This window comes from Ascaphus truei, chromosome 2 (genome assembly GCF_040206685.1).
Source record: "Ascaphus truei isolate aAscTru1 chromosome 2, aAscTru1.hap1, whole genome shotgun sequence".
In the NCBI taxonomy this organism is placed as follows: Eukaryota; Metazoa; Chordata; class Amphibia; order Anura; family Ascaphidae; genus Ascaphus; species Ascaphus truei.
Genome location: NC_134484.1, coordinates 314,230,885 through 314,291,086, shown reverse-complemented (window position 1 = coordinate 314,291,086; position 60,202 = coordinate 314,230,885). Strand labels below are relative to the sequence as shown.

The 60,202-nt window shown below is 44.0% G+C and overlaps 1 protein-coding gene and 1 long non-coding RNA gene across 2 annotated transcripts; one reads left to right on the top strand and one right to left on the bottom strand.

Moving 5' to 3' along the window:
* Positions 1 to 1,962: 1,962 nt before the first annotated feature.
* Positions 1,963 to 23,478, bottom strand: LOC142488680 (uncharacterized). The gene is made up of 3 exons (XR_012799576.1): positions 23,308 to 23,478; positions 13,414 to 13,467; positions 1,963 to 2,219 (listed from the first exon to the last, which is right to left on the bottom strand). It is a non-coding gene; the product is annotated as an uncharacterized LOC142488680 (long non-coding RNA).
* A 2,087-nt stretch (positions 23,479 to 25,565) lies between these two features.
* Positions 25,566 to 33,520, top strand: FIGNL1 (fidgetin like 1). Its single transcript, XM_075586477.1, has 2 exons — positions 25,566 to 26,311; positions 30,596 to 33,520. The coding sequence occupies exons 1-2, from the start codon at positions 26,260 to 26,262 to the stop codon at positions 32,626 to 32,628; spliced, it is 2,085 nt and encodes a 694-aa protein (XP_075442592.1). The 5' UTR covers positions 25,566 to 26,259; the 3' UTR covers positions 32,629 to 33,520.
* Positions 33,521 to 60,202: the final 26,682 nt, after the last annotated feature.

The window sequence follows — 60,202 nt, the reverse complement described above, 5'->3', positions numbered from 1 at the left end:
ATTTAGTTAAAATGCTCACATTTTTACCTTCTAAGAGAATTGTCTCTATTTTTCTTTTAAATGCAAAGGTGGGGTCATTATGGAGGATTTGTTAGGTCTTAGTGTCCGCGAGCCACATCAAGGCATGACCATTAGCAGGTCCTAACACTAACTCATTCAAATTCTTACTTACCTCTATAATTAGAGGAAGAATGATCGCATTGGATCTGTCACAACCAGCTGCATGCAAGACCTGCTCACTTGGAAAGTGGGGAGTGGCGAGCGTAAACCCTATTATCACTAAATAACACGCAGCTCTGTAGTGTTAGCTACCTTACAATAATGGTTCTATCATCACCATGATCACAATCCCAATTATACACTATTTAGTTGACTTCACTTCCTTACTATATCAGATTAGAATATTGACATACCATATTGGCCCGTATATAGTACGGCCTCGCACATACTACAACCCTAAGGTGTTCTACATGAAAAATAAAAGGTGTTAGCCTGCGCATATAATACGAGTACAGTTTTTAGAAGGACATTTTGAGAAAAAAAACATAGCACTATATTCAGGCCAATAGAGTACTTCTATTCTATTCACTATACTAGCAGTTATTTAGATTGGGTTTATTGGGGATCCCGGTATACAGCATAACTAAGTATTAGAGGTCCGTTTTGTCACCATGTGCTCAACACAAACAAGGCGGACACGCGGAGCTGAGGTGGGAAATAGATATAGCACTACCCACAGCCGCGTGGGCACATCTGGAGTGTAGGTTGGTCGAGGTAGCCGGTCGGGTTGGAGAGGTACGGATAGTCAGTATATTTGCCAAGGTCTTGGATGGGAGAGGTGTGGATAGTTGCAGGTACTATTAGCCGTAGTCGAGGATGGAGAGAGGAGAGTGGTCCGTGTGCCGAGGCCGGGGTTGGAGAGAAGCGGGTCATCGTATATAGCCGGGGTTAGGAGTACGGAAGAGCGGAGTCCAAAGGCAAGCCGGGTCGGTAACAGAAACAGCAACTAAGAGACAAGATAAATTAAAGACTGGACTTGGGAGGCGATGAGAACAACGTAACAAAGACTATGCTCAGCCAATGAGTGATGGGAGAGGTGAGCATATATAGCATAACAGCACCAATGTGAAGGCTGCAGGCAGGGGAGTTACCAGTATCGAATGTTGTGATAGCCGGAGGGAGAGTCCAGCGCAGGTGTGGAGTGATGAGCAGAAGCCAGGGTTTGTTTGGAATCAAGTTTGATTGAACCAATCTGGTAAGTACACAAATATAACATAATGTCAAAGTTTGAACCTTTGTGGAATCTTAATGTAATTCAGACATCAGAGAGGAATCTATTTAGTTGAGAAAATGTTTAAGTTCCCAATCTATATTAGGCACGTCCTTTGCCCCTTCCTATGCAAATTTATTTATGGGATTTTGGGAGCACGAGCACATTTATAGTAGTAATAATCAATTTCGTCATCACATTATATTTTACAAACGCTTTATAGATGACTTGATTTTAATTTGGGAGGGTGATGAACACACACTCAATTCTTTTGTCACTTCACTTAATATTAATGACATTAATTTATACTTTACCATGGAAAGTAATATTGAATGCATTAACTATTTAGATGTGACTTTATCTGTTGACACAGATAATCATATACAAACAAATATCTACAGGAAATCACATTCTAGGATTTTGTTTCTAAATGCCACGAGTAGTCACCCACGATCATTGATTTATGGTATTCAGAAAGGTCAATTCTTACGTTATAAAAGAATATGTTCAAAAGAGACTGCTTTTCTGGAGCAGTCTCGAGATTTATATCATAGCTTTGAAGAGAGAGGGTACCCCAGGGATGTTATTACTTCTGCGTTTGAACAAGCCAAATATACTGACAGGAAGGACTTATTGGTGTACAAAAAAACAGGATTCAAGAAAACCAACAAACAAGATTTGCAAAATCCATTGTTTATTACGAAATACAGTAGACAAGCTACTCAAATTACAACTATTTTGAAGAAACATTGGAATACATTGAGACTAGATGCTGATCTTAAATCAATTCTAAAGAGAGAACCCCGCGTGGTCTTCAGAAAAGCTAACACAATTGCAACCTCAATATCCCCCAGCCTTTTCCGCTCTGATGATGAATATCAAAATATTCGTTGTATTCCAAAGGGCTTTTTCTCCTGTGGTTACAGTAACTTCTGTAAATATGCCAAACCTTTAAAGAGGATAAGAGGTACACATTTAAAAGAGGGTTACAAGATACAATCTTTTATAAACTGTCACACAAGCTTTGTCATATAAACACTCTCCTGTGGATGTGGAAAACGCTGTGTGGGCTGGACAATAAGGCCTCTAAAAACAAGGATTTCAGAACATGTACGACGTATCAAGAAAAAAAAATTCATCCTGTTTCCAGACATTTCTCAAGTTGTAAGAAAGGTGGAATTAAGAACTTCAGTTTTACAGGGGTGGAACATGTAGCTTCACACATCAGAGGAGGTGATAGACTCAACTCTCTAAATTGCTGAGAGATGTATTGGATATTTGTTTTAGACACTTTATATCCTAAAGGAATAAATATAGATTGGGAACTTAAACATTTTCTCAACTAAATAGATTCCACTCTGATGTCTGAATTACATTAAGATTCCACAAAGGTTCAAACTTTGACATTGTGTTATATTTGTATACTTACCAGATTGGTTCAATCAAACTTGATTCCATAAGAGTTTAAACTTTAACATTATATTATACCTGCTTATAAGGGTTCAATTTTGATATTGAGTTATACTTATTAACTTTGATGTACCTGTATTCATACATTCATCATAGTTTAGGTATAGTACATATATAGGAATGGTATAGATGGGATTAATCAATTCCATTGTATATTTTCAACTAAAATCAAGGATTGTATTTATTCACATAAAATGAATTATTAAATTTATATATATTAACTCCAAATTTTTGATCTCAGATGATAATGATTATTAAATATTAGGTAATTTCCAAATTCATATTGATTTAATATACTGCAGGTCCATTAATTGTTGTTGCTATGTTATGTGCACATGTGATATTAGGTTCACAAGATTAGTTTCAAGTACTGATCAGGTTCTACACTTGGGACCTTAATGCAATTATTTACAAGATTTTGTATTTTCTTAATATATAATTAATACAGTATATATATATATATATATATACAGTGCTCGACAAACCCGGTCGCCAACTCGCCAGCTGCGATCGGATATTGGCTCGTGGCCAGTAGCTTTTCCCCTGCTCTGCAAAAACAAAATCCCCTGCTCGAAAAAAAAAAAAAAAACCCTCTGGCTGTGACGCGGCTTGGAGTTGCCAGGACTTCAAACCGCCCTTCCTTCTCTGCACGGGTAAGTAATGGGGGGGGGGGGGTTTGGGGGTGCGCGCGCGCGTGCATCTGCTACTCCTCCTCCTATATATCCTCCTGTATAATTGTGTCACCTCCTGCTTACAAGACCTGCACTGATCCGGTCATGGAGAGGATTGTGGACAGACGCTTGAGGTGGGGGGGAATTTAATGCACTGTAATACATATTTATATATACTGTACTGTTCTGGTGTTTCTCCCCCCTTCCTCCGGTACTCCCGCTGCCCGCGCGGCTCGGGTGCTTCACCCCCCTCCCTCCGGTGCTCCCGCTGCCCGCGCGGCTCGGGTGCTTCACCCCCCTCCCTCCGGTGCTCCGGCTGCCCGCGCGGCTCGGGTGCTTCACCCCCCTCCCTCCGGTGCTCCGGCTGCCCGCGCGGCTCGGGTGCTTCACCCCCCTCCCTCCGGTGCTCCGGCTGCCCGCGCGGCTCGGGTGCTTCACCCCCCTCCCTCCGGTGCTCCCGCTGCCCGCGCGGCTCGGGTGCTTCACCCCCCTCCCTCCGGTGCTCCCGCTGCCCGCGCGGCTCATGTGCTTCACCCCCCTCCCTCCGGTGCTGCCCGCGTGGGTTGGGTTTTTCACCCCCCTCCCTCCGTTGCTCCCGCTGCCCGCGAGGCTCGGGTTTCACTCCCCCCTCCCTCCGGTGCTCCCGCTGCCCACGCGGCTCGGGTGTCACGCCCCCCTCCCTCCTGTGCTCCCGCTGCCCGCGCAGCTCGGGTGTTTCACCCCCCTCCCTCCGGTGCTCCCGCTGCCTGCGTGGCTCGGGTGTCTCTCCCCCCCTCCCTCCGGTGACCGCGCGGCTCGTGTGTCTCTCCCCTCCCTCCGGTGCCCGCGCGGCTCGTGTGTCTCTCCCCCCCATCCCTCCGGTGACCGCGCGGCTCGTGTCTCTCCCCCCTCCCTCTGGTGCCCACGCGGCTCGTGTCTCTCCCCCCTCCCTCCGGTGACCGCGCGGCTCGTGTGTCTCTCCCCCCTCCCTCCGGTGCTCCAGCTGCCCACGCGGGGCGGGAGGTAGTGTGTGTGTGTGTGTGTGTGTGTGTGTGTGTGTGTGTGTGTGTGTGTGTGTGTGTGTGTGTGTGTGTGTGTGTGTGGTGTATGGGAGAGAGAGAGAGAGGTATGGGAGAGAGAGAGGGTATGGGACAGAGAGAGAGAGAGAGGGTATGGGACAGAGAGAGAGAGAGAGAGGGTATGGGACAGAGAGAGAGAGGGGTATGGGAGAGAGAGAGGGGTATGGGAGAGAGAGAGAGAGGGGTATGGGAGAGAGAGAGAGAGAGAGAGAGGGGTATGGGAGAGAGAGAGAGAGAGAGAGAGAGGGGTATGGGAGAGAGAGAGAGAGAGAGAGAGGGGTATGGGAGAGAGAGAGAGGGGGTATGGTAGAGAGAGAGGGGGTATGGTAGAGAGAGAGAGAGAGGGGTATGGGAGAAAGAGAGAGGGGTATACGAGAGAGAGGGAGGGGTATACGAGAGAGAGGGAGAGAGTGTATGGGAATGAGAGAGTGTGTGTATGGGTATGAGAGAGTGTGTGTATGGGTATGAGAGAGTGTGTATATGTGTGTGTGTGTGTATGAGAGAGAGAGAACGTGTAGGACACCAGAGGTACCCAGTCACCCCCCACCCAGTCAGTCAGTCATCCCCCCCACCCAGTCAGTCAAAAGTCAGTCACCCCCCCCCCACCCAGTCAGTCAAAAGTCAGTCACCCCCCCCACCCAGTCAGTCAAAAGTCAGTCATAGTCTGTCATCCCACCCCCTGCCCAGTCATCCCACCCAGTCAGACAGTCAGTAATCCCCACCAAGTCAGACATCCCATCACCCCACCCCCCCAATCAGCCCACCCCCACAATCACCCCACCCCCCCAATCACCCCACCCCCCAATCACCCCACCCCCCAATCAATCACCCCACCCCCCAATCAATCACCCCACCCAGTCACCCCACACCCCCAATCACCCCACCCAGTCACCCCACACCCCCAATCACCCCACCCAGTCACCCCATCCCCCCACAGTCACCCTCTCTCTGTCTCTCACCCTCCGTCTCTCTCACACTCTCTCCGTCTCTCTCACACTCTCTCCGTTTCTCTCACCCTCTCTCTCCGTCTCTCTCACCCTCTCTCTTCGTCTCTCTCACCCTCTCTCTTCGTCTCTCTCACCTTCTCTCTCCGTCTCTCTCACCCTCTCTCTCCGTCTCTTTCACCCTCTCTCTCCGTCTCTCTCACCCTCTTTCTCCGTCTCTCTCACCCTCTCTCTCCGTCTCTCTCACCCTCTCTCTCCATCTCTCTCACCCTCTCTCTCCGTCTCTCTGTCTCACAATCTGGATCTGGATATCTTATTTACCCTGTATATCTTAACTGCCCTACACTACACCGAAATAACCTATTCTGCTTTCTTCCAGATCTGACTCAAGCTTCACACGGGAGACATCGGAACCCCCCCTAACCCAGAAGACAGGTAGGGAACATATCCCCTCCAATGTATAACATTGCGGGAATGAGGGTACCTGGACATTGACGGACTGCGGATCAGGTAAGATCCCAGGCTGGATTGCTGCTTTAAATATTGTGAAGTGGGGACGTCCAGACACTGGTTAAGGGGTTCAGGAAACTAGTCATTCACATCTGGCTTTTTTTCTAGATTTGACATTTATACACAAGGACTAATTGTAGTATAATGTAATACAATAAATAAACTTATGTCAAAAACGAATGTTCTTACTAGGAATTTATTCAATTTATTTCATTTATGGTTTTTTTAAATGCGGGGCTGGGGGCGGGATTAGAGGCGGGGTTGGGGGCGGGACTAGGGGCGGGACTAAAGGCGGGGTTGGGGCGGGACTAGGTGGCGAGTAGATTTTTTGGTTCGGCGAGTAGATTTGTGGGTGATTTGTCAAGCACTGTATATATATATATATATATATATATATATAGCATGGCTGTCTATTGGTTTACTGTTTTTTTCTGATTTTAACTCATTGTATGTTGTTGTGGTTATGATTAACCCATTATTTGCTGTTTGTGATTTTCTGTCCTGTGTATTCACTGAGTGAATTTCTTGTGGCACATACCCTCTTACAGCTGTTGGATATCACAATCACGTTGTGATTGGCAGGTATTTCAAATGGGTGTGGGAAGATGACTATAAGAACATCACTCAGAGACACATATTCACTCTTTGATAAAGCACCCTGCGTGTGAAACATGTTAGAGTGACTGTATCAGTGTTTTCTTTGTCCATGTTTTTTATCTAAATAAATCCCTCTGATTATTCATTCATCCCTTCGCTGTGCACCGGTTTGTCCCCTGCTGGGGAGCTGTTCATATACTGGAAGTATGTGTGCCCCGAGAGCTCGTGTTGTCATGCTGTGGGCGGAGCCCGGGAGCGGAAACAGCGGGGCTAGTGTTTAAGTTCAAGCGGGACACGCACGCGCACCTAGGCAGGCGGGTATCCGCCGCACCGCCACTTTGGGATGATATGGGCAGAGGATCCGCAGGAGAACTTGATCGCAGGCTGCAGTGATGACTCCTTTTCCCTGAAGAAGCGTGTCTATGACACATGAAATGTGCGTCGGACTTTTATGATGTTATCACGCTGATGTCTACAATTGAGATGGCGGAACCAGGAAGTCACCACAAACTGTTGTATGGCGATGATTACTCACTACCCAGGGCCGCAGCATAGCAGACAATTCATGCATGCACATTTTTCGGTTGAGTTGCATCCTTTATTTTGTGTGGATGGCACACTAATACCTGCACCCATTTGGCATTATTCGGTGTGGCCATTCTATCTTGCTACATAGGAGATATATCTATCCTCTGCCTTATACATACTTTTGCCTATTAAACAAGTGAGAGTTGCTTATTGCAAATATACGCAGGGATCCACGACATATCACCTATCTGGCGCTATAGAGGTATCTTGAAAATCGTTATTAGCGATACTTACTACCAACTATGCAACTACAACACACATCACTGCGAAATGCTCAAAGTACTAGATTGGTCATCACTTGAGTCTAGGTGCAAAGTGCATCTCTCCTGTCTTGCCTTCAAATACTTTCTGGGAAAGCTAGCTGTCTATCTGAACAAGCTCCTCACCCATACCACATGCAGCACTTATCATCTGAGATGTGACTCCAAAAGACTGTTCATGGTCCGAAGGTTCAACAAAGTATCCGGCCGCTCCTCCTTCTCTTACCGTGCACCCCTAAACTGGAACAACATACCGGAGACTCTCACATCCACCACCAGTCTAAGTTCTTTCAAAACTAAAGCTGTCTCACATTTTAATCTGGTCTGTAACTGTTACATACGCCTATAATATATATTATCTTTACCTGTTAAATGCAATGTCTTGTATATAATGTATACGTTGTTCACTTATGTAACTATGTATTTGTGACCATGTATTATTTGTCATCATAACTCTATGCCCAGGACATACTTGAAAACGAGAAGTAACTCTCAATGTATTACTTCCTGGTAAAACATTTTTATAAATAAATAAAATAAATAAACTTATCTGGCGCTGGACTTTTATGATGCCAGGGCTATAGTAAAGCCCAGGGGTATGCAAAGTGGGGGCGGGAGAATTTCCAGGGGGGGAGTGGCAGCTACATTTAAATTAAATGCCTGTTGGACCACGCGAGGCATCTGCAGCTTCTCCTACCTTATCTTCGGCGACGCGTCGCCATGGTAACCAGCATCAAATGACGTCACAGGGTCCTAGGAACATGATTTCACATGACCCCGCAACATCATTTGATGCCAGAGCTAAGGAGGAGGGGGGGCGCGAGCTGGAAGGTAAACAGGCGGGGGGGCGCAAGTTAAAAACATTGCGCACCCCCGGTATAGCAGACTATTCATGAATGTATATTTTTCTGTTGATCGGCTATATACTTGAAACATGGTAGGAGCAACCATTAGAGTTATGTCCATTATTTAGTGTGGATGGAACATATCTAATGCCTATACTTAATAGGAATCATTCGGTGTGACTCCTATACCTTGATATATGGATAGGCGATATATATCTATTCCTTGCCTGTATATAATTTTACCTACCAAGCAAGTGAGAGTATCTTACCGCAGATAGACTCAGGTATCCATATGTATATATACCCTCTCCAAAAACCAACTAACCTGATTACCAGACCTAATAGATATCTCCATACTAATAGAATGACCACGTCATCTGTAGATATTGGTTTGACCCTGGCCGTCTCATTCAAGGGGGGTCTTTTTTATATCATTTTAATTGTTTTTCACTGTACATATTATCACTTGCGCCATTCATATATATTATATATTAAAACTTTTATTTTTCACATTAGTGGTATCCACTCTCTGGAACTCTGTTGGGTTATTCTATAGCTATACATTTATCTTTGCCCTAGGACAGGGGTCGTGAAACCGCGGCTCGCGAGCCACTTGCGGCTCTTTGGGCAAGTCCGTGCGGCTCTCCCCTCAGTATTTGAAATTGAGGGGCAGGCGCGATGCGGGAGCAAAATGGCGGCGATTCCCCTGCGGTCCCGGCACGCGCTTGTGCAGGTCCCCAAACGTGGGACGGAGGGGGAGGTACCAGCTCTTCTTGCTGTGGCCCCTCCCCCCCGCTCCCAACATGGGACGGAGGGGGAAGTACCAGCTCTTCCTGCGGCTGCTCCTCCCCCCCCCCGCTCCCAATGTGGGATGGAGGGGGAAGTACCAGCTAATCCTGCGGCCTGCTTCCCTCTGCTTCCCCCCGCGGCAGCTTCCCGCGCTCCCCCCGAGCCCACCTCCCGTGCCCCCCCCCCCCCGAGCGCACCTCCCGTGCCCCCAAGCCCATCTCCCGCACCCCCAAGCCCACCTCCCCTCCCAGGCAGCTGCCGCAAGGATATCGGGGGCAGGAGGGGAAAAGAGTCCGTCAGCAACCTGCACCCACCTGGTCAAGGTAAGTCACTGTCACCAGTCACTGTCACCCACCCAGTCACTGTCACCCACCAACCAGTCACTGTCACCCACCCAGTCACTGTCATCCAGTCTGTCTCCCACCCACCCAGTCACTGTCAGTCACTGTCTCCCACCCACCCAGTCACTGTCAGTCACTGTCACCCACCCACCCACCCAGTCACTGTCACCCACCCAGTCACTGTCACCCAGTCTGTCTCCCACCCACCCAGTCACGGTCACTGTCAGTCACTGTCTCCCACCCACCCAGTCACTGTCACTGTCACTCACTGTCACCCACCCAGTCACTGTCACTCACTGTCATCCACCCAGTCACTGTCACCCACCCACTCACTCTCACCCACCCAGTCACTGTCACCCACCCAGTCACTGTCACTCACTGTCACCCACCCAGTCACTGTCACCCACCCAGTCACTGTCACCCAGTCACTGTCAGTCACCCACCCACCTAGTCACTGCCAGTCACTGTCAGTCACTGTCACCCACCCAGTCACTGTCACCCACCCACCCAGTCACTGTCTCCCACCCAGTCACTGTCTCCCACCCACCCACTGTCATTCACCCACCCACCCACCCACTGTCATTCAACTGTCATTCACCCACCCACCCACTTTCATTCAACTGTCATTCACCCACCCACCCACTGTCATTCAACTGACATTCACCCACCCACTGTCATTCACCCACCCACCAACCCACTGTCATTCAAAAACCTGTCATTCACCCACCCACCCAACCTGTCATTCACCCATGCACCCACCCAACCTGTCATTCACTTACCCACCCACCCAACCTGTCATTCACCCACTGTCATTCAACTGTCAAACAACCATCCTTCACCCACCCACCGTCATTCACCCAACTGTCATTCTACTGTCATTCACCCACCCAGTCATCCACCCACCCACCCACTCAGCCACCCAGGCAGGCAGTTACATGTCTTTTGTTGAAAATATAAAAATAAATAGGTTGCATTGTAATGTTTTTTTCTGTATCACAATAAGAAAACAGTTAAGTAAAAGTTGCGCGCTAAAAGATATTTTTTCGTGGTAGGTGCGCTATGGGTTCGGGGGGGGGGGCGGCCTGCTCCTTTAATTTGTCCCAGGCCCCATGGTTTCTGTTGGCAGCCCTGGGGGGGGGCAACCTGATGTGATGAGGGGGAATAATGATGGGGGACAGCCTGATGTGATGACGGTTAATCAACCGTATTTGTAAAAATATATTTATAGCTCTTTGAAAAATTCTAAATCGCTGTGCTACTCATATTTGGCTCTTTTGGGCTAAGAGTTTGATGACCCCTGCCCTAGGATATTTGTATCCTTTGACTTATCAAGTCTAGATAACTGTATGTACATTGAGTGCAATTAAAAGAGATCTGTCGTGACGATCTTGTCACACAACTTTTGTTTATATGATCCTGGGAGTAATCTGATTGGTATTATTGGAGTCCGGCAGGAATTTATTTTTCCCCTTATGAGACATTTTTGGATAATGTTTCACTGGGATGTTTGTTTGTCTTCCTCTGGATCACAATATTGTAAATACAAATATAGGATAAGTAACTGTCAACTACATTTAAGATAGGCAAAACTTGATGAACATATGTTTATTTTTCCACCTCCTCTACTATGCAATTATGTAACTATTCATGCACACTTACGTTGCAGCACTTAAAACTCCAGGGTTTAAATAATAAGCAAAATAAACGTTGACAAAACAAAAATTTAATATGGCAAAAAGTAAACGATGTACAAATTCATGAAAAACAAATACACCAAAGGAGCAAGAAGGCTACATATGACCAAAATGCAAAAGGATGGACAGCCTACCATTTTGGGCTCAATATGCCCTTAAGTCAATTCCATTCAGAAATAGGAGGAATTGAGGACTGGATACTGGATGAAGTTACAGAAAACATTTGGTGTTCTGGCATTTTTTACTGGACTTTGCTTGAAAATCGGACACATTTGGCCTGAAACGCTGCGCTTTCTATTTTTTGCATCATGGTTGAAGGTGCCCGTTTTGTCGATGGTGTGTTTTTTCATGATTTTGTACATTGTTTACTCTTTGCCATGTATAAATCCTTTTATATATGTCTTGTGGGCACCACTTTCAGAGGACACTGTAGATAAAATGTCAAAGAGTGTATCATGTTGGAAGTAGAAGTGAAGATAAAATGTTGACAGGAAAGAGGCTTCTTTTTGGTCTGCCAAAGAAGAGGACAAATCCTGCTGAAGAGAAGTGGGTTGAACTGCACTGCACAAGAAACAAAATATTATATATTAATATGTTACCAGTTTCATGCTTTTTAGTAACAAAGTGGTCAAAGTATATGAAAAAAAACAGAATGTAAACTACATTAAATATTACATTAAATACAAGAAAAGGCTTTGGTCCCATTCACTATTTAAGCACCATTCCTAATAATTACACAATATGGATAACGCTTTTTAGTGACCTGTAAATAATAAGTTGCTGGAACTTTGTTCCTGAAAACAACCCCACAAAAATAGCCATGTGTTTAGTGCATGCTAACGCAATTCCCTTTGATGGTACAGAATTAGCATGCTTTAGTGAATTCAACTTTTCGTGTGCTCACTTCCATGACAGTACCTAGAGTCCCTACCTGAGGCCATGGGTTGAAGAGCAGGGCATAGGTCTCTGATCCCCCCATATCCTCCCCTACAGCCCGCTTACAATCTGTCTTTCTCCATTGCCCTCCCCCTCACCCTTCCCCCTCACCCCATCCTTTCATCCCGTTTCACTTCCCCCTCCTGTCTCCCCCTCTCTCTAACTTTCCCCACTGACTCACCCCTCTTTCACTCCCCCTCTCTCTTATTTTCCCTCCTATCTCTCTCTTGCTCCTCTCTCACTTTGCCCCCTTTCTATTAAAGTACATTTTGATTTATTTTAGGAAGTCATTTCATCGTTGTAAAAAATGTGCACGTACTGTCGTTTTTAAGGTAAATGTCTCTTTGGCCACTTTTGAGAACATACAGTATTTAAAATGTGTTTTTAATAAAAAAAGAATTACTCATGACTCCTACTTTATACATATTGTGGCTGACAATTTAAGATATATTTGTATACTTTAATCCTCATTCTGATTTTTTTAGCCTCTAAAGAACATCTGGGCAAATGTAAAAACACAAGACAAATAACATTCATGATTTACACAACATTTCTTTTTTTATCAAATAATTTACAAGGAAAAATAAATAAATTGAGAGTTACCTCTGGTTTTCAAGTATGTCCTGAATACAAAAATATGAGTTGCTAACATTATAAGTTGCAGTTACAGAGGTGATTAAAGTATAATGCAGCCAAAGTCTTGAAAGACAGTAGACAGGAGGCAGCTTTGAAAGACTCCGGTAAATTATTCAAGAAGAGGTGTGTTCGGTAAGAGAAGGAAGAACAACCGGATTCTTTGTTGAACCTTGAAACCATAAGCAGGTTTCTGGATGCGGATCTAAAATAGTTCTGTGTACAGTAGGGATGAGATGCCTGCTTAGATAATTAGGTAATTTGTCCAGAAAGTATTTGAAGGTAAAACAGAAAAAAAAAAATGTATGTTCTGTCTGGACTCCAGGGATAGCCAACCTAGTCTAATTAATATACTGTATCACAATGGCTGGTGTTGTAGTTACATAATAAGACAAAACGATGTGTGACTATGAAAGATACTTTTAGGGTTTGTAGGCACCATTAATAAATAATTAAGAACCAAAGTAAAGGAAATGATAAATGTTCTTATAAAATGGATAAATTTACTGTCGACCTGTTTACTGTATGTGCTCATTTGTGAATCCTTTTACTTGAACAATATAGAAGTTTCTTGTATGTGTTTTTGTACATGATCTAAGATGACTGGTTCCTTTGGTTGTAACAGGTTTAAAGAAGATCCTCCTATGTGAGAAATATCCAAATACACAACAGGAGCATTTAACACAAGACTGACTAGACGTGTCTTCGGAGATATACATATTAATAACCGCTGTTAGGAGTAAGGAGTACCACTGTCCTTTTTAATTATTGACCAAGGGTAACACTATTATTTATTTGCATACTTACATTTACAGTTTCTCCTTGATCCGCTTCTACTGCATAATTATTGTATGAATATTTCTAAAATATAGTACAGAGATATCTGTGTTAAATAAAATTAAACACGCTAAGAACAAATCAACGCTGAAGCACTAGAACATGAATACAAAGAAAAGAAAAAGGTAATCCCTTTAAAGTGGTGCATTCCTTAAATGTGGAAGAAAAATATACTGTCGTTGCTGTAAATATACATTTGATAGATTAATAAATAAAATCTATTATATTGACGACGTTGATGTGTTTTTCTTTTCTTTTTTTTATTAAAACTGAACTTTTACTTGTTGGGTATAATAAATGTAACCCCTCTTATTTGCCTCAGACTAACACCTACCACTGGACGTGGGGACCTGAGTCGTCCTCCTTACGTTATTCCACACTTGGCCCTTGGTCAGACAAAGGAAGACAGACTACAGTAGTGTATATAGTACAACAGCATTTATAAAGTAATTGGAAATGGATACTCAGGTAAATTATAATCCTTAACAGAAAGATCATTACAAGCATTCACATTACATAGGAACATAACACTCCCCACAAAATGCTACACGGGTGTATGTCAGTGATTCTCCCTATGGCCTCCAAATCCTTGGTTTCAAGGCCTGTGCTCTTATTTGCTATGGTCGAGTAGCAGGCTTGTACTTTGCAAAATGCTTCAGTACTCCTTTATCTGGCTTCCATTGAGGGTCCCCTCTAACTGTGCTAATTCCTCCTGTTGCTCTCCAATGGATGCTACACTGGGCCTCATCAGATCGACCGCACTCCATCCATTCAGCATCTGCTAACTCGGGCGGAACGTAGACTGTCTCCGGGCCACCGACAGTCCGTCCTGAGATCCTTCAGGTTCACGCAGCTCTCCCTATGTGTGCCCTGCCAGCCCCTCTTAAAGATTCCTCTCTCCTTAGTCTCTCCTCTCTAACATCCTTTGTCATTGGCTGCTGCCATGTCCATCATGAATCACAGGCTCAGTGAACACAGAAGAAGAGTCGTCCGACAGGTGGCAGTGTGTGATTCATACATCTTACCAAGGGTTACATAAAGCTAGTCCAAAGCAAAACTAATGAGTTTTTGTAAAGTTGCTGACTGCAACCAGGATATGGACCCGCAGGGCAGAGACAGGGTGTGATTCACTAACCTCGGCCTGGGATGCAGGGGTAGTCAGGTCTGGTTCCAGGGTCAAGGCAGGTGGCAGGCAAGGGTAGTCAGGTCCAGTTCTGGGGTCGATGCAAGCAGCAGGCAGCAGGCAACAGGCAACAGGCAGCGATAGTCAGATACAACAGGAGTCCAAGCACAGGCAAAACAAACCCAGGCTCAAAGACAGAGCTAAGAGGAACCAGGGTACTTTGCATGAGCAAAGACAGGGAACAACAGCCTGCTAGTTAAAGCCCAGGAGCAGCTGCTGGCAATTGAGGTCCAGAGAGAGGCTGATTTCCTGTCAGCAGCCATCTTAGGTGGTGCTTGATATTGACCTGGTCCATCGGCCATATTGAAATACAAATAGAACCCTTATAGTTTTAAAAGTACATATACCCAGAGCTAGTGCAAGGGTATTTGGCACCGTAGGAAAAACTTGAACCAGGCACCCTCTCCCCCCCCCCATAATTAACTGTTGTGGTGGCGTAGAGAAAATTGGAAAAATTATGATTATTTTGTTAATCTGTACGGCATGGCACTGTCCTCATCTTTGAGTTTTTATATTTGAAGCAACTGTACCAATTACTCAGACACTATTAGTTAAGGAATGGTTAAGTAGTGTTACAGATGTGAGATGAAAATGGCAGCACTGTCACATACATGTGCTCAATATCTTCACTGTACTTTCTACATGTCCCTTCCTTCAGTTTGACAACAACAGGAAACATTCTACCAATTTGCTTAATTATGTAGGACTTCGAAGCTACACTGACGTACCAGACTATCCCCACAGAATGATAACATAACTGTTTAGGTGGCTATATACAGTATCTACCCTAATAAATAGAAAAAATAGAAGGCAGCAACACACCAAACAAAATTTAATTTCAGCCAATGTTTCGACACTTAAAAAGGTCTTCCTCTGGTAATAGTGTGGCTCTTGAAATGTTGGCTGTAAATATGCGAGTAATAAATGTGTGTTTGTTTAACACTATGAGTGCCCTGTGAAGTAGCCACCCTGTCATGGGGTCAGGCACTCTGTGCCCCATGATGTAGTGACTAAGTATTACTTGAGGGGTTGTGGCACGCAAAGGGTTACATATTCTTTGGTGTGCTGCTGTCTTCTATGTATTTCTGTATGTAACACCTTTACCCCCACCATATGTGAAATTTGGTCGCTACATGTATGTTTCCTAGTGCTGTGCATACCTGTGAGGCAACAGGAGGGCTCTGAGTTGCTCAACGGTGCTATGGGGAGAATCAGGAAAGGCTTCAGGGTGCTTATTCTCTGTTGGCAGCGCCTCCAGTCAGCGAGGATCCTGTGTCTGCAGGATGTCCATGCTGACACCTCTCTTATCACAAGGCAGTGAATCACACAAGCTTAGATGGTTCAATGGATGTTTATTCATGGTCCCACAACTTACAGCAGTTCTCATTCCCTGCAAGGTTACCTTAAGGTTTGAGGCCCATCTAGATTTCCTTCTGGTGCTCCTCCTGTATCCCCTAGTGGGATACAGGGTAGATGTTATCACTCCACAGGGGAAGGAGACACACAGACTTCTGGGAGAGTGCCAGTATATAACCTGGTGGTTTGGCTTGTAACCCTGCCTCATGACAGGGCTGGTCTGATACTGATAGGCATCATACATTTGCATATGACCAAACCAGTATCCTCCCCCAGGCTGACACTCTCAGGTTGTTGCTAGGCCCGCCCCTAGGTACAGCCAGTATATCCAGGCTGCAACAACAAGCTGGGCCTGCATGAGAGAATCTAACCCCTCACAGTGCCTACATATACCAGGACTTACACTGTGGGTGTTCAACAGAAGAGTAGCGGCCATAGGCTATGCTACATGTGGATTCCATATTGGGAGATTCACATTATGATGGCGTTTCAAAGCTCCCGATTCCTGATAGTCAATAAGAAGCCATGATGTCATTAGGTTTGGCTTCCTATTGGCCTGTGTATTGTGGGAGCTTTAAACTTAAAACTCCAGCCAGTGAGACGGAGGAGCTACCAGCACCGGCTATAGAGGTAATTATCTCTGGAAGTCGGGGGTCCCCGGCAGTGACAGATTTCCCATTAGGCCCGGGCGGCAAAATTTTGGGACGGCATACATTAGCTATGCTGCTCGTGCGCATGCGCGATTGGTGCTTGCTGCAGTTTGTGTGCATGCGCGATTGACGCTTTCCGGGTGTGCATGCGTGGGCGGGAATCACCAATCGCGCGTGTGCAGCCGGCACGCATGAAATCACATAGCATCACATTGCTAGGCAATGTGACAGCGCAGTGTCAAATGACGCTGAAGGAGGAGGGCAGCACAATGTAAGTGCCTAAGGGCGGTGTATTTGTAAATCTGACACTGATCCCTGGACCTGAAATTAATGTGGTTCAGCTCGTGAGACAGCCTACTTCAATTCCGTGTAAAAAAATTGTGCTTGAATTGCTCCTTTAAAAAAAATGTCAAAATCACCAAAAAATAATTCGCTTGGATTGCCTCTTTATAAGACCAGGGATAAGAGACTCGGGACTCCACATAAACGTACTTGGAGGACAGGAACAAATAGGAGACAAATACAATCCCAGTGTCTAAATTTCACTAGAGAAGGAGAGGACACAGTGTGGTATACATCCTGCAGCCCATGTCAAGGTCTAGTAGCTGCTCAACCTCCTTGTCATTAATCCTCTCTGTAGACTGGAATATTCTCGCTACAACTACTGTACCTATATAGGAAATGTAACAATGCATTAGAGGGGTGTGGTATGCAAAGTATGGAACATTGTGGAACAAAATAATGGTGAAGGGTTTTTCAACGGTTTTTCCAAAGGGGCCAGATCAGAAAAAATGAAGAGTAGAAGGGCCACAAAAATACTGTCATGTTATTTTGTATTCATTTAAAGACTTACAAATGAATATACTTAAAGGAGCAGTTTCCTCTACACCATTTCTGTAAACTCTCAGGGCAAAACGCCACCATTTTTAACTTTGTGGTTCTTAAGTGTTACGCCGGTGCTGCCCGCAGACCAGACCCGTCCCCTGTGCTGAAGGGGGAAGTAGGAATACACGCACCCGCAGCAAAGGGAGCGCGTCCGGAGTGTGGTGTTAAGCGTTGCCAGGCCAGATGTAGGTAAGGTAGACAATACTTGCCGGTACCGGGTGTAGGAGTAGAATAGTGGATGCCTTGCCGAGGTTAGGGAGCGGAGAGATGAGGAGAGTCGAAGTCCAAGCCGTGATCGTGGGATGTCAGAGAATACGTAGTCTGAGGAGAGCCAAGGTCGGGAGCCAAAGGGGGGTAGTCGTACGAGCCTTGTCAGAACCTGTAGAATCAAAAAGAGAATACCAAACAACTTCCATGCAGAAACTATGTTGAGCGATGAGTGAGGGCTCAGAGCTGCCTGATAAGACTGGCTGACTAATCAGGGATGGAGGCGGATCAGGAGGACTGCAGGGAGCCTCTCCGGATTGGTGCGGCTGATACAACCCAGGTGAGCACTGGTAGTACTCTGAGTGTGCCCGCGCGGTGTAAGGGGGCGGAGCCTAACTGAAGAAGCTAAAGAACGGATGCTGGGCGCGTGCTCTGTAAGTTGCGCGTGCACACGACCAGTGTTGGAGGAGGACGCACATGTGCGCGTGGAACGGAGGGACTGCGCCTCCCACTGAGGAGGGGGAGCGGCGGGACCACTGAAGGAAGCGGCCCTGCGGCGACGGGGGAGCTGACGGCCCGCGGGTGTGGAGGCAGGTAGGTGGGAGTTGCGCGGACGGCGCTGAGAAACTGGATTCCTAACATTAAGATACTTATAGGTGAATGAGTCTAAATCTTGCTCCAGGGGAAAAAAAATGGTTGCCAAATCTTGTGCCAACAGGGAGCCGCAAGATTATTGGTTGTAGCATAGTTACATAGTTACATAGTAGATGAGGTTGAAAAAAGACATACGTCCATGAAGTTCAACCTATGCTAAATTTAGACAACAGATATTTTTTCCTATATCTATACTTACTTATTAATCCAGAAGAAGGCAAACAAAACCCCCCAATGTTACATCATCCAATGACATCTCATAAGGGGAAAAATAAATTCCTTTCTGACTCCAAGAATTGCTAATCGGATTAATCCCTGGATCAACCTTTCCTTTCATACCTTTCCATACCTTTCCTTTCTAAAGAGATGTCCAACTTTTTTTTAACAAATCTATTGTATCTGCCATCACAGTGTCCATGGGCAATGAATTCCACATTTTAACTGCCCTTACTGTAAAGAACCCTTTCCTTTGTTGCTGGTGAAATCTCCTTTCCTCCAACCTAAAGGGATGCCCCTGAGTTCTTTGTACTGCCCTTGGGATGAATAGTTCTTTTGAAAGCTCCTTGTACTGTCCCCGAAAATATTTGTATATAGTTATCATATCCCTTTAGACGCCTCTTTTCTAATGTAAATAAATCTAATTTAGCTAGCCTCTCCTCATAAATTAGATTGTCCACCCCCTTTATTAATTTGGTGGCTCTTCTATGCACTCTCTCTAGTTCCATAATGTCTTTTCTAGGGAGTGGTGCCCAAAAGTGTACTCCATATTCAAGGTGTGGTCTTACTAATGCTTTGTAAAGGGGCATAATTATGTTTACTTCCCTCCCATTCATTGTCTGTTTAATGAAAGATAAGATCTTGTTTGCCTTTGCAGCTACTGCATGACTTTGGGCACTATTGCTAAGCCTGCTGTCTACAAGCACTCCTAAATCCTTCTCCATCAAGGATTCCCCCAATTTATCCCCATCTAATTTGTAAGTTGCCTGTTTATTCTTGCTTGCCAAATGCATAACTTTACATTTATCTGTATTAAACCTCATCTGCCATTTACCTGCCCAAGTTTCCAGTCTCTCCAAGTCCTTCTGGAGAGAAATTACATACTGCTCTGATTCTACTATCTTGCACAATTTAGTATCGTCAGCAAAGATGGAGACTTTGCTCTCAATGCCAACCTCAAGGTCATTAATAAACAAGTTAAAAAGCAGGGGTCCCAGTACCGATCCCTGAGGTATTCCACTCACGACATTAGCCCAACCTGAAAAAGTTCAATTTATGACAACCCTCTGTTGTCTATCCTTCACCAGTTTTCAATCCAGGTGCATATATTTTACTGAGTCCAATTTGCTTTATTTTGTACACCAACCTCGTGTGGAACCGTATCAAAAGCCTTTGCAAAATCTAAGTAGACAACATCAACTGCATTACTCTGGTCCAAATTCCTACTTACCTCCTCAAAGAAACAAATAAGGTTAGTTTGGCATGATCTATCCTTCATAAATCCATGCAGACTATTATTAATAATTTTGTATTCCATTAGGTATTCCTGAATATTATCCCGTATTAAACCTTCAAGTAGTTCCCCCACTATTGAAGTCAGGCTTACAGGTCTGTAATTCCCCGGTTGTGATCTAGCTCCCTTTTTAAATATAGGCACCACATCTATTTTACGCCAATCCTGTGGTACTGAGCCTGTGGAAATGGAGTCCTTGAATATTAAATGTAATGGTTTGGCTATTACTGAGCTTAACTCCTTGAGAACTCTTTGATGTATGACAACGGGCAAGGAGCCTTATTTACTTTAATTTTTTCAAGCCGCCTATGAACTTCTTCCTCAGTTAACCAATTGTTCATTAATATGGAGGTTGTGTCTTCCTCCTGCGGAACTACAATTGAAATTGATTCTTCCATGACAAACAGAGGCCAATAATTTGTTTAATACCTCTGCTTTTTCTTTATCTCCAATAATCTGCTTGCCCATCTCACACTGAAAGGGTCATATATTGTCTTTTCTCATTTCTTTGTTATTAAGGTACTTAAAGAACTTTTTAGGGTTGATCTTACTTTCTATTGCAATCCTTTTTTCATTATCTATTTTTGCTAATTTGATTTCCCTTTTGCAATTTTTCAAAAAAAAGATTAATGTGCTTCAGCGCTGGTGCAATAATTAATTAATTAATTTAGTGTAAAATAAATTGAGTGAAAACAGATGAACCGGCGCCTTAAAGAAATAAAGTTCTGACCAAATATAGTCCAATCTAGACGGCTGGGATGAATTCCAGGGAAGTGTCCTCAAAGTAATCTCAAACAAACAAACATGTAAGACAACAACATGAACGAGAAAAAAAAAGAGAAAAGATCATAGTGCAACAAATAACAAATCACTGATATAAAGTAAGCTGTAATAGACAGCAATTTAATAAAAGAATTAAATATTATAAAACAACAAACATGTGTTAGTTGGGCAAAAACCACTATTTAAAGTGATGGCATCCAATGGGGCTAAAATTGAAACCCTACTTACAGCAAAGCCAATAAATATAAACCTGTAGCTCAAAACCACTGAACGCTCCGGTGCCTGGAGGGAAGATGATACCGCTCTATCACCTGTAAATCCTGCACAGTTAGGAAGCCCAGACGCTGGGGCTCCACGCCGCCAGCCACCACACCTGTCTTCAACGCTGATGAGCTCTGGGATAGGAAGCCGCCCAGGCTCAGTGCCGCCGAAGGACTCCCAGGGATAGTCACGCAGACCAGAAGGTCTCGCGATATACGCTGACGTCACCACTGGTAGCCAGGATGTGGGAAGGGCACACGCAACTGCTAGGGGCTCAGACAGCCAAAGCCACGGGCAAAAGAGGAATGGGCTATCAGGGGGGAAGCCAAAGTGTCTCTGCCAGAGAAAAAAGTCCACCCTACGCGTTTCGTGACGTCAGTCACTTCGTCAGGGGCATGATGGGAAAAAGACAAGTGGCAGTACATTTATACTGAAACACAAATTAGCGCAATTAGCTTAAAACACAATATTAAAATACACTCATAATAAGCAGACTAATATCAGTGATGATAACATACACAAACCTTACAATAAATGGAAATAAGAAATATATATACAAACAAATGAGAATAAAAATAAAAATAAAAAATAAATATATATAAACATAAAACACCCGTTCTTAAAGGAACAGTACACAAAGAAAACATTCATAGGATTACTCATAACAAGAGACTTAAAACATGGAAGAAAACCATGTTTTAAGTCTCTTGTTATGAGTAATCCTATGAATGTTTTCTTTGTGTACTGTTCCTTTAAGAACGGGTGTTTTATGTTTATATATATTTATTTTTTATTTTTATTTTTATTCTCATTTGTTTGTATATATATTTCTTATTTCCATTTATTGTAAGGTTTGTGTATGTTATCATCACTGATATTAGTCTGCTTATTATGAGTGTATTTTAATATTGTGTTTTAAGCTAATTAGCTAATTTGTGTTTCAGTATAAATGTACTGCCACTTGTCTATTTCCCATCATGCCCCTGACGAAGTGACTGACGTCACGAAACGCGTAGGGTGGACTTTTTTCTCTGGCAGAGACACTTTGGCTTCCCCCCTGATAGCCCATTCCTCTTTTGCCCGTGGCTTTGGCTGTCTGAGCCCCTAGCAGTTGCGTGTGCCCTTCCCACATCCTGGCTACCAGTGGTGACGTCAGCGTATATCGCGAGACCTTCTGGTCTGCGTGACTATCCCTGGGAGTCCTTCGGCGGCACTGAGCCTGGGCGGCTTCCTATCCCAGAGCTCATCAGCGTTGAAGACAGGTGTGGTGGCTGGCGGCGTGGAGCCCCAGCGTCTGGGCTTCCTAACTGTGCAGGATTTACAGGTGATAGAGCGGTATCATCTTCCCTCCAGGCACCGGAGCGTTCAGTGGTTTTGAGCTACAGGTTTATATTTATTGGCTTTGCTGTAAGTAGGGTTTCAATTTTAGCCCCATTGGATGCCATCACTTTAAATAGTGGTTTTTGCCCAACTAACACATGTTTGTTGTTTTATAATATTTAATTCTTTTATTAAATTGCTGTCTATTACAGCTTACTTTATATCAGTGATTTGTTATTTGTTGCACTATGATCTTTTCTCTTTTTTTTTCTCGTTCATGTTGTTGTCTTACATGTTTGTTTGTTTGAGATTACTTTGAGGACACTTCCCTGGAATTCATCCCAGCCGTCTAGATTGGACTATATTTGGTCAGAACTTTATTTCTTTAAGGCGCCGGTTCATCTGTTTTCACTGTGTTTTTTGGTTTGTGTCACCTATTTTTTTCCAGGCTGCCTTCACCTTTATATTAGGGGTTTAATAATAATTATTAGTTGTCTAGTTGTCACTAATTTTTTATGTGTTATGCATTAGCGCTGTTTCCACTGCCCTTCCCTTTTATCTAAGTGTAAAATAAATGCTACTGATCTATACCAAATGTGCCTATAATATAGGAAAGGCTGCCTTGAACAATATGATTAATACAAATCACATACGGAAATCAACAAAAAATAAACCGGCGCCTAAAACAAATCCAAAATTATACTGTGAAAAAACCTGACCATATATAATGTCCAGTCCTGTTGAACTAGGGGTCTTCCGGTGAGTCTGGATGGTTGTCTCACAACATGTGGAAAGAAAACCAGAGACCAATCATAGAGTGTAACTATAAAAAAACTATAAAAGCTATAAATAAACTGCTGATAAAACAAACAAAACTTACAAGACCAAAACACATTAAACGCACTGACAAACACTAACACTAAACTATACAACACCTAGTGATGAGCCAAACAATGACTGATTAAAAAATACACTTAAAAATAAATCATAACATACACAGGGAATATGACGTGAGAACTCTTCTCCGGAAAGGGAAAAATTGAAATCCTACTTACAGCAAACAAGATTCAAATAAGCATGGTAGTTATTTTCCAAGGGTCAATGTCCACATCAGCAGACTTGCTACTCGCTCCCTGCATAGCTGGTCCCGCCACCGCGTGAACTGCTGTTCCGGGTAGTCCCCGATGATAACACTGCCTTGGCTAGGCTTCACCACTATGCCCACATGCAGCGGGCTCCGCGTACCGACTACTGACACTTCCCTACTTGCGCGGGCACATGCGGAAGTGTATATCACTCGCCGCTGCGCTCCGAACTGCTCGTCCTGCACTCCAGATTCTGCAGCTTCTGCAGATGTCCAATTTCGTCAAATCCCACAACCCTACGCGTTTCGTGAAAGAGTTCACTGCCACGGGGGGCATGATAAGTGCATGGGTATGGCTGATATATATACCCTAATTTTATAATTAGCAATCATTACATAATTAACCCACCACAGTAACAGACAACAATGAAACAACATTAACATATTAATACATGAAATCAGCAGTGAAATTTAAGCTCAAATAAATAACATAGATGTATAATATCTAGGTTATTTATATGAGCTCAAATTTCACTGCTGATTTGTGTGATTTGACTGATTCTGGTATTTGTGATTGTAAGTCTTCTCATCAGCTATTGTGCAGCATTAGTATCCACCACACCACTAAGCTATATTCGATTGTAACCTTAAAACCAAGTATATATATACACATAAGGATATTGTGTGATATAGAAGTGTACTATATAGATCATATTCATGCAACCCTGTATCCATATGTCTGGTCCCTCACCACTGGGGGTTTAAACATTCACTAACATTCACTAATGTACACACCAGAGTTTGATATATGTTAAATAAAATTGTATTATTTTTTTTGTTATATTATCCCTGAAAAGTAGTAACTGTGATCAGTCTCCCTACTAGTCCTATTGTAGTCTACAAAGTCATTTGTGTACTAGACCTACTATAGGTTTTTGAATTAATATGTTATCGGGTTGAGTGCAACAGTTTGGGATCTATCCTGATCTTCTCCGATCATCACTGTATTCGTGAATTTGTTCTCCCATATGCACCCCTGTATAACGCTACGGCGCGCATAAGGCCTCGGCCATGTTCCTTGCTTGCTGGCGGAAGCGCGCTAACGCGCGCTCCCGCTCAGCACTGAGCCCCTACAGCCGCAATTAGAGCGGCTTTAGTAGGGGCTCATCTGCGCTTCCGCAAGCGTGCGGAAGCGCAGGTCTTAGGGGAATTTAAAATTCCCCCGCTTGCCGGCGCGACAGGCCGGTCACGTGAGTGGTTCACCCAATGAGGGCGAACCAGCTCCGTGATGTCATTGGCCCGCCCCCGGCCAGTGACGCGCCCGCCCCCTGACGGCCCGCTGACAGCGCGTGCGGTAAGCAACCGCAAGGCCAGGGAAAGCACCCGCTTTCCCTGCGCCTCAGTGCGCCAGCAGGAAGCATGGCCGAGGCCTAAGGCTGGGGCCATAGAAAGGGAAGCAGGGCTGGACCTCGCTGATGCTGAGGCTCGCCTGCTGAAATCTGCGTGATTTCATGCCCATGCAGGCGAGCCAGCAGCCGCGATCGGAGGCGGGGGGAGACTGAGGGAGGCGGGGCAGTGACGTCGCTGGGCCAATCGCCCGCGACGCACCAACGTCGACGTCACGGCGCCGTGACGTTGACGCTGCTCCGCGCTGATTGGATGTTTTCAGCCGACTGCGCTCTGATAAACAGCTTGGCTGTCGGCTGAAAAATCCAGAGCCTCAGCACGCCTGCGGACGCTCGCGTGAGCCCCCTCTCAAGGCATCCTCATTGAGGATGCAGGGGCTCAGCGCGGCCTGTCCTTCTATGGACTCGGCCTAAGATATTGGGTTTGAGCGGTGATTCCCCTTTTGTACATGTTATATAATACATTTTCTATAGCATAACCACAGGACCACTTTTTTTCCAATTTATGTTGAAAGAAAATGTAGTGTATTTTAGAAAAGCTCTCCCCTGCTAATTTTAGTGCACAAATATGCAAATATATTTACAAAATGGGAGATCACGAACTTAACTCCGATTTTTGGCAGTCATAGGTTTAATTATTTTGCCAATCAAGCACTTTACTGCTATTTTTCTTAAATCGCTTTAAACATAGCTCGCTGCCCTTACATTTAAATCTGTTAAACAGATCACTCGCAACGAGTTCACTTTGTGAACATCCCTTTTATAAAGCAGCAGCGCCACCACGCGGTGGCCAGGTGCACATACAGTGACTGGATCAATGAACTGAGGAAGACGGCGGTGACATTTTGGTCTCCAATTTCTTTGGGGAACTTATGATTGGTCAGTTGCAGCGTCTCGCGATCTCCACTGTGTGTGCTGGAGGTGCGATCGCTGGACGGACTTATGGAACCCGGGCTCATCATCATCAGAATGTTGGCCGGGCCCTCAGCAGCAGACAACGGCCATATTAGATTCGGGCTGGAGGATCGTAGAAAGCTACCCCATAAATGTTCCTTTTAATATTGGGCGCAGGTTGAATTATTAAAGCTGTCCCACAAATAGCAATCACTATTTAGATGCAGCCATATAATTTTACAGATATACAACATATTACTAGAAAGAATATGTAAATGCTATAAATAATACATTTAAAATTTTTTTAATATGTGTGAATAAATAATAACAGATGCACTGTGGATATGTTTGTTGGCGTTTAAAGTCAGCGCTTAAGTGGGATTTGAAGGACTTTCACTGTTAACTTGCGGGAGGGCGTAATTAGCCTCTTGCCCAAATCAAAGATGGCCACCGCCTAGCTGCACGTTAGCGTCACGTGAGTTCGCTGCCACTCCAGTCACGTCTCCACCTTCTCTTCGCTCCGTTCCATTTGGGCTTTGTGGCGCGGGGAATTTGTCTTGCGTTCTGCGAGCTCTCTCTCGTGCTTGTTGCCAGCTGCGGTCGAGTCTGTGTGACGTCACTATATGAAGAAGAAACGGCGGGAAATACTTATTCTAACTACAACTCCCCGTGCAGGTACGGATAGAGCAGCAGGCGGGGGAATGTATCCGTCTGATTAAAAACGGTATCATTAATATTTGATCCTCTCACTGATACCATTGTATTTTAAATGAAGACCGAGGAAAGATCCCGCCTATACAGGGCAATCGTACCTAAGGGGAATGTGAAGTGGCATGTTGAATAGCTGACTAGACAAAAATAATAAAACCTAAACTTGAAAACATTTTCTATGGTAAATAAATGGAGGTTTTTGTTTTATAACGTTTGCCAAACACTTCTAATCATAATAAGGCAGTCATCCAAATTGTCAGCTCTGTTCCTATATTTCGGAATGGGACACTTGGCTATGACCTAATCGCCACGGGCGCTCTGCTGCCACAACTACTAACCGCACCTACTCACCTTGCTGCCAGCGCCTCCCAGCCGGGCACCTCTCCTGCATGTCCTCAGCACCTCTCCCAGCCAGGCATGTCCTCGCAGCATGTCCTCAGCGCCTCTCCCAGCCAGGCATGTCTGCAGTGCCTCTCCCATCCAGGCATGTCCGCAGCGCCTCTCCCATCCAGGCATGTCCGCCGCATGTCATCAGCGCCTCTCCCATCCAGGCATGTCCGCAGCGCCTCTCCCATCCAGGCATGTCCGCAGCGCCTCTCCCATCCAGGCATGTCCGCAGCGCCTCTCCCATCCAGGCATGTCCGCAGCGCCTCTCCCATCCAGGCATGTCCGCAGCGCCTCTCCCATCCAGGCATGTCCGCCGAATGTCTCCAAGCCTCTCCCAGCCAGGCATGTCCGCAGCGTCTCTCCCATCCAGGCATGTCCGCCGAATGTCTCCAACGCCTCTCCCAGCCAGGCATGTCCGTCGCAGCATGTCCTCAGCGCCTCTCCCAGCCAGGCATGTCCGCAGCGCCTCTCCCAGCCAAGCATGTCCGCCGCATGTCATCAGCGCCTCTCCCATCCAGGCATGTCCGCCGCATGTCATCAGCACCTCTCCCAGCCAGGCTCCTGCACTGCAGCATGTCCTCTGCGACTCCCAGCCGGGCACCTCCGCCGTTGTATGTTCTCTTTGCCTCTCCCACCCGGGCACCTCCACCACATGTCCTCAGTGTTTCAGCATGTCTCCAACGCCTCTCCCAGCCATGCACCTCCATTGCAGCATGTCCTCTGCACCTCTCCCAGCCACAGGGCACCTCGGACGCGCAGAACACTCAGCACGGCCGGTCTAAAGCGACAGCATGCAGTACACATTTTTCAGTTTCCCACTGCTGGTGGCCGCGGCCTGCGCATCAGAGCGCCAAAGATGCCGGCTGGGAGAGACGGTGATGGGAAGGTGCCCTGCTGAGTCTTGCCCTGCGGTCAATTGTTATGCCTGCAGAGCCGCATGTGGCAATTTGGTCGCAGCCAAACTTCCTAGACCGCCTATATTTGCCCTGTGATTGTGTTGCCATTATTAGTCAACAAGACGCGAGGATGCTTTAATCCAGTGTCCCCAACAAGTAAAAAAAAAATAGTATTATACATCCTATTTTTCACAATATAAATATAAGACTGTTACATTGTGTGATTTTAATCTTTCCAAGGAAGCCACGTACTGCGCTGCACGCACGCCTGCAGAGAGCTGCAGGGGGAAAGACGGGGGTTGGGGGGGGAGGGGATTGACGGGACGCAGGCGTGATGTCACCCGGCATGTTCGCCCTCATTGGCTGAACCGCCAGGGGCATGGCCTAGCGCTACGTCGCAACTCCTGCTCTCGATTTTCTTGAGAGCAGGAGTTTGTCGGTGCAGCGCGACGACCCCCCCCCTCGCTGCGCGACGACCCCCCCCCCCCCTCGCAGCGGGCTCGACCCCATTGTGGGGCGGATCTTGTCCCTGCAGCGTCCGCCACAGCGGGCGCTGCAGTATCCAGCGGGGACCTGGCCTTACTGCTCAATCGAGCTGCTACGTTAAAGGGGCATGTTATACAGTATACAGGGGGAGACCCCAAGTAATTGAGATTTTATGCATTTTTTTGTTTTAATTGTTTTACAAATTATGGAGCAAGAAAAAAAATAGGATCTAAAAGCAGTACAACTAAAGTTGAAAAGAAAATGGAAAAACAGTAGTTAATATTTTAGTAAAGAACAAGCGTATCTGTAAAAAGATTGACATGGACCTCGAATGATAACTTTTTTTTTTTTTTAATCTTGACTACTAATGCAAATTTACAATACAATTCCCCTAACCTGCATTCATCCCACTGTCACGCCAACATTAGCTGTGACCTGTTTAATGCAAGAAGCAAAAGCGATGGGGCAGTGGTTCCCAACCTTTTTTACATGGTGCACTCCCTGCTAGAAAATATTTATGTGAACCCCCCAAATAATAAACCTTCTTGCTTACTCGTCAGACTATTGCTAACAAAACTGTTTTGCCATCTGTTTACGCTTAATATGGCCCCAAACTGCACCTGTGTGCATCCAGCATGGGGGGTTTACCTATCGATTACAGTAGGGGCTTCTTAAGTCATTCCCCAAAATGCCTTGCTTCTGTGGATGCAAAGCATTGTGGGGAGCGACTTTGGAAGTTCCTGCTGTAATTGAACGCTATACAATCCACCCCAAAGTTCAGTTAAGAACCTTACTAAGTGCACAGTCCCCACTATACTGCCTGGGGATCAACCGTTACTGATATTTTTTGCAGAACCACATGTTGGGAATCAAAGATCTTCTAGGGAATATGTCAGAAACATAATTGGAAGCTACCGGATGCTCATTTGTACGTCACTACCCAGAATCTACAGATTAAACCCTGTATGACTTGTGACAGAGGGTGAATAAAGCAACTTTCTATGTTAATAATCTAAACTTCATCTTTGTTTGGAACAGCACAAAATCTATTCATCCTACTCCAATGGAGAAAAGAACATTGAACTGTAAACTTGCCCCTAAATTTAATTTTTTTTATTTATATATTTTGCTTTCTAAACCTTTAGGCACATTTTGATGTTTCGAAAGAAAACTTGGTTTTCATACTGTAGGAAAGATAAGGGCTGAAAAATGAGACTAAAACAAACCAGATCTATTTTGAACCTTATGACTGATTGGCTGGCTGGCGAAGCCAGCCAATCAGGTAATACGACATATGGTTGGCCGAGATACCAACCAGAAAAAGTTAAGGCTCAAACTAACATAAAATTAGGCCAGAAAACAGTGCGACTGTAAATAATAAAAATAGTGCACTAAATTAGGAGATGGAGATCATATGCACCAATATATTTTCAGCAGATACTGTGGATATATGTTCAAATTCTCCTCATACTTTTTTCTCTCCTGAAAACATGTTTTATACCGCATAACATACAGATGAAAAGCAACTTTTTTTTTAATTCCCCCAAATTTTAAAATTATTTATTTATTTATTTATTTTATTTATAAAATATTTTACCAGGAAGTAATACATTGACAGTTACCTCTCGTTTTCAAGTATGTCCTGGGCACAGAGTAAAACAAAATAATACATGGTTACAAATACAGTTACATAAATGAACAAGGTATACATTATATACAAGACATTGCATGCACAGTTAAAGAAAATATATATTATGAAAATGTGATTCCGCCTAGGTTTGTTTTGTTATTGTTTTGTTTCTACCTTATTGGAGGGAAACAGGGTTTCTCCAGAGCTGGACAGCATTCATTTCAGCTCCGGGGACCCCTTGCTTCCCAAGATACCTCCATAAGTGCTGCCAGTAGCACTTCTGCCTGGGTTAACAAAATGAGGATTTAATCTCCCGCGGCACGGGAGCCAATAGGTAGCTGCAACGTTAACCGTTGCGGTTTTCCGTTGGCCCGTGATGCCGGTGATCTAAATCTCCATGAAGAACTGGCAGCACCTACAGAGGTCAGTATGAAAAGAAGCAGGGGGCCCCGGGAACTGAAATTAATGTTGTTCTGCTTCAGAGACTCGCTGTTTCCCATCTCTGGGGGGCGGGGTCTTTGGAAGAGGAAATGTTTTTTTAAATGTAATGCTGCTTTAAGATTGAATGTCTTTGTTTAGTGTTCCATTTAGAATCCTAAAAACAACTGGGATCTAAAGAGTACCCGTTTTTATATCATCATTTATAACCTCTCACCCAGAAGACAAAAGCAGAATATTTGTGTACAATTGTAAAAATAGCTTGGCCAGATGTTTGGTCACAACAAATCGAATAATGTTGGGTATTTTTATATTCTTTAATTTACTTGCAATTTTTATAGTCTGTAAAACTGCATAATTGAGATACTTAATTCTTGCATTAATGTATTTTTTTTATCTATGTTCACATAGGTTACACTATGCAAACACCTAATACCGGTTCTGTTCACCTGACTGAATGGCAGAAGAATTTTTTTGCTTTGACCTCTGGCACCTGCTCACCAAGACATAAGGCAGATATGTATCGTGCACATCTTGCACAGATTCAGTATGCATGGGCAAACTCCGAGATTTCCCAGGCTTCAGCAACACACCTGTTCAAGAAGTATGCAGAGAAGTGCTCGGCCATTATTGACTCTGACAAGGTGGAGACTGGCCTGAATAACTACGCAGACAGCATTTTGACTTTGGCTAGATGTCAGCGAAATGACAGTGACAAGTGGCAGTCCTCCTTGACAGCAACTAATGTTTTAAAATTAAAGAGTGTGCAAGAGATGACTGAGGCTGCCAGAAGAGCCCAGAAGTCTCTGTTGGCTGCAGCAGATGCATCAGTGAGAATTGGTAACGGGGTCAGTGCCTGTGGAAATTCAGCCCTTCCAAGTAGTAATGTCCTCAGCAGTCCAGGGTATACAGAGCCACAAGCTGCCTCATTAAAATATCAAGTGCCAGGGGGAACCTCAAACTTTGTTCAAAACTCTAAATTGACGAGAGCTAGAGATTGTTCTGCTTCAAACATCTCACTAAATGCTCCACTTAACAGCAACAGTTTTGTCACAACTCCACTCTTTGAAAATAATGAAGCAATAACTTCTACAAAGCTACATACTCAGCCTGGTCCAAACCTGTTTTCATCTAGCACTTCTGCAGGATTCACAAATACAGGGAAGAGGAAAGCCTTTTATGACTCCGGTGATGAACGCATGGACATGTATTCTAGCCACGCAGTTCAGAGGCAGTCAATGAGCCGGCAAGCTACAGCTAATTTCAATCATGCAGATGAGGATAGTGTTAGTGGCTTTAAAACAGCAAAAGAGCAGCTGTGGGTTGATCAGAAGAAAAAAAACAACAACCAGTCCCTGCGTAGTGCAGGTCCTGGTGTGTATGGTGGTGGTAAAAGGTCTTTGGGAGCTGCTCGCTCTCGTGGACTGCATGGAAAATTTGTTCCTCCAATTCCTAGACAAGAAGATAGAGATGAGAACAATAGCATGCAGCAGAAAGCTTATGGAGGTGGCACCGCTGAGATTAGTTTGCCTTCAGATGAACGTTTGAAAAACATAGAACCAAAGATGATTGAACTCATCATGAGTGAGATTATGGATCACGGACCTGCAGTGAATTGGGACGAAATCGCTGGCTTGGAGTTTGCCAAAACTACTATAAAGGAAATAGTTGTATGGCCAATGCTAAGGCCAGACATTTTCACTGGTCTGCGGGGCCCTCCTAAAGGCATTCTTCTCTTTGGCCCTCCAGGGACAGGAAAAACCCTTATAGGCAAGTGCATTGCTTGTCAGTCGGGTGCAACGTTTTTTAGCATCAGTGCATCATCGCTAACTTCCAAATGGGTTGGGGAAGGCGAGAAAATGGTCCGTGCCCTCTTTGCAGTGGCAAGATGCCACCAGCCTGCTGTGATTTTCATAGATGAAATAGACTCTCTGTTATCTCAGCGGGGGGAAGGCGAGCACGAGTCCTCAAGGAGGATTAAGACAGAGTTTTTGGTGCAACTTGACGGTGCCACAACCTCATCCGAGGATCGCATCCTTGTGGTGGGAGCTACTAATCGGCCTCAAGAAATAGACGAGGCCGCTCGTAGAAGGCTGGTTAAAAGACTGTACATTCCTCTGCCAGAAGCCTCTGCTAGGAAGCAAATTGTTGTCAGTCTGATGTCATGGGAGCATTGCAGCCTCGCAGACCAAGAGGTGGAGTCAATTGTTTTACAAGCTGATGGCTTCTCAGGGGCAGATATGACTCAGCTTTGTAGGGAAGCTGCTCTTGGTCCCATACGTAGCATTCAGGTCCAGGACATCTCGACAATAACAGCTGAGCAAGTCCGACCCATTGCCTATATTGATTTCCAAAATGCTTTCCAAACTGTACGACCTAGTGTTTCACAAAAGGATCTAGAATTATACGAGAACTGGAACAAAACCTTTGGTTGTGGCAGATAAACCAATCCTGCTTTTTTGTTGTTGCTAGTTTAAAGGTATGTTTTATATTTTGTGTGTTTACAAGTAAAAAAAATTAAAAGGAAATTATAGACTAGTTGCTGATTAAGTGGTACTTATTACCACTCCAGATGTGTCAAGTAGTTGTATTAATATACCATCTGCATCTACGTGGTTCCAAATATAGTTTGGAGTTGTTTGTTTTTTCTCTATGCCTCTGTCCTCTTTCTTTCAGTAACTTGTGTCATAAAGTAGTGTAACTCTGTTGCCCCCTAGTAACATGATACTCTAACCTCCTGAATCTGTCTGTCAATTTAAACATTCTTAATAAAATACCACATGAGAGAGTGACCTAGTTGTACTAGCACACATTTTCTTTGCATTGCTACGTCTTCCTTTTCATGATGGAATAAATGGTAAGTAAAAAACGTAATCCAATTTACTCAACCTTTAATTTTATCTAATGCTTCCTTAGTGTAAATAGTATGTATGTAGCCAAGGTTATTGCATCCGCTCATAACATAGAATATCGTGTTTATAATGCAGAAGGTCACAGATTTTCCATGGGATTCAATGGCAGCGATAATGCAGAATATCCCACCATAATGGGCCAGTGGTTGGAAAAACGACCATCTGTGACAATGTGTAAATGTCACTTTACCTCCATGCTTGTAACACCAGCATCAATTCTGAAAATGAGTATTTATTAGGCATATTCCTGTGTTTTATATTGTACACTGATTTGTTTAGTAGGTATGGGAAACTAAATAAAGGCAAAAATACCCAATGCTACATGCAATGTGACAAAATGTGTGTTCATGGGAAATTAAATGCCCTAATCTGATGTGGCCGAGAGAACACTTTTTCAAATTAAACGTAAAGCGTAAGAATAAATAGCACAGATAAAGGGAACATAATAAGCAGCACAATTAATTTCAATACCTTAATGAGTTGCAAATTATGGTTTTTAGTAAAGCTTTTCTCGACTTTATGGCTATCATTTAAAACACAGGTCCGTGGGCCAGCATCACTGTCTTAAGGGTTTTGTGCTGGTGTGAGAGAGAATATCTCCATAGATCCCTTATCACTAAGTGCTGTTATTATGTTCCTCTAATACTAAAGGCTGTGTAACCACAAGCCCAACATTTATTAATTTCCTTATGCACTAACACAGCTGTGCGCAAACTGGGGGGGCCCAAGACTTCAGGGGGGAGGGGGCGCGGTGTTTACAAAGGCCCCACGCTGAGAGCGCGAGGCCTCTGTAAACTTAATTACCAGGTACAGGTCACGTGTCTATGAAAACGCGATGTCAAACAACCCTCGTTGCCATGGAGACGTGACATCAAATGACGCAGCGTGTAACGTGACGTCACATGACCCCGCAGCGACATTTGACACATCACTAGACACTAGGGGGGCGCAGGCGCGGGGAGTTTGCGCACCGCTGCACTAACATACCAACACAGCTGTTTTACAGTATATTCATATCACGGTAGCCCAGGTCTATTAACACATTTATATTTAAGGGATCAGTCACAATGCAAAACAAAATGCAACAGAGTGCAAGTGGTCGGCGCAGTGATAAAGGGTATATGATGGTGCCGTCAATAGGTGAATATATCAAAACTTTGAATAAAGTGCAATATTGTGTAATCATAAAGTAACTAAAAAGTGAAATAAAAAGATAAGGATTGCAGCTCTTAACCCTTTAAATGGATGGTCTGTTGAATCCACTTCAAACGTTGATTTCCTCAAAGTATAGGGGAGCGCAGGTTCAATATGTAATGAGAGATAAATAGAACATACACTGGCGACACACTTTATTCGAGCTCGGCTAGTCCCACGAATTCGGGTATACCCGGGTGTATTGAGGTTTGTGACTGTTTTCTGCCCGAGTGCATTGGGTTATTTTCCAGGCAGGGATTGAAGCATTTTATTCCCGCTGGCTGCAATACTGCACAGTATATATATATATACTGCATTACAATTCATGAATTTATGCCATCTGGTAGACACGCGAAGCATTGCAGCCTATTAAATCCTAATCATTATCATTTAACAGATCAGCCGCCCGTCAGCCAGGCATGAACCCAGGCTGGGAAGGCAAACGCAACGGGGCTTGTCAGAGGTGAGGAGCGGGGCATTCCAGGTATCTGCCAGGTACATACTGGGTATTTGCTCGAATAAAGTGTGTCGGTGCAGTAGTGCAAATAAAGTATAAAATGGTGAAGTGTATTAAACACTAGGTCGAATGGAGACTCACGTGGTGTCAATCAAAATAAGGCGTTTCAGAGATCAGTGGCAATGAGCTTGACTCTGGTGTGATGCAGGAACTTCAATCAGATATGGTAGAATGCGATGTCACTCAGGGAATTTCACCAAACAGGGTAAAGAGAGAAATAGCATCCATAGCATAATCCAGTATAAAAATATATTTATAGAAGCAATAAAATGAACACTTACACAGTGTCATAAGAATACAGACACATAAAATGTTGATGTCATCAGATATGGTTACTCCCCGCTTCCTCCGTCACCGACCTCTGTCTCAGCTCAACACTGCCCGAATCGATCGTCTGTGGAGCTGCAGGTGAATGTCCTGATGGTAAGAGGGTCTTTAGCGCGAGCTCTCACATCTGTGGAACAGCTCAGCGCAACATCCAAGGGGGAGGGGTCTGGAGTCCTCTGATGACTCTGATGAATAGAATGTACGCTCTTACTGGGGGTTGAGTCTAGCCCTTTCCTAGTTGCAGGGTGCCTGCTTCAGCAAAATACGTTACCCTGTCCACTCTGGTTCCAGCCTGTGACTGCTTCTCTGTGAATAGCTCTTTCACCCAAAAGCACCTTTGAGAAGCCCGCCAGCAGCTACTTGTCTCTTCAAATCTCCAACAACAAAAAAGAGAGATCTGCTACACTACACTCTTTGATATAGGGCTTGCTACCTATCTAATACATCGAGGGGGCTGGCAGCCAATTAGAGCACGGATTGTGTTTGTGCATTCAATGAGAGGAGGGGAAAATTAAAAAAACTTGCCAATGAAAATAGTGTCTGAATTTGAAACCCAGCGACCGTTTTCCTGGCTAGCCCCATACTCCCTGCTGAGTAGATTCCTCAATGTCTAGCCGGAACAAAGGCTTTCTACTCCAGATAGCAAGTTCACTGCCGTTCCCCCTCACCATGTGCCACAAACCTGCATGTCTTTTGCAATTAACACAGGGAGTCCCTATACTGGGACTGGTGGCATTGAAATGCTAATCCACATCTGTCTGCCTTTTGTCACATAACTGTTTTTTCTGCATGCAGTTCAGCTTACAGCACAAACAAAAAATGCATTGTAGTTTTAAAACACCGCAACACTAAAACTTGCACTCTACAATTTTGACCTAAAACGTGGGGTCTGTGAACTGGGGCTCTAAAACCTGTTCTAGGATACAAGCCTTCTAGACACAGCTCTAATACCTTGCTGGCAGGCAATACAGTTTAACCCTGTTTTCCCCCAAATATCCCCCTTTTTCCTCACGTTCAAGAAGTCTCTGCCCTGCAGCTTTTTCTCATTAGGGGCTACCCATACAAGGCAACCCACTTATAAGCTTGAACAGGCAACTACTGGACCATGAGTCAAAGGGAATGCAGTACAGAATGCATTAACTGGCCCGCTGGACTTACATGTTTAACCGCACACACATGGTTCTTAGCTTATAACCCTATGCGGGACAGTATAAGGGAACAGAATTACAGGGCAAAACGGTAATGTACAATATTAGACCCAAGAGCTGACACTCTCAGCCCTTGCCATACGGTTTAAGGGGTAACCAGCTGGGTGTGACCTTTATTAATGACGGCCGGCTACCCCCTATTGTCACAATGCACTAAAATATTAGTCCTGTCAGTGTCCTGTGCTTGCAGTGACAGCTTTGTAGTTATTTGTCACTCCTGCAGCCCTAAAATAGCTACAAGAGTGATCTGACCAACCAAGGAGGACTTTCTCTTTAATTCGAGGAGGTGGGGGGGACCTAGTTGGTATTGACATCAGTCATTTTTGTACTGAAAGGGTTTAAAAAAATCAGAGCAGTAACATTTCCCAAATATTGTTATATAAATGGGATGGAGTGGACATATGGAAAAGCATGGAAATGGTGTATCAATGATCCACACCTTTCAACTAACTCCAGGTTAACAGCGTGAAAATAATTTGGCTCTGGTTTTATATTAATTTGTTTTGTTTTTTAGCAACTTTGGTATAGTACCATAGGATCTGAAGAGGGTGACTTGTCGTCGGACTTGACCAGGAGTTAGTTGGCATGTATGGGATTAGAGACTGCAGAGGCTATATGAGTGCTTGGTTATGGAGGAAAGAACAGAGGAAGAGTTCTATCATAAACTAGTGGATCTACTGGTGGCCACTGACGACTTCATTTATGGTTCCAGAAGTCTTTCAAAATTCTGCCGAGGCAGCTATTTCCTGTAGTGTGTTTACATTCTTTTATTACTAAGTAAGGTTTTAAGGCACAAGTCCACTATTTTTCATACACATTTCAATTGTATACATCAATAAATTTGAAGAACTGAGCTATGAATATGTTATTCATAATGAAGTGGTTTGCAATAGGTAAAAGTTTGAGAACACCTTTTCAGTTGGTTTAATAAAAAGCATCTGCAGGTTTTAATTTAATTTCAGAAGATAATATGGGCATAAAATATAGTGGTGTTTCAGTTGTGTTTTAATGGCATTAGTATAGAATTCTGGCACATAACATCAGGCATCCGATAAAGTAATGATATAAACATCCAAACAACGGCAACATGTTGATGCCTTACTTCATCAGGGCTTTACCACTTGAAAATAAAAAATATTTTTTTAAACAATCTAAAAATGTAACGGACTTTCTTAAACAATCATCGGTAAAGTTAAAATATAAAAACAAATTCTGTTGCCTACACACACAAACACACCCAATGGGTATGTAGCAACCCTATTGTTCCAAGTGATAACATGCCCCGTTAGAACTCGGATTATCGCTGAGGTTCTGTAGGATTCAATGCTAGTGATAGTGTAGAAGATTATCACAACATACTGCACCAGAGGGAACAATGAAGCCTAATAGACCTGTGTGTCTCTTTGGGGGAAGTTCATGTAATGTGATTAAGAAAGAGGCAAAACAAGTCCTGTTCTTTATAAAACTGCCCCATCAGAAGATAGTGGACTATATTTACTAAGAACTCTTCTGCCATACGACACCTTCCGTTACTGGAGGGGGACTTCCAGATTTAAGTAAATTTGAGCTGATGTGTCTTAAGTATGCCCCACTTTCACAGACGTCTTGTCACGGAAGTGCTGCCCGCAGACCAGACCCGTCCCTGTACTGAGGTGGGACGTATTGTAACATGCACCCGCAGCAGAGGGAGCGTGTCCGGAGTGTGGTAAAGGTGTTATCAGGCCAGTGAGTATAGGTGTAGAAACAGATACTTGCCGGATCCGGAATATAGGTACCGTGGTAGATGCCGTGGCCGAGGGTCGGGGCGAGAGAGGTCCGGAAGGCCGAGATCAAGGGGCGAGAGAGACAATCAAGCCGGGGATCAGAGCCAGAGGAGGAGTAGTAAGCAGAGCCGGGTCAAAACCTGAGAAACACAAACAAGCATAAGGAGATCCACACTAGGTAAGCAAAGGGTATGCAGAGCAATGATTCCAGGGAGGAACTGGGGTAATAAAGGTGAGAGAGCCAATCAGAGAGGTAGGTGGAGCAGAGGTGTGCCGTGGAGCGCAAGTTGATAGGTGTGTGCTGTAATCCTGAAGCGGCATCAGCTGTGAAGCAGGGGGGCGTGGGTACGGCTGGAGTGAGTGCCAGGGGTGTGACGGAGCTGGCAGTGCAATGAATAAATTATAGTCGGGAGCTTGCGCTGTGTAAGGCTGTCCCATGCGCATCCTGGCCAACATGGCGGCCGCATGTGTCAGCGTTGGCTGACACGGAGCATGCTTGCAGAGGGGATACCGCTGGGAGGGAGAAGTGGAAACAGAGACAGTCCCTGTAAGGAGGGGTTGTGAGAGCCCTGCTTCCTTACACGTCTGTCTAACATGGAGGCATAGGGTGAAGGGTTTGTGAATCTTAAAGGAGCAGTACTCACGTTAAAAAAAAAAAAAAAGGTTAGGAGCAGGTCTTCTCCGGAGCTGAACCGCGTTTATTTCAGCTCTGGGGTCCCTCTGCTCCCCGAGAATCTTACCTCTGTATTGAGTGCCAGTATCTGTTCATTTGAAATCGTCTTGGTCACACGGACTTCCTATTTGCCCGCATGACATAGGACTTTAAAACCACCATATTATGAACCTTGCCAGAGCTCCTAAGAAAGATACCAGCACCCCATATGGGGGTAGTATCTTGGGAAGTAGGAAGTTCCCTGAGCTGAAATGAACGCAGTTTAGCTCCGGAGACCCCCTTCTTCAAACCCATTAAAAAAAACCTGAAAGGACTGCTGCTTTATGACCTTATTCAACATACTGGGAAGCTGTCTTCCCTTTGCAAGATTTAAGACCCATTCATGTGAGTTAAGACACATGGAGCATAGTCACAGCAAACTAAATAGAGTTTGTAGGCATATTGTCTCGGTCTAGGACAGTTAGCCCCTGCCATCTCGCCACTGCCATTCAGCCACCGAGATATTTAGCCGCTGGCCATTTCGTAGCAAGGGTAAGCCCCTAACCTTACCCTAAAACCCCTAACCTTAACCCCTTACCCTAACACCCTTAACCATACAATTCTAACCTTACACTAAAACCCTTAACCACTTACCCTAAAATCCCTAATTGAACCCCTGTGGCTAACTAAATGCTTTTATTTGTGCGAGCTTTCGAGATACACTGATCTCTTCTTCCGGCGGTGTTACAATGGATAATGCAAGTAAGGTTTTATTTATTTATTTTTATATATATATATATATATATATATATATATATACAAATACAACTGTATGCTCATCTGCATGTCTTAGGCAGGTCTGCAACCCTGCCTTTCCCCATTATCACCCAGCATACAGCACTTCCACTGCAGCAAGGGATTCTGGGAAATGACATGCAAATGAGCACACAGTGTCACTTTTTGCCTCAATAACCATTTTTAACATGGTTCCCTATAGGCTTAAGCTTGCTGTATGGTCACAGCTTTGAGCACAGCCATGGTTAAGGTGCATACCCAGAAAACCACCCACAGACAGCTGTTTCGACCTTGATGGGTCTCATCAGTGTGGGGTTGATTTTACTGGGAATGCAAGAGAGGCTATGGGATAGGCTAAACCATAATACTGAGTTAAGTTATGGTGAGTAAAAAAAGTGACAAAAACCCTCCACAGGAAAGCAAATATGCAAATATAACTGTATGCTCATCTGCATGTCTCAGGCAGGTCTGCAACCCTGCCTTTCCCCATTATCACCCAGCATACAGCACTTCCACTGCAGCAAGGGATTCTGGGAAATGACATGCAAATGAGCACACAGTGATAATGGGGAAAGGCAGGGTTGCAGACCTGCCTGAGACATGCAGATGAGCATACAGTTATATTTGCATATTTGTAGAAAAAGGGTGAAATGTCCTCGGGCGCGTCACTCTGCTTACGGCTCCACGACGTATATTATATGCAAAGCAAAGGAGAGAGAGAAGGGCCACAGTGAAAAATGACAGCTCAAAGTTTTGCACACTTTTTCATCAGGGTAGGGAGAGGAAGGGGGGGGGGTTAAGAGGGGTGAGAGATGAAGACAAGGGATGACTTATATTAAATCAAACTTGTTGACTGGAGACACACTCACATTAAATCTCTAAAAACTTGATTTGATGTCTCCTCCTCTTTTTGTAATTATATAGACTGTAGGCGAGGAAGTACTCTCTGGTATATCAAGATTTCTGGTATCTTGAACAGATGTCTTCTCCTCTATGTATAGTTCAATGGATTGAGGCCGAGGAGATGCCTCCTGATATCTTCCTTAGTAAAAGAATAAAAGGGAAAAAATAGTGCAATACAGTTTATTAACGAGTGAAAAATAGAGATTTAAAACTTACAAGCGACCGATAAATTCGAGCATAGGAAGGAGATGCCGCCAGACTCCACAGCTTGTCCCTTTCTGGGTTGTGGTGTCCCGTCTCGGCTGATTCCCTCTTGGCAGGTGTTTCTTGTCTGTGTTAGGTTGTTGGTGGCTGCAGTGCGGATGTCCAGAGCCCGTGCACAGGCTATGTCCTCCTCCTCCGGCCGCCTATCTCCCCTGTACAGACAGTTCTCGGCTTCCCTGCTCCGCTGCGCATGCGCAGACGGCGAGACGCTGGGCCAGGGAAATCAAACTCCTCGCTATGGTGGCTTGTAGAGACCAAAAAACGTCAGACGCATTTCGCCAATGCTTCCTCAGTGACGTCAGCAAGTTCGGGGTAGCAGCAATCTTTTATACCTTGTGGAGTCTCCGATCTTAACCTTAACAATGCTGGTTTTGCTCTGACTGTATATGATTTCATTTTCAGCCAATATATACTAGTACATATTATATTAGTCATTTAGCATGTCAAAATAACAATAGTTTTATTAAAAAGTATTTACTGCAAACGTCGTTATAAATATTTATGTGAAGCAGACGGCATCTTCAGAAATCCATGGTTTTAAATATCATATATTAGCCATCTAACTCAATAAGTTTATTTAAATTATGTCTTTTAACAATTCCCTCTTTTAAGACTTCCAACTCAATTTATAAACTCATACAAGTACATTTTAAAATTTCAAATATATGTTTTATAGGTTTTAACTACCTTTTTCTATCTGAACTGCTCACTTGATCTCTATTTTTAGACTTCCTTTTTAACGCCTACAGGAGGCATATGATTAATAAAGGTTTTCTAAATATGCCACCTGTTCTTAAAAATTATGTAATGTGCAACACCAAAATTTTAATGTATTTCTGTGTATGTTTAATTGATGTACTAGTATATATTGGCTGAAAATGAAATCATATACAGTCAGAGCAAAACCAGCATTGTTAAGGTTAAGATCGGAGACTCCACAAGGTATAAAAGACTGCTGCTACCTCGAACTTGCTGACGTCACTGAGGAAGCATTGGCGAAACGCGTCTGACGTTTTTTGGTCTCTACAAGCCACCATAGCGAGGAGTTTGATTTCCCTGGCCCAGCGTCTCGCCGTCTGCGCATGCGCATGCGCAGCGAAACAGGGAAGCCGAGAACTGTCTGTACAGGGGAGATAGGCGGCCGGAGGAGGAGGACATAGCCTGTGCACGGGCTCTGGACATCCGCACTGCAGCCACCAACAACCTAACACAGACAAGAAACACCTGCCAAGAGGGAATCAGCCGAGACGGGACACCACAACCCAGAAAGGGACAAGCTGTGGAGTCTGGCGGCATCTCCTTCCTATGCTCGAATTTATCGGTCGCTTGTAAGTTTTAAATCTCTATTGTTCACTCGTTAATAAACTGTATTGCACTATTTTTTCCCTTTTATTCTTTTACTAAGGAAGATATCAGGAGGCATCTCCTCGGCCTCAATCCATTGAACTATACATAGAGGAGAAGACATCTGTTCAAGATACCAGAAATCTTGATATACCAGAGAGTACTTCCTCGCCTACAGTCTATATAATTACAAAAAGAGGAGGAGACATCAAATCAAGTTTTTAGAGATTTAATGTGAGTGTGTCTCCAGTCAACAAGTTTGATTTAATATAAGTCATCCCTTGTCTTCATCTCTCACCCCTCTTAACCCCCCCCCTTCCTCTCCCTACCCTGATGAAAAAGTGTGCAAAACTTTGAGCTGTCATTTTTCACTGTGGCCCTTCTCTCTCTCCTTTGCTTTGCATATAATATACGTCGTGGAGCCGTAAGCAGAGTGACGCGCCCGAGGACATTTCACCCTTTTTCTACAAATATGCAAATATAACTGTATGCTCATCTGCATGTCTCAGGCAGGTCTGCAACCCTGCCTTTCCCCATTATCACTGTGTGCTCATTTGCATGTCATTTCCCAGAATCCCTTGCTGCAGTGGAAGTGCTGTATGCTGGGTGATAATGGGGAAAGGCAGGGTTGCAGACCTGCCTGAGACATGCAGATGAGCATACAGTTATATTTGCATATTTGCTTTCCTGTGGAGGGTTTTTGTCACTTTTTTTACTCACCATAACTTAACTCAGTATTATGGTTTAGCCTATCCCATAGCCTCTCTTGCATTCCCAGTAAAATCAACCCCACACTGATGAGACCCATCAAGGTCGAAACAGCTGTGTAGCTGGGACTGTGCCCCCTTGGCCCTGTGGCATCAGCTCCTTCAGGAGTCTTAAGCCACTTGCTGCTTTTGGGGGGGCACGCCATCCTGAGCTGTGAGGAGTGATCCTGAGCGAGCGGCTCTGAGCGAGCAGATGCGGAAGTGAGGGGCCGGCACCTTTGCCCTGGGACATCGCCTTTACTGGCTTAAGTCCCTTGCTGCTTTTGGGGTGCCGCACCTGAGCTTGGGAGAGCAGAGATGACGTCGCAAGCTAGAATGCGCAATTCCATTCGGTTCCTGATCGAGGAGACCGAGAGATGTCGAGTGAACCTGCAGTGGATAGTAGAGAAGGTGCTGAAGCAACAATTGATTGGTCTGGACGCTGAGAGGATCTTCTGCCTTCAGGATTTCCCTGCACAGGGGATTTATGACCTGACCTGTTTTCAAGAAGCGGGTGTTTGGTGCACTTTTGAAAAGTGCAAGGAGAAGTCTGGTGACCCGATCTTACAAGGCATCAAGGTAATTCCAAGTTTTATGCTAGAGGAGAGACCACTTGTACTTCACATGTACAACCCGTATGCAAGGAAAGAGGAAATTGTGACGTTTTTGAAACGGTATTGTGAAATGATCAGAGGAGGTGAAGAACTTAAAAACCCGTATGGCATGTACAACGGGAAGAGACGTTTCTGGGTACGGTTCAGACGGGATCCATCATGTGTGGGAGGAGTTACACATCCACCGGCCATGTTTAATATCAGAGGAGACAGAGGATTTTTGTTTTACCCGGGACAGCCTCTATATTGCAGGCAGTTCCACACTTATGGACATACAAAGGAGGGTTGCACAAAAACGGGAATTGTGTGCCGAAATTGCGGGGAAGAGGGACATACTGCAGCCAACTGTGGTGTCCCTAAGAGATGCCATCTTTGCGGAGAGGAAGGACACTTGGCACGGCAGTGCACTAAAAGGACATATGCCCAGACAGCTAAAGGGGACAGTGTGCTAGAACAAGAGGAAGAGACAGTTGAGGGTCTGGGAATTTTTGAGATGGAGAGTTCCCAAGAGGGAGGGCTTGATCCTGCTATAACAGCAATGTATGAGGAGGATTTAAGAAGAGAAGAAAGGGTAGAAAGTGGCCCAATAGAGGGGGAGGTGGAAGTGGAAATAATGGATACGACTGGACCCAAGAAAGGGGCGCAAAAGCGCAGTTTAAAAAGTGACATTGTTTGTACAGGTGAAGGGGAGGGGAAGAGTGAGCAACGGCAAGATAGGGGGGTGAAGGCAAAGGTTTGTGCGCTGGATCCGGCCAGTTTTGACGGGAGTGGGGAAGAGGAACTGACCGTGAGCAAAGGGAAAGAGGGAAAAAAGGAGTTAGATAGGGAAGCGCAAGAAACAGAGGAGGTACTCAAACGGAAAGTGGTTGAGATTGATAAAGAAAAGAGGGAGAAGGAGGTGAATGCAGGAATTAGTGGAGTTAAGGAAAAGGAGTCAAATGAAAAGACAGGAACACCAAAGCGTATGGTAGGGGGGACAAGCAGAAGTGAGAGCGAAGGAGAAATAGGGGCAAGGACAGCGCTAGGAGAGAGAAAACCAAAACAAATCCAGGACTCAGGAGTTGAGGTCAAAGTATCAGAAAGTAAGGTATTGGGGGCAGTATCAGAAAGTAAGGTATTGGGGGCAGTATCAGAAAGTAAGGTATTGGGGGCAGTATCAGAAAGTAAGGTATTGGGGGCAGTATCAGAAAGTAAGGTAAGAGGAGGGGCAGGACCTAGTGGGCCGGAAGAAACACTAGGGGAAAGAGATTTAAGGCAGAAAATAGCTGAGGTTGAGGAAAAAGTGGGGGAGTCAGATTTTTGGATTGCCAGTATTAAGCAGAATAATCCAGGAGCGTCGCCCGAAACAGTGATGAAAGATTTACAATCTATACTGAACTGGAAAAGGGACAAAACAGAAGAAGTGTTTGATAATATGAGAAAAAACAAAAAAGCAATTTTAGGAAAGGCAGGGAGGGTGTAAGGTTTTTTTGAGATGTTATTTTCTCTTTAGATAAGTGGTAACTTGTAAGGATAGGATGAAATGATGATATTATGAAATGTATGGGTTTTTGTAATGTTTGGGACGGTTTATTATTTTCAAAAATGTTACTTTTGTATATAAAACTGGAATATGAATAAAACATTTAAAAAAATAAAAATAAAAAAAATAAAAATAAAAAAAATAAACTGTATTGCACTATTTTTTCCCTTTTATTCTTTTACTAAGGAAGATATCAGGAGGCATCTCCTCGGCCTCAATCCATTGAACTATACATAGAGGAGAAGACATCTGTTCAAGATACCAGAAATCTTGATATACCAGAGAGTACTTCCTCGCCTACAGTCTATATAATTACAAAAAGAGGAGGAGACATCAAATCAAGTTTTTAGAGATTTAATGTGAGTGTGTCTCCAGTCAACAAGTTTGATTTAATATAAGTCATCCATTGTCTTCATCTCTCACCCCTCCTAACCCCCCCCTCCTCTCCCTACCCTGATGAAAAAGTGTGCAAAACTTTGAGCTGTCATTTTTCACTGTGGCCCTTCTCTCTCTCCTTTGCTTTGCATATAATATACGTCGTGGAGCCGTAAGCAGAGTGACGCGCCCGAGGACATTTCACCCTTTTTCTACAAATATGCAAATATAACTGTATGCTCATCTGCATGTCTCAGGCAGGTCTGCAACCCTGCCTTTCCCCATTATCACTGTGTGCTCATTTGCATGTCATTTCCCAGAATCCCTTGCTGCAGTGGAAGTGCTGTATGCTGGGTGATAATGGGGAAAGGCAGGGTTGCAGACCTGCCTGAGACATGCAGATGAGCATACAGTTATATTTGCATATTTGCTTTCCTGTGGAGGGTTTTTGTCACTTTTTTTACTCACCATAACTTAACTCAGTATTATGTTTTATATATATATATATATATATATATATATATATATATATATATATATATATATATATATATATATATATATATATATATATATATAAAACCTGTATGTGTATTCTACTACTATTTCCAGCAGGTGGTGCTGTTTTGTTAGGTACAATTTTTCCTAGATCTCTCTCTTCAATTGTATCTATTAGGTTTCGATTTTACTCAATGCAGTTTTTAATAGCATTTGTTTGGATTGTATTTTCTGGCATCGGACATCTGGTCACGACCAAGTAGCCACTGGCATTTCGCCACCGAGGGACCCTTTGCCACGACCGCTGGACACTGAGCCACCGGCCTTTTTGCGGTAAGGTAAGTTAACTTAAGGGGTTAGGGTAGAGGGATAAAGGGTTATATGGTAAGGGGTTAAGGTTTTGGGGGTAAGGGGTATCATTAGTATTAGGGGTTAAATTAGGGTTTTTTAGGGTAAGGTGCCAGGTTAGTGCTTTACCTTGATGACGAAAAGGCCGGCGTCGACTTGTCCCTGCGGCGAGGTGAGTGGCGGTAAATGGCTGTGACCAAATGTCCTAGACTGTGCCTTTTATATATAGTAGTAAAGAAGATGCCATTTCTTGTTATAGTGCTATACTGGGCAATTAATATCGGAGTGCCATATAAAGGGCAATGAATGCTAACTGAACACCTGTTCCTACACCTGCCAACTGTTTTGATTTTGCTGGGACAGCCCCTTCATTAGCAATAACATTCAGTCCCAGATGTGGTTCCTAACACACAGACGAACTGCCCAGGCCTGCGGTTAACTCCACTTCAGCAGTTACAAAAGCTTAGTCTTATGGAGTGTACTTGATACACTATTGCATGACTTACACATATAGCATAATTTGTTACTCTTTTACTTCCAGCCTATACTAACAGTACATTGCAGAAATGTAAACAGATAACATTAGCAGTCACTAAAACCTATGCGGAATCTGTTGGAAAATGAAAACCTGGAGGGCTACAAAGTCTTATCAGAGGGAATGTACCAAACTTCTTCAATCTTCTTCTGCCTTTTTTTTTTTTGTTGGAAAACTGATACAGTATAAAGCACTTTGCCCAAAATCTGGGTGTTTAGGAAAGGTGCCCTCGTTCATGTAACAATATTTTTTTTTTGGTAGTAAATTGGCCTACATTAACAGAAATCCTGTCCATACTCCCAGTTCAGATGCCCTTGGATTATTTTAGTTGCGGCTGTACTGTGAGTGAGGCAGTGCAGAGGGGAAAGGGTATATGACTGTTTTGAACTCCTGAAAGGAAAAGATGGGATTGGTTAGTGAGGTTGTGGTTTAGGTAGTGCTTTCTGGCTTTAAAGGGGCTATTCATTAAAGTGTGATAGTGCTGCTTGGGTAATATTACATATAAACTCTCATTTAAGTCAATGGGAGCGTTCAAGCGGTAGTCACTTTAATTGATAACACTTTTAAGGGTTAATGGGACTTACAGTAACACTTATTCGGGTACTTTTATGTGTAATGGGCTTGATGACTCTGGGGGTAAGTGTGTTATGTCAATTTGGTCAGTTGGTAGAATTGATGTGCTTTCAATTTTCCACCCACCTTTCCGTAACTTGTGCATGTTTTTGTTTTGTTGAAATTCATTAATAAATACACACATTAATTATAAATCCTTGTGTATGTTGGGCATTTATTTATTTATGTTTAGTCACATCAGGGTCAGGTGATTCTTACCAACAAGGAAAACTCCCACGCAGGTAGCAGTTTATTGGTTCTAGAGAATGAATTTAGAGTTGCAGTCGATCATTGGTAAGGTTCCAAGAGTGTGAAGTTAGGCCTTACATTGGTTCTATTGGAATGTACTCACTGAGCTTGAGTTGTATTTATGACTGGTGGTGACTGACATGACAAAAAAAGGCAAATGGAATTTATAGAGAGATCTGGTTAACTACCAAGGGTTCTAAGAGATTTGGCATGAAAACTGCTTTGTGATATGCATTAATGTAGAAAAACTGAATGTGTGTGATAAATGGAGGAGCAGATATCAGGGGTTGGAGTTTGACTCATACTGTAGGAGTGGTAGGATATTTAGAAGTGAAATGGCTAAGACCTCTATTTGCACAGCGATTTATGGAACAAAAGTAGATATTTCTGTTCAGATAATACTTGATGCCAAACAGACTTAGGGGGTCTTTTATCAAGGTCAAGGGTGTGTGTGTGCAGAACGTGTTTTAAGTGAAACGTCTTTGTCTTTTGTCACTGTTTTGTCACAGAAATTGTATTTGTGATGGTGATGTTTTTAATAAAAAATAAAAACACAATTTCTGTGACAACGCACAGTTTTGATTTAGAACACGTGTGGCACCACCCCCCCTGTTTTAGCTATTTGCACGTCTATATTTATAATAACTCTGAATTTCTAGTGTGTGTGTGTATCTGTGTGTGTGTGGTCTTCATTGCGGTTGCTGCTGCTCCTGCGTGTGAGCTGGGGGGCACTGCGCATGCGGCCCGAGCCGGCGAGCCCTGCGCATGCGTGCTGAGGCGGCGCGCGGCCTCTTTTGTCCACAGTGACGTCACTTCCGTGACTCTACTTCCGTCACCATGAAGGTAATTTATGCCAGTGAAAATTTCATACAGTAGGTGCCAGCAAAGAAGTTTCACTTCAAAACTGTACCAAATAAAAACAAGATGCTTTTAGTTGACATTTCTTGCCTTGATAACTCAGATGCAGTCCAGTTTTTTTTCTTGGTTTTACTGTTGTGAAACCTTGGTGCATAACCTGCTTCATATAATATTCCATAGTGATTCCCCATTTACGGGAAAGGTTGTGAACAAGAAGCTCAATTTCAAATATTTTTTTTGTACTTTTGTCCAATAATTGTTTATTTCTAAAGCAACCACTTTAATTGATATCGCCAGAGTTTCTTTATACTGGAATCTGTGGGTAGCTCTACTTCACAACTTTGTCCCAGATTTATACTGGATGAACGATAAATGTATTATTTGTACACTTTTCTAGTGACAGCCAGGTGAAATATTGCAGCTCGTCTGAGCATATGGTTCATGCAGAGTTAATTAACCACCTGGGGCACATAATGGCCATGCATTAGTTAAATACTTTTCTCATGGACCATGAGAAAATGTACTGCTTTTTATATCCTACAGATTGATTATACGATTTCTCAGCTCTGCATTTTAATCAAGTTTTGTTTAATTCTTCTGTCTTTCAACAGATTTAGATATTGTGTTTTAATGTCAATGTACTGTATGTATATCTTTATTTATATAGCACCCACAGCTGTACTTGGTGCTTTACAAAAGAGACAATACAGTACAGGGAATTATAGCACATTAAGTGAAACAAACAAGATCAGACAGTAGGAAAGGAAATCCCTGCCCTGGAGAGCTTACAATCTAAGTGGTATGTTGGGAGACTTAAAGAGACAGCAGGTGAGGGAATAAGTGCAGTAGATGGCAGTCCATTTTTAACTCTTTCCATTGCATTTTGTGTTTTAGTGAATCACCTACTTTTATATCCTGTATTATTAGTGACCAATCGTTTAAGAAAAAAAAAATATTTAATTGTAAATGGCCTGTAAATGTTATCTTCCAAAGCTGTGTGTTTTCCATATACATTTAAAGTTAAATATAAATCAATCAAAATGCTACTTTTTGTATTGTATAGCTAGTAAAGTCAGTTGTGGGTTCACATACTGTATGTAGTGCCTTGAATGTGTTTTATATACAGTGTTTCTACTGAGCATTGGTTGCTACCGTGTTCATTTTCACACCAGTAACTTTGAAATCTAATTTATAACACATTAAGCCAAACAGGAATTTTTTAGTAGTGATATCACTTTGGAAGAACAATTTACTATGTCAACAGAATTTCAATCACCACGGGATTTTAAGAGTGACTATAAATGTTATTAAACAATTAGAGCAAACTATATCTAAGTAAATCTAGTTCATATTAGTAATAACTATAACCAGGTGATTTGGTAGCTGTATTAGTCAAATTAAACTAGTAAAAACCTGTGCTATTTTAGATTAACCAAATTCTTATTTTAAATAACACTGGATAAATAATCTAATTGATGTAATTGTAGAACAATTAAACCCAGCTGAATGTTGTCTTAAAAGGATGTTTAGCACTGAATGCTCTCAACTAGGACCACATTGAACGAATGCCAATGAGATGTTGGCATTAGCTGAATAGAGATGATTATTGTCTACTTTTTTTTTTTAAAGAAAATAAAAGAGAAAGTAAGTATTTCTAAATATATATATATATATATATATATATATATATATATATATATATATATATTTTTTTTTACTTTTGATGTTTCGAAATACTGTTGAGAATTTTACTGCTGCGGCCCCTTTTAACCTCCAACATCCCCGAGTTGTTCTCCGATGTTTCTCCATATGCAACGCACTTTCATGCATTCACCCGCATTCAGCGCTGAACGGCTAGACAGCGCTAATCGCGCTAAACAATGACTAAACAATGAAAAACGCCCACCGCGCCTAAAACGGCCGGAACAAGGCCCGGAACATGCCGCATCTGCCGGCAAGTTTGAATTTCGCGCGCCGAAACTGCCGCAGGAGGCTAAAGGCGGCCGCCACTGTAGGGTTAAGTCATAAGACTGCGGGTGATACAATACATAGGCAAATTGTGAATCTGCACTGTTTTTCTTTTTCCTCTTTGTTTAAGTAATTATGATGCATTTATTAGCCAACCACAGAAAATCTATGCTTCTTTTGCACCCGTGCCACCTTTTTTTTAAATCCTGTTATTGCAATGTAATGATCTAAATTGCTGAAAAAGTGCCACCCAGGGAAGTTGAACAGGTGCATCTATTCACACTGTCACCCTTTGGGTGTCCTATTGATGTACATGAAGGGTAGCATCTTGGGTGCCCTTATGCTGTGCTATGTACGTCATGGCCTTTTGCTCCGTTTCTAGGGGTTGTTGACGATTGTGGAGCACTGACCACAAACTAAACTGAAAGAGACATCCCGCCCATTCTGGTCACCAGAACCAGGGAGCAATCACGTGATCACTAGTGCCGAAGGGTCTGGGTTCACGGATGTCGCAGTAGAGATGGTCAAACTTTTCGCTGAATTTCGAATCCACTGCGAAAATAGTATTTCTTTGTAAGTTCGACTTTTTGCGAATTCGTCTGCAACAGATAGCATAATGAAATTGTACCACAAAGCCAGTGTAATCTCTCAATGTAGGACAGGGGTGAGCAAACTCCCCTTCATCGAGCGTCCCTTTTCATCCGTGATATTAGTCGCCCCCCCCCGCCTGATGTAATCCAAATCACATGAAATTAAAAATTAAAAAAAAACATAATTAATTGGTATACAATATAAATGTGAATACAAATACATAAAAATACTTGTATATTTAAACATTTTTTTTGTTTCAAATTTTTTTATTAGGCATTTATAACATTTCACAGCAATTCAAATATTGACAATATTTTGGCCTAATACAGGTTTTTCTCACTTTATCTAGAGAGGGGGAAAAAGTCTCAACGTCCCCCTGACCCTCCGGGGTCTACCGGGGTGGCGCGAGTGTGGAAACAGAAAAGGGAAGAGAGAGGGGGAGAGGGGGGGGTGGGGGGGTAGGTAGGGGGCATTGTTCCCCTTCTCCTTGGTGTCCACAGCTTGGGCCTTTGTTTTATCCTGGTGATTCCTTCTACTGTTATGGGGCATTTCGGCGCAGGAGAGCCATATGTGTTAGCCATGGGTCCCATATGTTATTGAAAGAAGTAGTGGACCTTATCAGAAAGGCTGACAGTCTCTCCATTTCCATCACCTCTTGCATCCTTTTTATTATTGTTTGTTTAAAGGGGGGAGACACCTTCTTCCAGGCGGCTGCCACCGCACATCTAGCCGCAGTGAGAATGAAGGAGACTAATTTGCCTGTTGGTCGGTCCAGTGTCTCTAAGGGTCTGGCCAGCAGGTAGGTCAGCGGGTCAATGGGTATTGTGAGGTCTGTGACCTCTTTTATTAAATTTTGTGTAGTTTCCCAATACTTCTGAATTTCCGGACATGTCCACCAAATATGGGCCATGTCCCCCTTTTGACCGCAGCCTCTCCAGCATAGATCGGAAGCTAGGGGGTAGATTTGATTTATTCGGACTGGGGTAAGATACCAGCGAAACAGTATTTTGTATATATTTTCTTTGATTGTGGTACATATAGAAGTTCCTGAGGCTGTTTCCCAAATACTTTCCCAATCCTATCGGTCTATTACTATATTCAGTTCTGCTGCCCAATGGAGCATATAGTCGTGCGTGGGGGCTTCTATGGCCCTCTCCAATTCTGCACAAATTTGCGTTATAAGACCTTTCTGGCGGACTGTTTCTCTACAGAGCCGCTCGAAACCAATGAGAGGGGGAAATTCCAACGTTGGGGATAAGGTTTGGATGAAGTGTCGAATTTGTAGGTACTTGAAAACATTCAGCCCTACTATTTCATATTTAGTTTGTAAGTTTTGGTAACTCAGGAACTCCCCGAAGCTCAAGAGGTCGGCAACTGCTCTAATATTTTTTGTTTTGAATTGATCGAATTGTCTGGGCTCACAGCCAGGTGGGAATTTCGGATTGTTATGAATTGGCGTAAGTTGGGAATGAGGTGTTGTGAGCTTAAATTTGAATTTGCATTTCGTCCAGGTCTCCCATGTGTGTCTCATCGGGCCTAATTTGAATTTGCTATTCTGCATGTCCTCCCTACTCAGGGACCAGAGGCAGGCCGGCAGTGAAGGCGTCCCGGCATATTGTGTTTCTATATCTAGCCAACAGTGTTGGTTTGGGTTAGCGTTCTAGACTACCACCTGTCGCAGTTGGGCGGCCAGGTAGTATCTTGTGATGTCTGGGACTCCCATTCCTCCTCTCCCCCTTGAGGCCAAGAGAACTGTTCTGGAAACTCTAGGTCTTTTTCCCTGCCAAATAAAGTGGAAGATTAGCTTTTGAATGTTTTTCAATTCCGAGCCAGGGATGTGGACCGGGAGAGTCTGGAAGTAGTATAATAATCTAGGGAGTATATTCATTTTAACCGAGATCATTCTCCCGATCCATGATATCTGGTATCCTCCCCATTTCTCTAAATCTTGTTTGATTTTATGGAACAAGGTCGGATAGTTGTGTTGATATAGGGATTGGTAGGTCCTCGATATCTTAACTCCTAAATATTTGATACAGGAGGAACTCCAATGGTAATTAAAGTTTAGTTTGAGGAGTTTCACCTCTGGCTCTGGCAGGCTTAGGTTCAGGGCTTCTGACTTATCATTGTTTATTTTATATCCTGAGATTTTTCCAAAATCCCGGAGTTCTTTTTGAAGGTTGGGTAGGGAGATTTGGGGTTTGGAAAGGGTTAAAATGACATCATCTGCGAATAGGGATATTTTATGCTGCCTGTGTCCAATTTCTATTCCCTGAATGTCTATATTGAGTCGTATTGCCGATGCCAGTGGTTCTATCGTTAGCGCAAAGAGGAGAGGAGATAAGGGGCATCCCTGCCGAGTTCCATTTGTGATCTCGAATCTCTGGTTATTGCCCCCTGGTAATTTTACCGTTGCTGACGGGTTTTGGTATAGTCTACGGACCCCCTCTAAGTATGCGTCCTTAAAGCCAAATTTGCGCATAGTATGGTCCAGGAATTGGCAGTTTATTCGATCGAACGCCTTCTCTGCGTCTAGACTTAAAAGTAGTGCTTTGGTGCCTGTGAGGTGGACATGATCAATAATATTGATTATCTTCCGGGTGTTGTCTGAGGCTTGCCTGCCCGCAACAAATCCTACTTGATCGATATTGATTAGCCTCGGTAAGATGGGGTTTAACCTGTTTGCCAGAATTTTACTATATAACTTGAGATCACTGTTGAGAAGGGAGATTGGACGGTAGCTTCCACATTGCATCGGATCTCTGCCTTCCTTATGTATGATAGCCAGGTTGGCCAGAGACATTGTTGGGGGGATTTGGTTCCCTTCCATAAAGTGGTTGAATGTTTTTAAGAGATGCGTGGATAGAGTAGGCAAGAATCTCTTATAGTAGACATTGGTGAAACCGTCAGGGCCAGGAGACTTAGTGATCTTTAATGATTTGACCGCCTCTTCCAGCTCCTCTTTTGAGATCTCAGCGTTGAGGACTGTGTTTTCCTCCTCCGTTAATGTGGGGAGTTGGCATTTATCTAAATATTGTGTTATAAGTTCTGTTGCTATCGGTTCAGGTCGGCCGTTCTTAGATCTTAAATTATAGAGTTCTGTATAGTATTTTGTGAATTCCGCTGCAATTTTGCTGACACTATATTGTATCTCACCAGACCTACTCTTGATCGCCGTTATTTGGGATCTTTTTTGTACCCCTCTCAGTTTACTGGCCAGGAGTCTGTCGGCCTTGTTACCCTTGTCATAATATTGTTGATTGGTCCATTTGAGGGCCTTTTCAACATCCTCCAGCTGGGTTTGCCTAAGTTTTGTTCTAGCTGTTAGCAATGTTTTGTATATCTTTTTTGAAGGGCTAGCCTTATGGGCTTGTTCTATTGTTTTTATGCTATCTGTGAGCTCTTTGATTAGCGCTTGGCGGGCTTTTTTCCTGTGGGATGTGATGGAAATAAATTTCCCTCTGATGGCTGCCTTATGGGCTTCCCATAGGATTGCTGGAGAGGAGACTGTTCCTGTGTTGAAAAAGAAATAGTCCTTAAGTGAGGATCTGATTTCCCTTTCTATCTCAGGATGATTTAGTAGTGAGTCATTCAGTCTCCAGGAGTAGTTTGTTGTTTTTTCGAAGGGGATTGACAGTGTCAGGGTGATCGGGGCGTGGTCAGACCATGTGATTGAGCCAATGTCTGATTCAATGGCTGCCGCCATCACATTTTTGGTGGTCAGAAAGTGGTCTATTCGGGAGTAGGTCTGGTGAGGTGCTGAGTAAAATGTGTAGTCTCTCTGGCCCTGATGCTGGGATCTCCAGACATCCACTAGTGAAAACTCGCTCAGGATTCCCCTAAACCTTTTCCCCTTGATTTGGGAGTGGGTTGTACGGGGGGGACCCATTGTGGTCGATCTGTCCTCGGTGGGGTTTAAAACCATGTTTAGGTCTCCTCCCACTATCATCGATGACAGGTATCCCGGGTCAACGCCTTCGAGAACAGTTTGTAGAAACTCTGTTTGGTTCTCGTTCGGGGCGTATACATTGATCAGAGCAATTGCCGAGCCCGCCATATACCACTAGGAATCTACCCTCTGGGTCCACTGTTGTTTTGACATGATTAAATGGGGTGCCTTGTCTGATTAGGACAGCCACACCCCTCTTCTTACTACTGAATGATGCAAAAAAGCATGTTGGGAACATTTTTTTTAATACATTTGGGGGGTCTTGTGATGTGAAGTGGGTCTCCTGCAAGAATATGATGTCTCCCCCTGATTTTTTCATGTCTTGGAGGGCTAGCCTCCGCTTCCTATTATTTTGCAGTCCTTTGACGTTTAGTGAGCGGACCTTTATTGGGGCCGTGGATGTCATTGTGGGTTTTTTGTGGTTTGGGGTCTCGGGATCTCACCTTTCCCACTCGGGGAGATCTTGTTTTTATTTCCTGGGGGTTTATTGTGTCTTGATCTGCATGTTTTGTGGGGGGTGGGTGCGACTTGCCTATATGTTCTTTGAAGGCTGCCTGTGGGCTCCCAAGGAGGGGGGAGGGGGATGGGAGGGGGGGGTAAAGATCCGCTGGGACAGGGTCAGCAGATAAAGAGTAGGTAGGATTAGGTCCTTTCTAGGTCCTAATATGGTGTTGCCAGGCCTTAGAGTGACCGGCATTTGGGCAAACTTGCCCGTCTGGGGTGGGTCCGGTGTCAATGACCGGTGTGCAACAGAGGGGTCCAGACCCTAAGTTGCTAGCGTATTGCGCTTTTCCCCCTTCTGTTTCTTTGTTCTGGTTTTAGTGTGTGCTGTATTGTATTTGAGTGGGGGGGGGGGTTGCGGGGATGAGAGGGGGGAAGGGGAGGGGAGGGAGAGGAGACAAAGGGAGGGGGGGTGGGAGGGGGTTTTGGGGGAGGTGGGGGGAGTACCGGGGTGTATTCCAAGTTGTGTACTGTTATGCCATATACGTCAGTTGTGTGGTATGTGCCTTTGGTTTGTTTATTTTTCCGCAGGTCGCGTTACATCTGACCAGTCTGGTAGTGTTGGGGGAGTCTCATCCAGGGAGGGATGGGGTGAGGGGGGAAAGGTGGGGGGGATTCCGGATTGCATATCGTATGTTATCGTACATCGATCCTGTACTGTAGGTGTTGCATTTGCTCGTTCTTCTATCATTTGTTATTTCCCCTGGACAGTTTTGCATATTTGGGGAGACCTTGATCATAGTAGGGGGGGGGGTAAGGGGGGGGGAAAGAGGGCAAGGAGCATTCAAGGGAGTACATTGCTTTACAGTTTACATCAACCTTAGGGTGAAAACATTCCATTTGTTCATTTTTGTACCTTTGGTCTAGCAACTTCTTGAGCTAGTACAATTTGATAGGTCTCAGCCGGGATGGGGGGGGGGGGGGGAAAGAAGGGGGGGAGGGGTGGAAAGAGGGGGGGTGAGGGGGGTAGGGGGGGGAGGGACGAGAGCAGAGGGCATTTTCCGGGAATACATTGCTTTACAGTTTGCATCAGCCTTATGGTAAAAACAATCCATTTGTTCATTTTTGTACACTTCGTCTTGCAACTTTTTGAGCTGGTGTAAATTGACAGATTTGGGCAGGGGGAGGAGGGGGGAGGGGGGAAAGGAGGGGGGAGGAGGTGGGGGAGGGGGGGGATATCTTCTGGGTGCCTGATAGTGTGATATTTGCCATTCCTTTGCACCAGCAGTTTAAATGGAAAGCCCCATTTATATTTAATCTCCTTTTCGTGGAGTAGTTTAGTGAGTGGCTGCATTTCTTTTCTTCTAAAGACCGTGCGCTTGGGCAAGTCATTGTAGATTTGGAGTGGGTCATCTTTGTATCTGATTGGCTCTTGTGCACGACAAGCCGCCATTATCTGCTCCTTTATTGAATAGTGGTGGGCCCGTGCTATCACGTTTCTTGCCTGGTTAGGGTCGTCCGACCTTGGCCCTAGGGCTCGATGCGCCCTGTCCATTTCTAGGTCTTTGTGTGTGAGATCTGGGCACACCGACTGAAAAAAGTCCAACAGGTAGGGTTTAATCTGGGCTGGTAGAATCGATTCCGGGATCCCTCGGATTCTGACGTTTTGACGTCTATCTCGGTTCTCCTGATCTTCCATATTATCCCTAAGGTTGCTTACTTCAGCTCCCAGCCGGTAAATTTCATTAGCAGCGTCCTCTTGGGACTGTATGGCGTCGGCCATTTTAGTTTCTAGCACCGCGGTGCATTCATTGAGGCCTGATATCTCCTGCTTCAATTCGGAGACCGCAGCTTTTAGATCCGCCTTTAGTGAAGTATGAAGTTTGTTTAGCATGGATGTGATCAGTTCTTGCATGTAATCCCGCGTTAGGGCTTTGTCTGGTGGCGGTGGCGTCTCAGTGCAGTCGCGCTCCATTGCTGGCTGCTTGGTCCCGCGTGTGTGTGTGGAGCCGGCGCCATCTTGGTTTTTTGTGGCAGCCTCCGAGCTCCGTTGCGACGGAGAAAAGAAACGGGTGACTCCTTGGCCTGTTTGAGCTTTTGGTTTGCCTGCCATTTCACTCGCGGGGGTTTCCTGCTAGGTTTATCCTAGTTTCTGTTGTTTTTTTGGGGGGGGAAAAGCGCTTCTTTCGCTGTTTTTATTCTAGGGTCTGAGGAGCTCCTCTGCTACTCGACCGTCCTCATCGGCGTCCTGGACACGCCCCTCATTTAAACATTTTTAAAACCGCAAAACATGACAAATTTTATGAGTTTTTAAATAAATCAGTGTAGTAGTATAATAAGATAATACTGACTGCAATATATATATTTTTTATTATTTCAACTCCTAATGCATCTCCTTCTTCCCCCCTCACCTCTTTCCCTTTCTCCCTCCACCTCTTCCCCCCTCATCTCCTGTCCCCCTCACCTCCTCTCCTCTCTTGTCTCCTCTGCTCTGCCTCATCTCCTCTCTCAATATCCCACATCTTCTCACCTTCTTTCTCTCCTCTCACCCCCTCTCCTCCTCTCTCTCATTCCTTAACAATGCCTACCTGGCTTTGATAGAGGAGGACCGGGGGAGAGGAGCACAGCGACGACAGAGGAGGGTGCCGGGAGAAGAGGACGGAGGACAGCCACAATGAAGCAGGGTACCAGAGTTGGACCGAGGAGCGAAACAGGGCAAGAGCGAAGCAGGACTGCTGGGGAGGACCGCACCCCAGCAGTCCGATCCGGAAGTCTTCACAGTGTCTGCTTCCGGTGTCTGCTGCTGTTACAGCACGCTCCTTCCCGACCGTCTTCCTCTACCGCCCAGCAGTCCTATGGCGGTCCTCCATCCTCTTCTCCCAGCGTCCACCTCTGCCACCGCCCTGCTCCGCTTAAAAAAAAAATCTTGCACACTCCTGGTATAATATACTGCTGGTGAAAATAGTATATATTTTTTTTTTATTATTCGATTAAACAAAATGAAAGAGAACATTTTCTTCATTGTGCAAAAATTCGACTAAGCAAAAATGTACAAAAATTTGAGTAAGTGAAATGCTGTTTAAAGGTGAACCAAATGTACATTAAAAATGATGAGAGGTTTCCAGATGTAATGCTAGCGAAAATTCTGAAGAACAGACTTCTGAGGCAGAGGTTCTCAACTCCAGACCTCAGCTCTGCCCCTCCCCTCCCTCCCCCCCCCCCCCAACAGGTCAGGTTTTAAGGCTATCCCAGCTTCAGCACAGATATCCCCGCTTTAGCACAAGTGACTCAATTAGTGGCTCAGTCTTTGATTAAGCCACCTGTGCTGAATCTGAGTTATCCTGAAAACCTGGCCTTTTGGGGGGTGGGGGTCTTGAGGACTGGAGTTGAGCACCCCTGTTTTAAGGTTTAGAAAACTCAGGTACAAACTGCAGGCAGTGAATAATTCTCATCTTGTTCATTTTCTTCCATTAACAGCTATCACAACCTGCAACATGAATCTAAAATAAGAAGTGTACGTTTGCTGTATTTTACTGCGGTATTTTGAAACATCCTGTTACCTTTCTTCTGAAACCTGGTTTGTCTCAAGAAAAACCATCAGCACCAAATGATCTATATTTGCAGAGGTTGGGTGAGGGAAGGGGGGGATGGGAGCGAGATTTCAGTGCTAAGCCACATGTCACCACACGCAATACACACATTTATGTTTAATGTACAGTATGTGTATCCAAATATATATATATATATATATATATTATATAATCAGGAACAAATTGCGCTAATTAGATCATAGACAGGAATCAAATAATATGTACTCAAAATTAATGCAAGTATAGATTTATACACATAGATTACCGTGAACAAAACAAGTAAACAATTCCACTGTATTAGTGATGCCACTAGTCCAACACTAATGGGATTATATGTAAAGAAAATCCCTGATCCCTGATGAAGTTGGTTTTACTGACGAAACGTGTGGGAGTGTAACTGAGCAGCTTGTTGGCAAGTATCCTCCCCATATGCTACTGTGACTGATCCGGTTAGTTTTCGGCATATGAACTGATACAGCGTGGATCTACCGTGCATACGGAGTGACTCTGTGACGTCAGGAGTGCCGCGAGTGGCGCCGTGCAGTCTTAAATTCTGTGTAACGGATTTTCCCTGAGCCAGTAGTTCACAGGGGCATAAGAGATTTGTTCCAGTATACCGCTGATTAGGCACTGAGTTTGCCGCTCTATAAGGACATTGCACTTGCGGAACATCCAGCAAGTAGACGTGTCCCTGGATTGTGTGTCCCGATCGGAGTCCTGTGCAGCCTGCATAAAGATTACCTGCAGTGACTGGAGCAGAAGAACCGTGGGAATAGCTGACGCTCACCAGACGATTTCATTTGACCATCAGAGCGGTAACATGTACCTTAAACATGCCCTGTCCAACTAATATATCCTTGCTGTACGTGCATATTATTACCACATAAATATTTTGTAATATAATTTACTATTTTAGACTATGGGAGGTTGTGAGCTGTCTTTTTTTCTTTACATGTGACCTATGGTGGTGAGGCACCAATATTGACGAGCAGCAGACCTTCCATTCATCTAACCTAAGGTGAAAAGTATTTTACCTTTGGTGCACCTGCATCACTTTAATCACAACATTCACTTGCATTCACACTGTTTATATTAACTAACACCCTTGACAATTTGTGCACAGTTTTTTATTTTATTTGTACTAATGGTATTAGGCTGCAGGTATAGTGCCAAAGAGATATATATATATATATATATATATATATATATATATATAGTGCTTGACAAATCACCCAAAAATCTA

Bases quoted from the DNA above. Each gene is read 5' to 3' on its own strand.
- FIGNL1 (XM_075586477.1), top strand. From the start codon at position 26,260: ATGAAGAAGAAACGGCGGGAAATACTTATTCTAACTACAACTCCCCGT. The intron at 26,312-30,595 runs GTACGGATAGAG...ATGTTCACATAG, and splicing joins AACTACAACTCCCCGTGCAG to GTTACACTATGCAAACACCT.